Source organism: Pan troglodytes, chromosome 9, assembly GCF_028858775.2.
Source record: "Pan troglodytes isolate AG18354 chromosome 9, NHGRI_mPanTro3-v2.0_pri, whole genome shotgun sequence".
In the NCBI taxonomy this organism is placed as follows: domain Eukaryota; kingdom Metazoa; phylum Chordata; class Mammalia; order Primates; family Hominidae; genus Pan; species Pan troglodytes.
This window is the reverse complement of record NC_072407.2, coordinates 2,971,886-3,043,974: the sequence shown is the minus strand read 5'-3', so window position 1 is coordinate 3,043,974 and position 72,089 is coordinate 2,971,886.

Sequence of the window (72,089 nt, the reverse complement as noted above, 5' to 3'; positions counted from 1 at the left end):
ATATTTCCATGTTTACACAGATTGCGGTGTAGGTATTTCCATCTTTCTACAGATGGCATTGTAGATATCTCCATGTTTATACAGATGGCGGTGTAGATATTTCCATGTTTATATAGATGGTGGTGTAGATATTACCATGTTTATACAGATAGCGGTGTAGATATTTCCATGTTTATACAGATCGTGGTGAAGATGTTTCCATGTTTATACAGATCGCGGTGTAGATATTTCCATGATTATACACATCGCGGTGTAGATATTGCCATGTTTATAAAGATGATAGCGGTGTAGATATTTCCATGTTTATACAGATAGCGGTGTAGGTATTTCCATGTTTATAGAGATATTGGTGTAGGTATTTCCATGTTTATAGACATAGCGTTGCAGATATTTCCATGTTTATATAGATGGCGTTGTAGATATTTCCATGTTTATACCGATAGCGGTGTTGGTATTCCCACGTTTATACAGATAGCGATGTAGATATTTCCATGTTTATACAGCTCGCGGTGCAGATATTTATATCTTTATACAGATGGCATTGTAGATATTTCCTTATTCACACAGATGGCGGTGTAGATGTTTCCATGTTTATACAGATGGCGAAGAAGTTAGTTCCATGTTTATGGAGATGGCAGTGTAGATATTTTCATGTTTATAGAGATGGCAGTGTAGATATTTCCATGTTTATAGAGATAGCAGTGTAGATATTGACATGTTTATACAGATGGCTGTGTAGATATTTCCATGTGTATACAGATGGCATTGTAGATATTTCCATGTTTATACAGATGACTGTATAGGTATTTCCATGTTTTTACAGATGGCAGTGCAGATATTTCCATTTTTATAGAGATAGCGATGTAGATATTTCCATGTTTGTACAGATGGCGGTGTTGATATTTCCATCTATACACAGATGGCCGTGTAGTTATTTCCATGTTTATACAGATGGCGGCGTAGATATTTCCATGGACATGCAGATGACGGTGTAGATATTTCCATGTTTATACAGATGGCGGTGTAGATAATTCCATGTTTATACAGATGGCCGTGTAGATATTTCCATGTTTATACAGATGGCCGTGTAGTCATTTCCATATTTATACAGATGTCTGTGTAGATATTTCCATGTGTATACAGATGGTATTGTAGGTATTTCCATGTATATACAGATGGTGGTGTAGATATTTCCATGTTTATTCAGATGACTGTGTAGATATTTCCATGTTTTTACAGATGGCAGTGTAGATATTTCAATGTTTATAGAGATGGCGCTGTAGATATTTCCATGTTTAAACAGATAACGGTGGAGTTATGTCCATGTTTACACAGACAGCAGTGGAGATATTTCCATGATTATACAAATAGCGGTGTACATATTTCCATGTTTATAGAGACAGCGGTGTAGGTATTTCCATGTTTATACAGATAGCGGTGCAGATATTTCCATGTTTACACAGATGCCTATGCAGATATTTCCATATTTATACAGAGGGCTGTGTAGATATTTTTATGTTTATACAGATGGCAGTGTAGATATTTCCATGTTCCTACACATGACTGTGTAGGTATTTCCATCTTTATACAGATGGCTTTGTAGATATTTCCATGTTTATAGAGATAGCGGTGCAGATATTTCCATGTTTATACAGATAGCGCTGTATATATTTCAATGTTTATACAGATCGTGGTGTAGATATTTCCATGTTTATACAGATACCGGTGTGGATATTTCCATGTTTATACAGACCGCAGTGTAGATAATTCCATGTTTATAGAGATAGCAGTGCAGATATTTTCATGTTTGTACAGATGGCGGTGTTGATGTTTCCATCTATACACAGATTGCCGTGTAGGTATTTCCATGTGTATACAGATGGCATTGTAGATATTTCCATGTTTATATAGATGGTGGTGTAGATATTTCCATGTTTACACAGATGACTGTATAGGTATTTCCATGTTTATACAGATGGCAGTGTAGATATTTCCATGTTTATAGAGATAGCGGTGTAGACATTTCCATATTTATACAGATAACGGTGTAGAAATTTCCATGTTTATACAGACTGCGGTTTAAATATTTCCATGTTTATACAGATCACGGTGTAGATATTTCCATGTTTTTACAGATCACGGTGTAGATATTTCCATGTTTTTACAGATATCGGTGTAGATATTTCCATGTTTACACAGATTGCGGTGTAGGTATTTCCATCTTTCTACAGATGGCATTGTAGATATCTCCATGTTTATACAGATGGCGGTGTAGATATTTCCATGTTTATATAGATGGTGGTGTAGATATTACCATGTTTATACAGATAGCGGTGTAGATATTTCCATGTTTATACAGATCGTGGTGAAGATGTTTCCATGTTTATACAGATCGCGGTGTAGATATTTCCATGATTATACACATCGCGGTGTAGATATTGCCATGTTTATACAGATGATAGCGGTGTAGATATTTCCATGTTTATACAGATAGCGGTGTAGGTATTTCCATGTTTATAGAGATATTGGTGTAGGTATTTCCATGTTTATAGACATAGCGTTGCAGATATTTCCATGTTTATATAGATGGCGTTGTAGATATTTCCATGTTTATACCGATAGCGGTGTTGGTATTCCCACGTTTATACAGATAGCGATGTAGATATTTCCATGTTTATACAGCTCGCGGTGCAGATATTTATATCTTTATACAGATGGCATTGTAGATATTTCCTTATTCACACAGATGGCGGTGTAGATGTTTCCATGTTTATACAGATGGCGAAGAAGTTAGTTCCATGTTTATGGAGATGGCAGTGTAGATATTTTCATGTTTATAGAGATGGCAGTGTAGATATTTCCATGTTTATAGAGATAGCAGTGTAGATATTGACATGTTTATACAGATGGCTGTGTAGATATTTCCATGTGTATACAGATGGCATTGTAGATATTTCCATGTTTATACAGATGACTGTATAGGTATTTCCATGTTTTTACAGATGGCAGTGCAGATATTTCCATTTTTATAGAGATAGCGATGTAGATATTTCCATGTTTGTACAGATGGCGGTGTTGATATTTCCATCTATACACAGATGGCCGTGTAGTTATTTCCATGTTTATACAGATGGCGGCGTAGATATTTCCATGGACATGCAGATGACGGTGTAGATATTTCCATGTTTATACAGATGGCGGTGTAGATAATTCCATGTTTATACAGATGGCCGTGTAGATATTTCCATGTTTATACAGATGGCCGTGTAGTCATTTCCATATTTATACAGATGTCTGTGTAGATATTTCCATGTGTATACAGATGGTATTGTAGGTATTTCCATGTATATACAGATGGTGGTGTAGATATTTCCATGTTTATTCAGATGACTGTGTAGATATTTCCATGTTTTTACAGATGGCAGTGTAGATATTTCAATGTTTATAGAGATGGCGCTGTAGATATTTCCATGTTTAAACAGATAACGGTGGAGTTATGTCCATGTTTACACAGACAGCAGTGGAGATATTTCCATGATTATACAAATAGCGGTGTACATATTTCCATGTTTATAGAGACAGCGGTGTAGGTATTTCCATGTTTATACAGATAGCGGTGCAGATATTTCCATGTTTACACAGATGCCTATGCAGGTATTTCCATATTTATACAGAGGGCTTTGTAGATATTTTTATGTTTATACAGATGGCAGTGTAGATATTTCCATGTTCCTACACATGACTGTGTAGGTATTTCCATCTTTATACAGATGGCTTTGTAGATATTTCCGTGTTTATAGAGATAGCGGTGCAGATATTTCCATGTTTATACAGATAGCGCTGTATATATTTCAATGTTTATACAGATCGTGGTGTAGATATTTCCATGTTTATACAGATACCGGTGTGGATATTTCCATGTTTATACAGACCGCAGTGTAGATAATTCCATGTTAATAGAGATAGCAGTGCAGATATTTTCATGTTTGTACAGACGGCGGTGGTGATGTTTCCATCTATACACAGATTGCCGTGTAGGTATTTCCATGTGTATACAGATGGCATTGTAGATATTTCCATGTTTATATAGATGGTGGTGTAGATATTTCCATGTTTACACAGATGACTGTATAGGTATTTCCATGTTTATACAGATGGCAGTGTAGATATTTCCATGTTTATAGAGATAGCGGTGTAGACATTTCCATATTTATACAGATAACGGTGTAGAAATTTCCATGTTTATACAGATTGCGGTTTAAATATTTCCATGTTTATACAGATCACGGTGTAGATATTTCCATGTTTTTACAGATATCGGTGTAGATATTTCCATGTTTACACAGATTGCGGTGTAGGTATTTCCATCTTTCTACTGATGGCATTGTAGATATCTCCATGTTTATACAGATGGCGGTGTAGATATTTCCATGTTTATATAGATGGTGGTGTAGATATTACCATGTTTATACAGATAGCGGTGTAGATATTTCCATGATTATACAGATCGTGGTGAAGATGTTTCCATGTTTATACAGATCGCGGTGTAGATATTTCCATGATTATACACATCGCGGTGTAGATATTGCCATGTTTATACAGATGATAGCGGTGTAGATATTTCCATGTTTATACAGATAGCGGTGTAGATATTTCCATGTTTATAGAGATAGTGGTGTAGGTATTTCCATGTTTATAGACATAGCGTTGCAGATATTTCCATGTTTATATAGATGGCGTTGTACATATTTCCATGTTTATACCGATAGCGGTGTTGGTATTTCCACGTTTATACAGATAGCGATGTAGATATTTCCATGTTTATACAGCTCGCGGTGCAGATATTTATATCTTTATACAGATGGCATTGTAGATATTTCCTTATTCACACATATGGCGGTGTAGATGTTTCCATGTTTATACAGATGGCGAAGTAGTTAGTTCCATGTTTATGGAGATGGCAGTGTAGATATTTTCATGTTTATAGAGATGGCGGTGTAGATATTTCCATGTTTATAGAGATAGCAGTGTAGATATTGACATGTTTATACAGATGGCTGTGTAGATATTTCCATGTGTATACAGATGGCATTGTAGATATTTCCATGTTTATACAGATGACTGTATAGGTATTTCCATGTTTTTACAGATGGCAGTGCAGATATTTCCATTTTTATAGAGATAGCGATGTAGATATTTCCATGTTTGTACAGATGGCGGTGTTGATATTTCCATCTATACACAGATGGCCGTGTAGATATTTCCATGTTTATACAGATGGCGGCATAGATATTTCCATGGACATGCAGATGACGGTGTAGATATTTCCATGTTTATACAGATGGCGGTGTAGATAATTCCATGTTTATACAGATGGCCGTGTAGATATTTCCATGTTTATACAGATGGCCGTGTAGGTATTTCCATATTTATACAGATGTCTGTGTAGATATTTCCATGTGTATACAGATGGTATTGTAGGTATTTCCATGTATATACAGATGGTGGTGTAGATATTTCCATGTTTATTCAGATGACTGTGTAGATATTTCCATGTTTTTACAGATGGCAGTGTAGATATTTCAATGTTTATAGAGATGGCGCTGTAGATATTTCCATCATTAAACAGATAACGGTGGAGTTATGTCCATGTTTACACAGACAGCAGTGGAGATATTTCCATGATTATAGACATAGCGGTGTACATATTTCCATGTTTATAGAGACAGCGGTGTAGGTATTTCCATGTTTATTCAGATAGCGGTGCAGATATTTCCATGTTTACACAGATGCCTATGCAGATATTTCCATATTTATAAAGAGGACTGTGTAGATATTTTGATGTTTATACAGATGGCAGTGTAGATATTTCCATGTTCCTACACATGACTGTGTATGTATTTCCATCTTTATACAGATGGCTTTGTAGATATTTCCATGTTTATAGAGATAGCGGTGCAGATATTTCCATGTTTATACAGATAGCGCTGTATATATTTCTATGTTTATACAGATCATGGTGTAGATATTCCCATGTTTATACAGATACCGGTGTAGATATTTCCATGTTTATACAGACCGCAGTGTAGATAATTCCATGTTTATAGAGATAGCAGTGCAGATATTTTAATGTTTGTACAGATGGCGGTTTTGATGTTTCCATCTATACACAGATTGCCGTGTCGGTATTTCCATGTGTATACAGATGGCATTGTAGATGTTTCCATGTTTATATAGATGGTGGTGTAGATATTTCCATGTTTACACAGATGACTGTATAGGTATTTCCATGTTTATACAGATGGCAGTGTAGATATTTCCATGTTTATAGAGATAGCGGTGTAGACATTTCCATATTTATACAAATAACGGTGTAGAAATTTCCATGTTTATACAGATTGCGTTTTAAATATTTCCATGTTTATACAGATCACGGTGTAGATATTTCCATGTTTTTACAGATATCGGTGTAGATATTTCCATGTTTACTCAGATTGCGGTGTAGGTATTTAAATCTTTCTACAGATGGCATTGTAGATATCTCCATGTTTATACAGATGGCGGTGTAGATATTTCCTTGTTTATATAGATGGTTGTGTAGATATTACCATGTTTATACAGATAGCGGTGTAGATATTTCCATGTTTATACAGATCGTGGTGAAGATGTTTCCATGTTTATACAGATCGCGGTGTAGATATTTCCATGATTATACACATCGCGGTGTAGATATTGCCATGTTTATACAGATGATAGCGGTGTAGATATTTCCATGTTTATACAGATAGCGGTGTAGATATTTCCATGTTTATAGAGATAGTGGTGTAGGTATTACCATGTTTATAGACATAGCGTTGCAGATATTTCCATGTTTACATAGATGGCGTTGTAGATATTTCCATGTTTATACCGATAGCGGTGTTGGTATTTCCACGTTTATACAGATAGCGATGTAGATATTTCCATGTTTCTACAGCTCGCGGTGCAGATATTTATATCTTTATACAGATGGCATTGTAGATATTTCCTTATTCACACAGATGGCGGTGTAGATGTTTCCATGTTTATACAGATGGCGAAGTAGTTAGTTCCATGTTTATGGAGATGGCAGTGTAGATATTTTCATGTTTATAGAGATGGCGGTGTAGATATTTCCATGTTTATAGAGATAGCAGTGTAGATATTGACATGTTTATACAGATGGCTGTGTAGATATTTCCATGTGTATACAGATGGCATTGTAGATATTTCCATGTTTATACAGATGACTGTATAGGTATTTCCATGTTTTTACAGATGGCAGTGCAGATATTTCCATTTTTATAGAGATAGCGATGTAGATATTTCCATGTTTGTACAGATGGCGGTGTTGATATTTCCATCTATACACAGATGGCCGTGTAGATATTTCCATGTTTATACAGATGGCGGCATAGATATTTCCATGGACATGCAGATGACGGTGTAGATATTTCCATGTTTATACAGATGGCGGTGTAGATAATTCCATGTTTATACAGATGGCCGTGTAGATATTTCCATGTTCCTACACATGACTGTGTAGGTATTTCCATATTTATACAGATGGCTTTGTAGATATTTCCATGTTTATAGAGATAACGGTGCAGATATTTCCATGTTTATACAGATAGCGCTGTATATATTTCAATGTTTATACAGATCGTGGTGTAGATATTTCCATGTTTATACAGATACCGGTGTGGATATTTCCATGTTTATACAGACCGCAGTGTAGATAATTCCATGTTTATAGAGATAGCCGTGCAGATATTTTCATGTTTGTACAGATGGCGGTGTTGATGTTTCCATCTATACACAGATTGCCGTGTAGGTATTTCCATGTGTATACAGATGGCATTGTAGATATTTCCATGTTTATACAGATGCCTGTATAGGTATTTCCATGTTTTTACAGATGGCAGTGCAGATATTTCCATTTTTATAGAGATAGCGATGTAGATATTTCCATGTTTGTACAGATGGCCGTGTAGATATTTCCATGTTTATACAGATGGCGGCATAGATATTTCCATGGACATGCAGATGACGGTGTAGGTATTTCCATGTTTATACAGATGGCGGTGTAGATAATTCCATGTTTATACAGGTGGCCGTGTAGATATTTCCATGTTTATACAGATGGCAGTGTAGATATTTCCATATTTATACAGATGTCTGTGTAGATATTTCCATGTGTATACAGATGGTATTGTAGGTATTTCCATGTATATACAGATGGTGGTGTAGATATTTCCATGTTTATTCAGATGACTGTGTAGATATTTCCATGTTTTTACAGATGGCAGTGTAGATATTTCCATGTTTATACAGATACCGGTGTGGATATTTCCATGTTTATACAGACCGCAGTGTAGATAATTCCATGTTTATAGAGATAGCAGTGCAGATATTTTCATGTTTGTACAGATGGCGGTGTTGATGTTTCCATCTATACACAGATTGCCGTGTAGGTATTTCCATGTGTATACAGATGGCATTGTAGATATTTCCATGTTTATATAGATGGTGGTGTAGATATTTCCATGTTTACACAGATGACTGTATAGGTATTTCCATGTTTATACAGATGGCAGTGTAGATATTTCCATGTTTATAGAGATAGCGGTGTAGACATTTCCATATTTATACAGATAACGGTGTAGAAATTTCCATGTTTATACAGATTGCGGTTTAAATATTTCCATGTTCATACAGATCACGGTGTAGATATTTCCATGTTTTTACAGATATCGGTGTAGATATTTCCATGTTTACACAGATTGCGGTGTAGGTATTTCCATCTTTCTACAGATGGCATTGTAGATATCTCCATGTTTATACAGATGGCGGTGTAGATATTTCCATGTTTATATAGATGGTGGTGTAGATATTACCATGTTTATACAGATAGCGGTGTAGATATTTCCATGTTTATACAGATCGTGGTGAAGGTGTTTCCACGTTTATACAGATCGCGGTGTAGATATTTCCATGATTATACACATCGCGGTGTAGATATTGCCATGTTTATACAGATGATAGCGGTGTAGATATTTCCATGTTTATACAGATAGCGGTGAAGATATTTCCATGTTTATAGAGATAGTGGTGTAGGTAGTTCCATGTTTATAGACATAGCGTTGCAGATATTTCCATGTTTATATAGATGGCGTTGTAGATATTTCCATGTTTATACCGATAGCGGTGTTGGTATTTCCACGTTTATACAGATAGCGATGTAGATATTTCCATGTTTATACAGCTCGCGGTGCAGATATTTATATTTTTATACAGATGGCATTGTAGATATTTCCTTATTCACACAGATGGCGGTGTAGATGTTTCCATGTTTATACAGATGGCGAAGTAGTTACTTCCATGTTTATGGAGATGGCAGTGTAGATATTTTCATGTTTATAGAGATGGCGGTGTAGATATTTCCATGTTTATAGAGATAGCAGTGTAGATATTGACATGTTTATACAGATGGCTGTGTAGATATTTCCATGTGTATACAGATGGCATTGTAGATATTTCCATGTTTATACAGATGACTGTATAGGTATTTCCATGTTTTTACAGATGGCAGTGCAGATATTTCCATTTTTATAGAGATAGCGATGTAGATATTTCCATGTTTGTACAGATGGCGGTGTTGATATTTCCATCTATACACAGATGGCCGTGTAGATATTTCCATGTTTATACAGATGGCGGCATAGATATTTCCATGGACATGCAGATGACGGTGTAGATATTTCCATGTTTATACAGATGGCGGTGTAGATAATTCCATGTTTATACAGATGGCCGTGTAGATATTTCCATGTTTATACAGATGGCCGTGTAGATATTTCCATATTTATACAGATGTCTGTGTAGATATTTCCATGTGTATACAGATGGTATTGTAGGTATTTCCATGTATATACAGATGGTGGTGTAGATATTTCCATGTTTATTCAGATGACTGTGTAGATATTTCCATGTTTTTACAGATGGCAGTGTAGATATTTCAATGTTCATAGAGATGGCGCTGTAGATATTTCCATCTTTAAACAGATAACGGTGGAGTTATGTCCATGTTTACACAGACAGCAGTGGAGATATTTCCATGATTATACAGATAGCGGTGTACATATTTCCATGTTTATAGAGACAGCGGTGTAGGTATTTCCATGTTTATACAGATAGCGGTGCAGATATTTCCATGTTTACACAGATGCCTATGCAGATATTTCCATATTTATACAGAGGGCTGTGTAGATATTTTTATGTTTATACAGATGGCAGTGTAGATATTTCCATGTTCCTACACATGACTGTGTAGGTATTTCCATCTTTATACAGATGGCTTTGTAGATATTTCCATGTTTATAGAGATAGCGGTGCAGATATTTCCATGTTTATACAGATAGCGCTGTATATATTTCAATGTTTATACAGATCGTGGTGTAGATATTTCCATGTTTATACAGATACCGGTGTGGATATTTCCATGTTTATACAGACCGCAGTGTAGATAATTCCATGTTTATAGAGATAGCAGTGCAGATATTTTCATGTTTGTACAGATGGCGGTGTTGATGTTTCCATCTATACACAGATTGCCGTGTAGGTATTTCCATGTGTATACAGATGGCATTGTAGATATTTCCATGTTTATATAGATGGTGGTGTAGATATTTCCATGTTTACACAGATGACTGTATAGGTATTTCCATGTTTATACAGATGGCAGTGTAGATATTTCCATGTTTATAGAGATAGCGGTGTAGACATTTCCATATTTATACAGATAACGGTGTAGAAATTTCCATGTTTATACAGATTGCGGTTTAAATATTTCCATGTTTATACAGATCACGGTGTAGATATTTCCATGTTTTTACAGATATCGGTGTAGATATTTCCATGTTTACACAGATTGCGGTGTAGGTATTTCCATCTTTCTACAGATGGCATTGTAGATATCTCCATGTTTATACAGATGGCGGTGTAGATATTTCCATGTTTATATAGATGGTGGTGTAGATATTACTATGTTTATACAGATAGCGGTGTAGATATTTCCATGTTTATACAGATCGTGGTGAAGATGTTTCCATGTTTATACAGATCGCGGTGTAGATATTTCCATGATTATACACATCGCGGTGTAGATATTGCCATGTTTATACAGATGATAGCGGTGTAGATATTTCCATGTTTATACAGATAGCGGTGTAGATATTTCCATGTTTATAGAGATAGTGGTGTAGGTATTTCCATGTTTATAGACATAGCGTTGCAGATATTTCCATGTTTATGTAGATGGCGTTGTAGATATTTCCATGTTTATACCGATAGCGGTGTTGGTATGTCCACGTTTATACAGATAGCGATGTAGATATTTCCATGTTTATACAGCTCACGGTGAAGATATTTATATCTTTATACAGAAGGCATTGTAGATATTTCCTTATTCACACAGATGGCGGTGTAGATGTTTCCATGTTTATACAGATGGCGAAGTAGTTAGTTCCATGTTTATGGAGATGGCAGTGTAGATATTTTGATGTTTATAGAGATGGCGGTGTAGATATTTCCATGTTTATAGAGATAGCAGTGTAGATATTGACATGTTTATACAGATGGCTGTGTAGATATTTCCATGTGTATACGGATGGCATTGTAGATATTTCCATGTTTATACAGATGACTGTATAGGTATTTCCATGTTTTTACAGATGGCAGTGCAGATATTTCCATTTTTAAAGAGATAGCGATGTAGATATTTCCATGTTTGTACAGATGGCGGTGTTGATATTTCCATCTATACACAGATGGCCGTGTAGTTATTTCCATGTTTATACAGATGGTGGCATAGATATTTCCATGGACATGCAGATGACGGTGTAGATATTTCCATGTTTATACAGATGGCGGTGTAGATAATTCCATGTTTATACAGATGGCCGTGTACATATTTCCATGTTTATACAGATGGCCGTGTAGATATTTCCATATTTATACAGATGTCTGTGTAGATATTTCCATGTGTATACAGATGGTATTGTAGGTATTTCCATGTATATACAGATGGTGGTGTAGATATTTCCATGTTTATTCAGATGACTGTCCAGATATTTCCATGTTTTTACAGATGGCAGTGTAGATATTTCAATGTTTATAGAGATGGCGCTGTAGATATTTCCATGTTTAAACAGATAACGGTGGAGTTATGTCCATGTTTACACAGAGAGCAGTGGAGATATTTCCATGATTATAGACATAGCGGTGTACATATTTCCATGTTTATAGAGACAGCGGTGTAGGTATTTCCATGTTTATACAGATAGCGGTGCAGCTATTTCCATGTTTACACAGATGCCTATGCAGATATTTCCATATTTATACAGAGGGCTGTGTAGATATTTTTATGTTTATACAGATGGCAGTGTTGATATTTCCATGTTCCTACACATGACTGTGTAGGTATTTCCATCTTTATACAGATGGCTTTGTAGATATTTCCATGTTTATAGAGATAGCGGTGCAGATATTTCCATGTTTATACAGATAGCGCTGTATATATTTCAATGTTTATACAGATCGTGGTGTATATATTTCCATGTTTATACAGATACCGGTGTGGATATTTCCATGTTTATACAGACCGCAGTGTAGATAATTCCATGTTTATAGAGATAGCAGTGCAGATATTTTCATGTTTGTACAGATGTCGGTGTTGATGTTTCCATCTATACACAGATTGCCGTGTAGGTATTTCCATGTGTATACAGATGGCATTGTAGATATTTCCATGTTTATATAGATGGTGGTGTAGATATTTCCATGTTTACACAGATGACTGTATAGGTATTTCCATGTTTATACAGATGGCAGTGTAGATATTTCCATGTTTATAGAGATAGCGGTGTAGACATTTCCATATTTATACAGATAACGGTGTAGAAATTTCCATGTTTATACAGATTGCGGTTTAAATATTTCCAAGTTCATACAGATCACGGTGTAGATATTTCCATGTTTTTACAGATATCGGTGTAGATATTTCCAGGTTTACACAGATTGCGGTGTAGGTATTTCCATCTTTCTACAGATGGCATTGTAGATATCTCCATGTTTATACAGATGGCGGTGTAGATATTTCCATGTTTATATAGATGGTGGTGTAGATATTACCATGTTTATACAGATAGCGGTGTAGATATTTCCATGTTTATACAGATCGTGGTGAAGTTGTTTCCACGTTTATACAGATCGCGGTGTAGATATTTCCATGATTATACACATCGCGGTGTAGATATTGCCATGTTTATACAGATGATAGCGGTGTAGATATTTCCATGTTTATACAGATAGCGGTGAAGATATTTCCATGTTTATAGAGATAGTGGTGTAGGTATTTCCATGTTTATAGACATAGCGTTGCAGATATTTCCATGTTTATATAGATGGCGTTGTAGATATTTCCATGTTTATACCGATAGCGGTGTTGGTATTTCCACGTTTATACAGATAGCGATGTAGATATTTCCATGTTTATACAGCTCGCGGTGCAGATATTTATATCTTTATACAGATGGCATTGTAGATATTTCCTTATTCACACAGATGGCGGTGTAGATGTTTCCATGTTTATACAGATGGCGAAGTAGTTAGTTCCATGTTTATGGAGATGGCAGTGTAGATATTTTCATGTTTATAGAGATGGCGGTGTAGATATTTCCATGTTTATAGAGATAGCAGTGTAGATATTGACATGTTTATACAGATGGCTGTGTAGATATTTCCATGTGTATACAGATGGCATTGTAGATATTTCCATGTTTATACAGATGACTGTATAGTTATTTCCATGTTTTTACAGATGGCAGTGCAGATATTTCCATTTTTATAGAGATAGCGATGTAGATATTTCCATGTTTGTACAGATGGCGGTGTTGATATTTCCATCTATACACAGATGGCCGTGTAGATATTTCCATGTTTATACAGATGGCGGCATAGATATTTCCATGGACATGCAGATGACGGTGTAGATATTTCCATGTTTATACAGATGGCGGTGTAGATAATTCCATGTTTATACAGATGGCCGTGTAGATATTTCCATGTTTATACAGATGGCCGTGTAGATATTTCCATATTTATACAGATGTCTGTGTAGATATTTCCATGTGTATACAGATGGTATTGTAGGTATTTCCATGTATATACAGATGGTGGTGTAGATATTTCCATGTTTATTCAGATGACTGTGTAGATATTTCCATGTTTTTACAGATGGCAGTGTAGATATTTCCATGTTTATACAGATACCGGTGTGGATATTTCCATGTTTATACAGACCGCAGTGTAGATAATTCCATGTTTATAGAGATAGCAGTGCAGATATTTTCATGTTTGTACAGATGGCGGTGTTGATGTTTCCATCTATACACAGATTGCCGTGTAGGTATTTCCATGTGTATACAGATGGCATTGTAGATATTTCCATGTTTATATAGATGGTGGTGTAGATATTTCCATGTTTACACAGATGACTGTATAGGTATTTCCATGTTTATACAGATGGCAGTGTAGATATTTCCATGTTTATAGAGATAGCGGTGTAGACATTTCCATATTTATACAGATAACGGTGTAGAAATTTCCATGTTTATACAGATTGCGGTTTAAATATTTCCATGTTCATACAGATCACGGTGTAGATATTTCCATGTTTTTACAGATATCGGTGTAGATATTTCCATGTTTACACAGATTGCGGTGTAGGTATTTCCATCTTTCTACAGATGGCATTGTAGATATCTCCATGTTTATACAGATGGCGGTGTAGATATTTCCATGTTTATATAGATGGTGGTGTAGATATTACCATGTTTATACAGATAGCGGTGTAGATATTTCCATGTTTATACAGATCGTGGTGAAGGTGTTTCCACGTTTATACAGATCGCGGTGTAGATATTTCCATGATTATACACATCGCGGTGTAGATATTGCCATGTTTATACAGATGATAGCGGTGTAGATATTTCCATGTTTATACAGATAGCGGTGAAGATATTTCCATGTTTATAGAGATAGTGGTGTAGGTAGTTCCATGTTTATAGACATAGCGTTGCAGATATTTCCATGTTTATATAGATGGCGTTGTAGATATTTCCATGTTTATACCGATAGCGGTGTTGGTATTTCCACGTTTATACAGATAGCGATGTAGATATTTCCATGTTTATACAGCTCGCGGTGCAGATATTTATATTTTTATACAGATGGCATTGTAGATATTTCCTTATTCACACAGATGGCGGTGTAGATGTTTCCATGTTTATACAGATGGCGAAGTAGTTACTTCCATGTTTATGGAGATGGCAGTGTAGATATTTTCATGTTTATAGAGATGGCGGTGTAGATATTTCCATGTTTATAGAGATAGCAGTGTAGATATTGACATGTTTATACAGATGGCTGTGTAGATATTTCCATGTGTATACAGATGGCATTGTAGATATTTCCATGTTTATACAGATGACTGTATAGGTATTTCCATGTTTTTACAGATGGCAGTGCAGATATTTCCATTTTTATAGAGATAGCGATGTAGATATTTCCATGTTTGTACAGATGGCGGTGTTGATATTTCCATCTATACACAGATGGCCGTGTAGATATTTCCATGTTTATACAGATGGCGGCATAGATATTTCCATGGACATGCAGATGACGGTGTAGATATTTCCATGTTTATACAGATGGCGGTGTAGATAATTCCATGTTTATACAGATGGCCGTGTAGATATTTCCATGTTTATACAGATGGCCGTGTAGATATTTCCATATTTATACAGATGTCTGTGTAGATATTTCCATGTGTATACAGATGGTATTGTAGGTATTTCCATGTATATACAGATGGTGGTGTAGATATTTCCATGTTTATTCAGATGACTGTGTAGATATTTCCATGTTTTTACAGATGGCAGTGTAGATATTTCAATGTTCATAGAGATGGCGCTGTAGATATTTCCATCTTTAAACAGATAACGGTGGAGTTATGTCCATGTTTACACAGACAGCAGTGGAGATATTTCCATGATTATACAGATAGCGGTGTACATATTTCCATGTTTATAGAGACAGCGGTGTAGGTATTTCCATGTTTATACAGATAGCGGTGCAGATATTTCCATGTTTACACAGATGCCTATGCAGATATTTCCATATTTATACAGAGGGCTGTGTAGATATTTTTATGTTTATACAGATGGCAGTGTAGATATTTCCATGTTCCTACACATGACTGTGTAGGTATTTCCATCTTTATACAGATGGCTTTGTAGATATTTCCATGTTTATAGAGATAGCGGTGCAGATATTTCCATGTTTATACAGATAGCGCTGTATATATTTCAATGTTTATACAGATCGTGGTGTAGATATTTCCATGTTTATACAGATACCGGTGTGGATATTTCCATGTTTATACAGACCGCAGTGTAGATAATTCCATGTTTATAGAGATAGCAGTGCAGATATTTTCATGTTTGTACAGATGGCGGTGTTGATGTTTCCATCTATACACAGATTGCCGTGTAGGTATTTCCATGTGTATACAGATGGCATTGTAGATATTTCCATGTTTATATAGATGGTGGTGTAGATATTTCCATGTTTACACAGATGACTGTATAGGTATTTCCATGTTTATACAGATGGCAGTGTAGATATTTCCATGTTTATAGAGATAGCGGTGTAGACATTTCCATATTTATACAGATAACGGTGTAGAAATTTCCATGTTTATACAGATTGCGGTTTAAATATTTCCATGTTTATACAGATCACGGTGTAGATATTTCCATGTTTTTACAGATATCGGTGTAGATATTTCCATGTTTACACAGATTGCGGTGTAGGTATTTCCATCTTTCTACAGATGGCATTGTAGATATCTCCATGTTTATACAGATGGCGGTGTAGATATTTCCATGTTTATATAGATGGTGGTGTAGATATTACTATGTTTATACAGATAGCGGTGTAGATATTTCCATGTTTATACAGATCGTGGTGAAGATGTTTCCATGTTTATACAGATCGCGGTGTAGATATTTCCATGATTATACACATCGCGGTGTAGATATTGCCATGTTTATACAGATGATAGCGGTGTAGATATTTCCATGTTTATACAGATAGCGGTGTAGATATTTCCATGTTTATAGAGATAGTGGTGTAGGTATTTCCATGTTTATAGACATAGCGTTGCAGATATTTCCATGTTTATGTAGATGGCGTTGTAGATATTTCCATGTTTATACCGATAGCGGTGTTGGTATGTCCACGTTTATACAGATAGCGATGTAGATATTTCCATGTTTATACAGCTCACGGTGAAGATATTTATATCTTTATACAGAAGGCATTGTAGATATTTCCTTATTCACACAGATGGCGGTGTAGATGTTTCCATGTTTATACAGATGGCGAAGTAGTTAGTTCCATGTTTATGGAGATGGCAGTGTAGATATTTTGATGTTTATAGAGATGGCGGTGTAGATATTTCCATGTTTATAGAGATAGCAGTGTAGATATTGACATGTTTATACAGATGGCTGTGTAGATATTTCCATGTGTATACGGATGGCATTGTAGATATTTCCATGTTTATACAGATGACTGTATAGGTATTTCCATGTTTTTACAGATGGCAGTGCAGATATTTCCATTTTTAAAGAGATAGCGATGTAGATATTTCCATGTTTGTACAGATGGCGGTGTTGATATTTCCATCTATACACAGATGGCCGTGTAGTTATTTCCATGTTTATACAGATGGTGGCATAGATATTTCCATGGACATGCAGATGACGGTGTAGATATTTCCATGTTTATACAGATGGCGGTGTAGATAATTCCATGTTTATACAGATGGCCGTGTACATATTTCCATGTTTATACAGATGGCCGTGTAGATATTTCCATATTTATACAGATGTCTGTGTAGATATTTCCATGTGTATACAGATGGTATTGTAGGTATTTCCATGTATATACAGATGGTGGTGTAGATATTTCCATGTTTATTCAGATGACTGTCCAGATATTTCCATGTTTTTACAGATGGCAGTGTAGATATTTCAATGTTTATAGAGATGGCGCTGTAGATATTTCCATGTTTAAACAGATAACGGTGGAGTTATGTCCATGTTTACACAGAGAGCAGTGGAGATATTTCCATGATTATAGACATAGCGGTGTACATATTTCCATGTTTATAGAGACAGCGGTGTAGGTATTTCCATGTTTATACAGATAGCGGTGCAGCTATTTCCATGTTTACACAGATGCCTATGCAGATATTTCCATATTTATACAGAGGGCTGTGTAGATATTTTTATGTTTATACAGATGGCAGTGTTGATATTTCCATGTTCCTACACATGACTGTGTAGGTATTTCCATCTTTATACAGATGGCTTTGTAGATATTTCCATGTTTATAGAGATAGCGGTGCAGATATTTCCATGTTTATACAGATAGCGCTGTATATATTTCAATGTTTATACAGATCGTGGTGTAGATATTTCCATGTTTATACAGATACCGGTGTGGATATTTCCATGTTTATACAGACCGCAGTGTAGATAATTCCATGTTTATAGAGATAGCAGTGCAGATATTTTCATGTTTGTACAGATGTCGGTGTTGATGTTTCCATCTATACACAGATTGCCGTGTAGGTATTTCCATGTGTATACAGATGGCATTGTAGATATTTCCATGTTTATATAGATGGTGGTGTAGATATTTCCATGTTTACACAGATGACTGTATAGGTATTTCCATGTTTATACAGATGGCAGTGTAGATATTTCCATGTTTATAGAGATAGCGGTGTAGACATTTCCATATTTATACAGATAACGGTGTAGAAATTTCCATGTTTATACAGATTGCGGTTTAAATATTTCCAAGTTCATACAGATCACGGTGTAGATATTTCCATGTTTTTACAGATATCGGTGTAGATATTTCCAGGTTTACACAGATTGCGGTGTAGGTATTTCCATCTTTCTACAGATGGCATTGTAGATATCTCCATGTTTATACAGATGGCGGTGTAGATATTTCCATGTTTATATAGATGGTGGTGTAGATATTACCATGTTTATACAGATAGCGGTGTAGATATTTCCATGTTTATACAGATCGTGGTGAAGTTGTTTCCACGTTTATACAGATCGCGGTGTAGATATTTCCATGATTATACACATCGCGGTGTAGATATTGCCATGTTTATACAGATGATAGCGGTGTAGATATTTCCATGTTTATACAGATAGCGGTGAAGATATTTCCATGTTTATAGAGATAGTGGTGTAGGTATTTCCATGTTTATAGACATAGCGTTGCAGATATTTCCATGTTTATATAGATGGCGTTGTAGATATTTCCATGTTTATACCGATAGCGGTGTTGGTATTTCCACGTTTATACAGATAGCGATGTAGATATTTCCATGTTTATACAGCTCGCGGTGCAGATATTTATATCTTTATACAGATGGCATTGTAGATATTTCCTTATTCACACAGATGGCGGTGTAGATGTTTCCATGTTTATACAGATGGCGAAGTAGTTAGTTCCATGTTTATGGAGATGGCAGTGTAGATATTTTCATGTTTATAGAGATGGCGGTGTAGATATTTCCATGTTTATAGAGATAGCAGTGTAGATATTGACATGTTTATACAGATGGCTGTGTAGATATTTCCATGTGTATACAGATGGCATTGTAGATATTTCCATGTTTATACAGATGACTGTATAGTTATTTCCATGTTTTTACAGATGGCAGTGCAGATATTTCCATTTTTATAGAGATAGCGATGTAGATATTTCCATGTTTGTACAGATGGCGGTGTTGATATTTCCATCTATACACAGATGGCCGTGTAGATATTTCCATGTTTATACAGATGGCGGCATAGATATTTCCATGGACATGCAGATGACGGTGTAGATATTTCCATGTTTATACAGATGGCGGTGTAGATAATTCCATGTTTATACAGATGGCCGTGTAGATATTTCCATGTTTATACAGATGGCCGTGTAGATATTTCCATATTTATACAGATGTCTGTGTAGATATTTCCATGTGTATACAGATGGTATTGTAGGTATTTCCATGTATATACAGATGGTGGTGTAGATATTTCCATGTTTATTCAGATGACTGTGTAGATATTTCCATGTTTTTACAGATGGCAGTGTAGATATTTCAATGTTCATAGAGATGGCGCTGTAGATATTTCCATGTTTAAACAGATAACGGTGGAGTTATGTCCATGTTTACACAGACAGCAGTGGAGATATTTCCATGATTATAGACATAGCGGTGTACATATTTCCATGTTTATAGAGACAGCGGTGTAGGTATTTCCATGTTTATACAGATAGCGGTGCAGATATTTCCATGTTTACACAGATGCCTATGCAGATATTTCCATATTTATACAGAGGGCTGTGTAGATATTTTTATGTTTATACAGATGGCAGTGTAGATACTTCCATGTTCCTACACATGACTGTGTAGGTATTTCCATCTTTATACAGATGGCTTTGTAGATATTTCCATGTTTATAGAGATAGCGGTGCAGATATTTCCATGTTTATACAGATAGGGCTGTATATATTTCAATGTTTATACAGATCGTGGTGTAGATATTTCCATGTTTATACAGATACCGGTGTGGATATTTCCATGTTTATACAGACCGCAGTGTAGATAATTCCATGTTTATAGAGATAGCAGTGCAGATATTTTCATGTTTGCACAGATGGCGGTGTTGATGTTTCCATCTATACACAGATTGCCGTGTAGGTATTTCCATGTGTATACAGATGGCATTGTAGATATTTCCATGTTTATACAGATGACTGTATAGGTATTTCCATGTTTTTACAGATGGCAGTGCAGATATTTCCATTTTTATAGAGATAGCGATGTAGATATTTCCATGTTTGTACAGATGGCGGTGTTGATATTTCCATCTATACACAGATGGCCGTGTAGTTATTTCCATGTTTATACAGATGGCGGCATAGATATTTCCATGGACATGCAGATGACGGTGTAGATATTTCCATGTTTATACAGATGGCGGTGTAGATAATTCCATGTTTATACAGATGGCCATGTAGATATTTCCATGGTTATACAGATGGCCGTGTAGATATTTCCATATTTATACAGATGTCTGTGTAGATATTTCCATGTGTATACAGATGGTATTGTAGGTATTTCCATGTATATACAGATGGTGGTGTAGATATTTCCATGTTTATTCAGATGACTGTGTAGATATTTCCATGTTTTTACAGATGGCAGTGTAGATATTTCAATGTTTATAGAGATGGCGCTGTAGATATTTCCATGTTTAAACAGATAACGGTGGAGTTATGTCCATGTTTACACAGGCAGCATTGGAGATATTTCCATGATTATAGACATAGCGGTGTACATATTTCCATGTTTATAGAGACAGCGGTGTAGGTATTTCCATGTTTATACAGATAGCGGTGCAGATATTTCCATGTTTACACAGATGCCTATGCAGATATTTCCATATTTATACAGAGGGCTGTGTAGATATTTTTATGTTTATACAGATGGCAGTGTAGATATTTCCATGTTCCTACACATGACTGTGTAGGTATTTCCATCTTTATACAGATGGCTTTGTAGATATTTCCATGTCTATAGAGATAGCGGTGCAGATATTTCCATGTTTATACAGATAGCGCTGTATATATTTCAATGTTTATACAGATCGTGGTGTAGATATTTCCATGTTTATACAGATACCGGTGTGGATATTTCCATGTTTATACAGACCGCAGTGTAGATAATTCCATGTTTATAGAGATAGCAGTGCAGATATTTTCATGTTTGTACAGATGGCGGTGTTGATGTTTCCATCTATACACAGATTGCCGTGTAGGTATTTCCATGTGTATACAGATGGCATTGTAGATATTTCCATGTTTATACAGATGGTGGTGTAGATATTTCCATGTTTACACAGATGACTGTATAGGTATTTCCATGTTTATACATATGGCAGTGTAGATATTTCCATGTTTATAGAGATAGCGGTGTAGACATTTCCATATTTATACAGATAACGGTGTAGAAATTTCCATGTTTATACAGATTGCGGTTTAAATATTTCCATGTTTATACAGATCACGGTGTAGATATTTCCATGTTTTTACAGATATCGGTGTAGATATTTCCATGTTTACACAGATTGCGGTGTAGGTATTTCCATCTTTCTACAGATGGCATTGTAGATATCTCCATGTTTATACAGATGGCGGTGTAGATATTTCCATGTTTATATAGATGGTGGTGTAGATATTACCATGATTATACAGATAGCGGTGTAGATATTTCCATGTTTATACAGATCGTGGTGAAGATGTTTCCATGTTTATACAGATCGCGGTGTAGATATTTCCATGATTATACACATTGCGGTGTAGATATTGCCATGTTTATACAGATGATAGCGGTGTAGATATTTCCATGTTTATACAGATAGCGGTGTACATATTTCCATGTTTATAGAGATAGTGGAGTAGGTATTTCCATGTTTATAGACATAGCGTTGCAGATATTTCCATGTTTATATAGATGGCGTTGTAGATATTTCCATGTTTATACCGATAGCGGTGTTGGTATTTCCACGTTTATACAGATAGCGATGTAGATATTTAAATGTTTATACAGATCGTGGTGAAGATGTTTCCATGTTTATACAGATCGCGCTGTAGATATTTCCATGATTATACACATCGCGGTGTAGATATTGCCATGTTTATACAGATGATAGCGGTGTAGATATTTCCATGTTTATACAGATAGCGGTGTAGGTATTTCCATGTTTATAGAGATAGTGGTGTAGGTTTTTCCATGTTTATAGACATAGCGTTGCAGATATTTCCATGTTTATATAGATGGCGTTGTAGATATTTCCATGTTTATACCGATAGCGGTGTTGGTATTTCCACGTTTATACAGATAGCGATGTAGATATTTCCATGTTTATACAGCTCGCGGTGCAGATATTTATATCTTTATACAGATGGCATTGTAGATATTTCCTTATTCACACAGATGGCGGTGTAGATGTTTCCATGTTTATACAGATGGCGAAGTAGTTAGTTCCATGTTTATGGAGATGGCAGTGTAGATATTTTCATGTTTATAGAGATGGCGGTGTAGATATTTCCATGTTTATAGAGATAGCAGTGCAGATATTGACATGTTTATACAGATGGCTGTGTAGATATTTCCATGTGTATACAGATGGCATTGTAGATATTTCCATGTTTATACAGATGACTGTATATGTATTTCCATGTTTTTACAGATGGCAGTGCAGATATTTCCATTTTTATAGAGATAGCGATGTAGATATTACCATGTTTGTACAGATGGCGGTGTTGATATTTCCATCTATACACATATGGCCGTGTAGTTATTTCCATGTTTATACAGATGGCGGCATAGATATTTCCATGGACATGCAGATGACGGTGTAGATATTTCCATGTTTATACAGATGGCGGTGTAGATAATTCCATGTTTATACAGATGGCCGTGTAGATATTTCCATGTTTATACAGATGGCCGTGTAGATATTTCCATATTTATACAGATGTCTGTGTAGATATTTCCATGTGTATACAGATGGTATTGTAGGTATTTCCATGTATATACAGATGGTGGTGTAGATATTTCCATGTTTATTCAGATGACTGTCTAGATATTTCCATGTTTTTGCAGATGGCAGTGTAGATATTTCAATGTTTATAGAGATGGCGCTGTAGATATTTCCATCTTTAAACAGATAACGGTGGAGTTATGTCCATGTTTACACAGACAGCAGTGGAGATATTTCCATGATTATACACATAGCGGTGTACATATTTCCATGTTTATAGAGACAGCGGTGTAGGTATTTCCATGTTTATACAGATAGCGGTGCAGCTATTTCCATGTTTACACAGATGCCTATGCAGATATTTCCATATTTATACAGAGGGCTGTGTAGATATTTTTATGTTTATACAGATGGCAGTGTAGATATTTCCATGTTCCTACACATGACTGTGTAGGTATTTCCATCTTTATACAGATGGATTTGTAGATATTTCCATGTTTATAGAGATAGCGGTGCAGATATTTCCATGTTTATACAGATAGCGCTGTATATATTTCAATGTTTATACAGATCGTGGTGTAGATATTTCCATGTTTATACAAATACCGGTGTGGATATTTCCATGTTTATACAGACCTCAGTGTAGATAATTCCATGTTTATAGAGATAGCAGTGCAGATATTTTCATGTTTGTACAGATGGCTGTGTTGATGTTTCCATCTATACACAGATTGCCGTGTAGGTATTTCCATGTGTATACAGATGGCATTGTTGATATTTCCATGTTTATATAGATGGTGGTTTAGATATTTCCATGTTTACACAGATGACTGTATAGGTATTTCCATGTTTATACAGATGGCAGTGTAGATATTTCCATGTTTATAGAGATAGCGGTGTAGACATTTCCATATTTATACAGATAACGGTGTAGAAATTTCCATGTTTATACAGATTTCGGTCTAAATATTTCCATGTTTATACAGATCACGGTGTAGGTATTTCCATTTTTTTACAGATATCGGTGTAGATATTTCCATGTTTACACAGATTGCGGTGTAGGTATTTCCATCTTTCTACAAATGGCATTGTAGATATCTCCATGTTTATACAGATGGCGGTGTAGATATTTCCATGTTTATATAGATGGTGGTGTAGATATTACCATGTTTATACAGATAGCGGTGTAGATATTTCCATGTTTATACAGATCGTGGTGAAGATGTTTCCATGTTTATACAGATCGCGGTGTAGATATTTCCATGATTATACACATCGCGGTGTAGATATTGCCATGTTTATACAGATGATAGCGGTGTAGATATTTCCATGTTTATACAGATGGTGGTGTAGATATTTCCATGTTTATAGAGATAGTGGTGTAGGTATTTCCATGTTTATAGACAGAGCGTTGCAGATATTTCCATGTTTATATAGATGGCGTTGTAGATATTTCCATGTTTATACCGATAGCGGTGTTGGTATTTCCACGTTTATACAGATAGCGATGTAGATATTTCCATGTTTATACAGCTCGCGGTGCAGATATTTATATCTTTATACAGATGGCATTGTAGATATTTCCTTATTCACACAGATGGTGGTGTAGATGTTTCCATGTTTATACAGATGGCGAAGTAGTTAGTTCCATGTTTATGGAGATGGCAGTGAAGATATTTTCATGTTTATAGAGATGGCGGTGTAGATATTTCCATGTTTATAGAGATAGCAGTGTAGATATTGACATGTTTATACAGATGGCTGTGTAGATATTTCCATGTGTATACAGATGGCATTGTAGATATTTCCATGTTTATACAGATGACTGTATATGTATTTCCATGTTTTTACAGATGGCAGTGCAGATATTTCCATTTTTATAGAGATAGCGATGTAGATATTTCCATGTTTGTACAGATGGCGGTGTTGATATTTCCATCTATACACAGATGGCCGTGTAGATATTTCCATGTTTATACAGATGGCGGCATAGATATTTCCATGGACATGCAGATGACGGTGTAGATATTTCCATGTTTATACAGATGGCGGTGTAGATAATTCCATGTTTATACAGATGGCCGTGTAGATATTTCCATGTTTATACAGATGGCCGTGTAGATATTTCCATATTTATACAGATGTCTGTGTAGATATTTCCATGTGTATACAGATGGTATTGTAGGTATTTCCATCTATATACAGATGGTGGTGTAGATATTTCCATGTTTATTCAGATGACTGTGTAGATATTTCCATGTTTTTACAGATGGCAGTGTGGATATTTCAATGTTTATAGAGATGGCGCTGTAGATATTTCCATGTTTAAACAGGTAACGGTGGAGTTATGTCCATGTTTACACAGACAGCAGTGGAGATATTTCCATGATTATACACATAGCGGTGTACATATTTCCATGTTTATAGAGACAGCGGTGTAGGTATTTCCATGTTTATACAGATAGCGGTGCAGATATTTCCATGTTTACACAGATGCCTATGCAGATATTTCCATATTTATACAGAGGGCTGTGTAGATATTTTTATGTTTATACAGATGGCAGTGTAGATATTTCCATGTTCCTACACATGACTGTGTAGGTATTTCCATCTTTATACAGATGGCTTTGTAGATATTTCCATGTTTATAGAGATAGCGGTGCAGATATTTCCATGTTTACACAGATAGCGCTGTATATATTTCAATGTTTATACAGATCGTGGTGTAGATATTTCCATGTTTATACAGATACCGGTGTGGATATTTCCATGTTTATACAGACCTCAGTGTAGATAATTCCATGTTTATAGAGATAGCAGTGCAGATATTTTCATGTTTGTACAGATGGCGGTGTTGATGTTTCCATCTATACACAGATTGCCGTGTAGGTATTTCCATGTGTATACAGATGGCATTGTAGATATTTCCATGTTTATATAGATGGTGGTGTAGATATTTCCATGTTTACACAGAAGACTGTATAGGTATTTCCATGTTTATACAGATGGCAGTGTAGATATTTCCATGTTTATAGAGATAGCGGTGTAGACATTTCCATATTTATACAGATAACGGTGTAGAAATTTCCATGTTTATGCAGATTGCGGTTTAAATATTTCCATGTTTATACAGATCACGGTGTAGATATTTCCATGTTTTTACAGATATCGCTGTAGATATTTCCATGTTTACACAGATTGCGGTGTAGGTATTTCCATCTTTCTACAGATGGCATTGTAGATATCTCCATGTTTATACAGATGGCGGTGTAGATATTTCCATGTTTATATAGATGGTGGTGTAGATATTACCATGTTTATACAGATAGCGGTGTAGATATTTCCATGTTTATACAGATCGTGGTGAAGATGTTTCCATGTTTATACAGATCGCGGTGTAGATATTTCCATGATTATACACATCGCGGTGTAGATATTGCCATGTTTATACAGATGATAGCGGTGTAGATATTTCCATGTTTTTACAGATAGCGGTGTAGATATTTCCTTGTTTATAGAGATAGTGGTGTAGGTATTTCCATGTTTATAGACAGAGCGTTGCAGATATTTCCATGTTTATATAGATGGCGTTGTAGATATTTCCATGTTTATACCGATAGCGGTGTTGGTATTTCCACGTTTATACAGATAGCGATGTAGATATTTCCATGTTTATACAGCTCGCGGTGCAGATATTTATAACTTTATACAGATGGCATTGTAGATATTTCCTTATTCACACAGATGGCGGTGTAGATGTTTCCATGTTTATACAGATGGCGAAGTAGTTAGTTCCATGTTTATGGAGATGGCAGTGTAGATATTTTCATGTTTATAGAGATGGCGGTGTAGATATTTCCATGTTAATAGAGATAGCAGTGTAGATATTGACATGTTTATACAGATGGCTGTGTAGATATTTCCATGTGTATACAGATGGCATTGTAGTTATTTCCATGTTTATACAGATGACTGTATATGTATTTCCATGTTTTTACAGATGGCAGTGCAGATATTTCCATTTTTGTAGAGATAGCGATGTAGATATTTCCATGTTTGTACAGATGGCGGTGTTGATATTTCCATCTATACACAGATGGCCGTGTAGATATTTCCATGTTTATACAGATGGCGGCATAGATATTTCCATGGATATGCAGATGACGGTGTAGATATTTCCATGTTTATACAGATGGCGGTGTAGATAATTCCATGTTTATACAGATGGCCGTGTAGATATTTCCATGTTTATACAGATGGCCGTGTAGATATTTCCATATTTATACAGATGGCCGTGTAGATATTTCCATATTTATACAGATGTCTGTGTAGATATTTCCATGTGTATACAGATGGTATTGTAGGTATTTCCATGTATATACAGATGGTGGTGTAGATATTTCCATGATTATTCAGATGACTGTGTAGATATTTCCATGTTTTTACAGATGGCAGTGTGGATATTTCAATGTTTATAGAGATGGCGCTGTAGATATTTCCATGTTTAAACAGATAACGGTGGAGTTATGTCCATGTTTGCACAGACAGCAGTGGAGATATTTCCATGATTATAGACATAGCGGTGTACATATTTCCATGTTTATAGACACAGCGGTGTAGGTATTTCCATGTTTATACAGATAGCGGTGCAGATATTTCCATGTTTACACAGATGCCTATGCAGATATTTCCATATTTATACAGAGGGCTGTGTAGATATTTTTATGTTTATACAGATGGCAGTGTAGATATTTCCATGTTCCTACACATGACTGTGTAGGTATTTCCATCTTTATACAGATGGCTTTGTAGATATTTCCATGTTTATAGAGATAGCGGTGCAGATATTTCAATGTTTATACAGATAGCGCTGTATATATTTCAATGTTTATACAGATCGTGGTGTAGATATTTCCATGTTTATACAGATACCGGTGTGGATATTTCCATGTTTATACAGACCTCAGTGTAGATAATTCCATGTTTATAGAGATAGCAGTGCAGATATTTTCATGTTTGTACAGATGGCGGTGTTGATGTTTCCATCTATACACAGATTGCCGTGTAGGTATTTCCATGAGTATACCGATGGCATTGTAGATATTTCCATGTTTATATAGATGGTGGTGTAGATATTTCCATGTTTACACAGAAGACTGTATAGGTATTTCCATGTTTATACAGATGGCAGTGTAGATATTTCCATGTTTATAGTGATAGCGGTGTAGACATTTCCATATTTAAACAGATAACGGTGTAGAAATTTCCATGTTTATACAGATTGCGGTTTAAATATTTCCATGTTTATACAGATCACGGTGTAGATATTTCCATGTTTTTACAGATATCGGTGTAGATATTTCCATGTTTACACAGATTGCGGTGTAGGTATTTCCATCTTTCTACAGATGGCATTGTAGATATCTCCATGTTTATACAGATGGCGGTGTAGATATTTTCATGTTTATATAGATGGTGGTGTAGATATTACCATGTTTATACAGATAGCGGTGTAGATATTTCCATGTTTATACAGATCGTGGTGAAGGTGTTTCCATGTTTATACAGATCGCGGTGTAGATATTTCCATGATTATACACATCGCGGTGTAGATATTGCCATGTTTATACAGATGATAGCGGTGTAGATATTTCCATGTTTATACAGATAGCAGTGTAGATATTTCCATGTTTATAGAGATAGTGGTGTAGGTATTTCCATGTTTATAGACAGAGCGTTGCAGATATTTCCATGTTTATATAGATGGCGTTGTAGATATTTCCATGTTTATACCGATAGCGGTGTTGGTATTTCCACGTTTATACAGATAGCGATGTAGATATTTCCATGTTTATACAGCTCGCGGTGCAGATATTTATATCTTTATACAGATGGCATTGTAGATATTTCCTTATTCACACAGATGGCGGTGTAGATGTTTCCATGTTTATACAGATGGCGAAGTAGTTAGTTCCATGTTTATGGAGATGGCAGTGTAGATATTTTCATGTTTATAGAGATGGCGGTGTAGATATTTCCATGTTTATAGAGATAGCAGTGTAGATATTGACATGTTTATACAGATGGCTGTGTAGATATTTCCATGTGTATACAGATGGCATTGTAGATATTTCCATGTTTATACAGATGTCTGTGTAGATATTTCCATGTGTATACAGATGGTATTGTAGGTATTTCCATGTATATACAGATGGTGGTGTAGATATTTCCATGTTTATTCAGATGACTGTCTAGATATTTCCATGTTTTTACAGATGGCAGTGTAGATATTTCAATGTTTATAGAGATGGCGCTGTAGATATTTCCATCTTTAAACAGATAACGGTGGAGTTATGTCCATGTTTACACAGACAGCAGTGGAGATATTTCCATGATTATAGACATAGCGGTGTACATATTTCCATTTTTATAGAGACAGCGGTGTAGGTATTTCCATGTTTATACAGATAGCGGTGCAGATATTTCCATGCTTACACAGATGCCTATGCAGATATTTCCATATTTATACAGATGGCAGTGTAGATATTTCCATGTTCCTACACATGACTGTGTAGGTATTTCCATCTTTATACAGATGGCTTTGTAGATATTTCCATGTTTATAGAGATAGCGGTGCAGATATTTCCATGTTTATACAGATAGCGCTGTATATATTTCAATGTTTATACAGATCGTGGTGTAGATATTTCCATGTTTATACAGATAACGGTGTGGATATTTCCATCTTTATACAGACCGCAGTGTAGATAATTCCATGTTTATAGAGATAGCAGTGCAGATATTTTCATGTTTGTACAGATGGCGGTGTTGATGTTTCCATCTATACACAGATTGCCGTGTAGGTATTTCCATGTGTATACAGATGGCATTGTAGATATTTCCATGTTTATATAGATGGTGGTGTAGATATTTCCATGTTTACACAGATGACTGTATAGGTATTTCCATGTTTATACAGATGGCAGTGTAGATATTTCCATGTTTATAGAGATAGCGGTGTAGACATTTCCTTATTTATACAGATAACGGTGTAGAAATTTCCATGTTTATACAGATCACGGTGTAGATATTTCCATGTTTATACAGATCACGGTGTAGATATTTCCATGCTTTTACAGATATCGGTGTAGATATTTCCATGTTTACACAGATTGCGGTGTAGGTATTTCCATCTTTCTACAGATGGCATTGTAGATATCTCCATGTTTATACAGATGGCGGTGTAGATATTTCCATGTTTATATAGATGGTGGTGTAGATATTACCATGTTTATACAGATAGCGGTGTAGATATTTCCATGTTTATACAGATCGTGGTGAAGATGTTTCCATGTTTATACAGATCGCGGTGTAGATATTTCCATGATTATACACATCGCGGTGTAGATATTGCCATGTTTATACAGATGATAGCGGTGTAGATATTTCCATGTTTATACAGATGGCGGTGTAGATATTTCCATGTTTATATAGATGGTGGTGTAGATATTTCCATGTTTATATAGATGGTGGTGTAGGTATTTCCATGTTGATAGACATAGCGTTGCAGGTATTTCCATGTTTATATAGATGGCGTTGTAGATATTTCCATGTTTATACCGATAGCGGTGTTGGTATTTCCACGTTTATACAGATAGCGATGTAGATATTTCCATGTTTATACAGCTCGCGGTGCAGATATTTATATCTTTATACAGATGGCATTGTAGATATTTCCTTATTCACACAGGTGGCGGTGTAGATGTTTCCATGTTTATACAGATGGCGAAGTAGTTAGTTCCATGTTTATGGAGATGGCAGTGTAGATATTTTCATGTTTATAGAGATGGCGGTGTAGATATTTCCATGTTTATAGAGATAGCAGTGTAGATATTGACATGTTTATACAGATGGCTGTGTAGATATTTCCATGTGTATACAGATGGCATTGTAGATATTTCCATGTTTATACAGATGACTGTATAGGTATTTCCATGTTTTTACAGATGGCAGTGCAGATATTTCCATTTTTATAGAGATAGCGATGTAGATATTTCCATGTTTGTACAGATGGCGGTGTTGATATTTCCATCTATACACAGATGGCCGTGTAGATATTTCCATGTTTATACAGATGGCGGCATAGTTATTTCCATGGACATGCAGATGACGGTGTAGATATTTCCATGTTTATACAGATGGCGGTGTAGATAATTCCATGTTTATACAGATGGCCGTGTAGATATTTCCATGTTTATACAGATGGCCGTGTAGATATTTCCATATTTATACAGATGTCTGTGTAGATATTTCCATGTGTATACAGATGGTATTGTAGGTATTTCCATGTATATACAGATGGTGGTGTAGATATTTCCATGTTTATTCAGATGACTGTGTAGATATTTCCATGTTTTTACAGATGGCAGTGTAGATATTTCAATGTTTATAGAGATGGCGCTGTAGATATTTCCATGTTTAAACAGATAACGGTGGAGTTATGTCCATGTTCACACAGACAGCAGTGGAGATATTTCCATGATTATAGACATAGCGGTGTACATATTTCCATGTTTATAGAGACAGCGGTGTAGGTATTTCCATGTTTATACAGATAGCGGTGCAGATATTTCCATGTTTACACAGATGCCTATGCAGATATTTCCATATTTATACAGAGGGCTGTGTAGATATTTTTATGTTTATACAGATGGCAGTGTAGATATTTCCATGTTCCTACACATGACTGTGTAGGTATTTCCATCTTTATACAGATGGCTTTGTAGATATTTCCATTTTTATAGAGATAGCGGTGCAGATATTTCCATGTTTATACAGATAGCGCTGTATATATTTCAATGTTTATACAGATCGTGGTGTAGATATTTCCATGTTTATACAGATACCGGTGTGGATATTTCCATGTTTATACAGACCGCAGTGTAGATAATTCCATGTTTATAGAGATAGCAGTGCAGATATTTTCATGTTTGTACAGATGGCGGTGTTGATGTTTCCATCTATACACAGATTGCCGTGTAGGTATTTCCATGTGTATACAGATGGCATTGTAGATATTTCCATGTTTATATAGATGGTGGTGTAGATATTTCCATGTTTACACAGAAGACTGTATAGGTATTTCCATGTTTATACAGATGGCAGTGTATATATTTCCATGTTTATAGAGATAGCGGTGTAGACATTTCCATATTTATACAGATAACGGTGTAGAAATTTCCATGTTTATACAGATTGCGGTTTAAATATTTCCATGTTTATACAGATCACGGTGTAGATATTTCCATGTTTTTACAGATATCGGTGTAGATATTTCCATGTTTACACAGATTGCGGTGTAGGTATTTCCATCTTTCTACAGATGGCATTGTAGATATCTCCATGTTTATACAGATGGCGGTGTAGATATTTCCATGTTTATATAAATGGTGGTGTAGATATTACCATGTTTATACAGATAGCGGTGTAGATATTTCCATGTTTATACAGATCGTGGTGAAGATGTTTCCATGTTTATACAGATCGCGGTGTAGATATTTCCATGATTATACACATCGCGGCGTAGATATTGCCATGTTTATACAGATGATAGCGGTGTAGATATTTCCATGTTTATACAGATAGCGGTGTAGATATTTCCATGTTTATAGAGATAGTGGTGTAGGTATTTCCATGTTTATAGATAGAGCGTTGCAGATATTTCCACGTTTATATAGATGGTGTTGTAGATATTTCCATGTTTATACCGATAGCGGTGTTGGTATGTCCACGTTTATACAGATAGCGATGTAGATATTTCCATGTTTATACAGCTCGCGGTGCAGATATTTATATCTTTATACAGATGGCATTGTAGATATTTCCTTATTCACACAGATGACGGTGTAGATGTTTCCATGTTTATACAGATGGCGAAGTAGTTAGTTCCATGTTTTTGGAGATGGCAGTGTAGATATTTTCATGTTTATAGAGATGGCGGTGTAGATATTTCCATGTTTATAGAGATAGCAGTGTAGATATTGACATGTTTATACAGATGGCAGTGCAGATATTTCCATTTTTATAGAGATAGCGATGTAGATATTTCCATGTTTGTACAGATGGCGGTGTTGATATTTCCATCTATACACAGATGGCCGTGTAGATATTTCCATGTTTATACAGATGGCGGCATAGATATTTCCATGGACATGCAGATGACGGTGTAGATAATTCCATGTTTATACAGATGGCCGTGTAGATATTTCCATGTTTATACAGATGGCCGTGTAGATATTTCCATATTTATACAGATGTCTGTGTAGATATTTCCATGTGTATACAGATGGTATTGTAGGTATTTCCATGTATATACAGATGGTGGTGTAGATATTTCCATGTTTATTCAGATGACTGTGTAGATATTTCCATGTTTTTACCGATGGCAGTGTAGATATTTCAATGTTTATAGAGATGGCGCTGTAGATATTTCCATCTTTAAACAGATAACGGTGGAGTTATGTCCATGTTTACACAGACAGCAGTGGAGATATTTCCATGATTATACACATAGCGGTGTACATATTTACATGTTTATAGAGACAGCGTTGTAGGTATTTCCATGTTTATACAGATAGCGGTGCAGATATTTCCATGTTTACACAGATGCCTATGCAGAAATTTCCATATTTATACAGAGGGCTGTGTAGATATCTGTATGTTTATACAGGTGGCAGTGTAGATATTTCCATGTTCGTACACATGACTCTGTAGGTATTTCCATGTTTATAAAGATGGCTTTGTAGGTATTTCCATGTTTATAGAGATAGCGGTGCAGATATTTCCTTGTTTATACAGATAGCGGTGTAGAATTTTTCCATGTTTATACAGACCACAGTGTAGATAATTCCATGTTTATAGAGACAGCAGTGTAGATATATCCATGTTTGTACAGATGGCAGTGTTGTTGTTTCCATCTATACACAGTTTTGCGTGTACATATTTCCAAATGTGTACAGATGGCATTGTTGATATTTCCATGTTTATACAGATGGTGGTGTAGATATTTCCATGTTTACACAGATGACTGTTTAGGTATTTCCATGTTTATACAGATGACGGTGTAGGTATTTCCAAGTTTACAGAGATAGCGGTGTATATATTTCCTTATTTATGCAGATAACGGTGTAGAAGTTTCCATATTTATACAGATAGCGGTGTAAATATTTCCATGTTTATACAGATCACCGTGTAGATATTTCCATGTTTATAGAGATAGCGGTGTAGATATTTCCATGTTTATACAGATAGCGGTGTAGATATTTCCATGTTTATGCAGACCGTGGTGTAGATATTTCCATGTTTATAGAGATAGCGGTGCAGATATTTCCATGTTTATACAGATAGCGCTGTATATATTTCCATGTTTATACAGATCTTGGTGTATATATTTCCATGTTTATACAGATACCGGTGTGGATATTTCCATGTTTATACAGACCTCAGTGTAGATAATTCCATGTTTATAGAGATAGCAGTGTAGATATTTTCATGTTTGTACAGATGGCGGTGTTGATGTTTCCAGCTATACACAGATTGCCGTGTAGGTATTTCCATGTGTATACAGATGGCATTGTAGATATTTCCATGTTTATATAGATGGTGGTGTAGATATTTCCATGTTTACACAGATGACTGTATAGGTATTTCCATGTTTATACAGATGGCAGTGTAGATATTTCCATGTTTATAGAGATAGCGGTGTAGACATTTCCTTATTTATACAGATAACGGTGTAGAAATTTCCATGTTTATACAGATTGCGGTTTAACTATTTCCATGTTTATATAGATCTCGGTGTAGGTATTTCCATGTTTTTACAGATATCGGTGTAGATATTTCCATGTTTACACAGATTGCGGTGTAGGTATTTCCATCTTTCTACAGATGGCATTGTAGATATCTCCATGTTTATACAGATGGCGGTGTAGATATTTCCATGTTTATATAGATGGTGGTGTAGATATTACCATGTTTATACAGATAGCGGTGTAGATATTTCCATGTTTATACAGATCGTGGTGAAGATGTTTCCATGTTTATACAGATCGCGGTGTAGATATTTCCATGATTATACACATCGCGGTGTAGATATTGCCATGTTTATACAGATGATAGCGGTGTAGATATTTCCATGTTTATACAGATAGCGGTGTAGATATTTCCATGTATATAGAGATAGTGGTGTAGGTATTTCCATGTTTATAGACATAGCGTTGCAGATATTTCCATGTTTATATAGATGGCATTGTAGATATTTCCATGTTTATACCAATATCGGTGTTGGTATTTCCACGTTTATACAGATAGCGATGTAGATATTTCCATGTTTATACAGCTCGCGGTGCAGATATTTATATCTTTATACAGATGGCATTGTAGATATTTCCTTATTCACACAGATGGCGGTGTAGATGTTTCCATGTTTATACAGATGGCGAAGTAGTTAGTTCCATGTTTATGGAGATGGCAGTGTACATATTTACATGTTTATAGAGACAGCGGTGTAGGTATTTCCATGTTTATACAGATAGCGGTGCAGATATTTCCATGTTTACACAGATGCCTATGCAGAAATTTCCATATTTATACAGAGGGCTGTGTAGATATTTGTATGTTTATACAGGTGGCAGTGTAGATATTTCCATGTTCGTACACATGACTCTGTAGGTATTTCCATGTTTATAAAGATGGCTTTGTAAGTATTTCCATGTTTATAGAGATAGCGGTGCAGATATTTCCTTGTTTATACAGATAGCGGTGTAGAATTTTTCCATGTTTATACAGACCACAGTGTAGATAATTCCATGTTTATAGAGACAGCAGTGTAGATATTTCCATGTTTGTACAGATGGCAGTGTTGTTGTTTCCATCTATACACAGTTTTGCGTGTACATATTTCCAAATGTATACAGATGGCATTGTTGATATTTCCATAGTTATACAGATGGTGGTGTAGATATTTCCATGTTTACACAGATGACTGTATAGGTATTTCCATGTTTATACAGATGACGGTGTAGGTATTTCCAAGTTTACAGAGATAGCGGTGTATATATTTCCATATTTATGCAGATAACGGTGTAGAAGTTTCCATATTTATACAGATAGCGGTGTAAATATTTCCATGTTTATACAGATCACGGTGTAGATATTTCCATGTTTATAGAGATAGCGGTGTAGATATTTCCATGTTTATACAGATAGCGGTGTAGATATTTCCATGTTTATGCAGACCGTGGTGTAGATATTTCCATGTTTATAGAGATAGCGGTGCAGATATTTCCATGTTTATACAGATAGCGCGGTATATATTTCCATGTTTATACAGATCTTGGTGTAGATATTTCCATGTTTATACAGATACCGGTGTGGATATTTCCATGTTTATACAGACCTCAGTGTAGATAATTCCATGTTTATAGAGATAGCAGTGTAGATATTTTCATGTTTGTACAGATGGCGGTGTTGATGTTTCCATCTATACACAGATTGCCGTGTAGGTATTTCCATGTGTATACAGATGGCATTGTAGATATTTCCATGTTTATATAGATGGTGGTGTAGATATTTCCATGTTTACACAGATGACTGTATAGGTATTTCCATGTTTATACAGATGGCAGTGTAGATATTTCCATGTTTATAGAGATAGCGGTGTAGACATTTCCTTATTTATACAGATAACGGTGTAGAAATTTCCATGTTTATACAGATCACGGTGTAGATATTTCCATGTTTATAGAGATAGCAGTGTAGATATTTCCATGTTTATACAGATATCGGTGTAGATATTTCCATGTTTACACAGATTGCGGTGTAGGTATTTCCATCTTTCTACAGATGGCATTGTAGATATCTCCATGTTTATACAGATGGCGGTGTAGATATTTCCATGTTTATATAGATGGTGGTGTAGATATTACCATGTTTATACAGATAGCGGTGTAGATATTTCCATGTTTATACAGATCGTGGTGAAGATGTTTCCATGTTTATACAGATCGCGGTGTAGATATTTCCATGATTATACACATCGCGGTGTAGATATTGCCATGTTTATACAGATGATAGCGGTGTAGATATTTCCATGTTTATACAGATAGCGGTGAAGATATTTCCATGTTTATAGAGATAGTGGTGTAGGTATTTCCATGTTTATAGACATAGCGTTGCAGGTATTTCCATGTTTATATAGATGGCGTTGTATATATTTCCATGTTTATACCGATAGCGGTGTTGGTATTTCCACGTTTATACAGATAGCGATGTAGATATTTCCATGTTTATACAGCTCGCGGTGCAGATATTTATATCTTTATACAGATGGCATTGTAGATATTTCCTTATTCACACAGGTGGCGGTGTAGATGTTTCCATGTTTATACAGATGGCGAAGTAGTTAGTTCCATGTTTATGGAGATGGCAGTGTAGATATTTTCATGTTTATAGAGATGGCGGTGTAGATATTTCCATGTTTATAGAGATAGCAGTGTAGATATTGACATGTTTATACAGATGGCTGTGTAGATATTTCCATGTGTATACAGATGGCATTGTAGATATTTCCATGTTTATACAGATGACTGTATAGGTATTTCCATGTTTTTACAGATGGCAGTGCAGATATTTCCATTTTTATAGAGATAGTGATGTAGATATTTCCATGTTTGTACAGATGGCGGTGTTGATATTTCCATCTATACACAGATGGCCGTGTAGATATTTCCATGTTTATACAGATGGCGGCATAGTTATTTCCATGGACATGCAGATGACGGTGTAGATATTTCCATGTTTATACAGATGGCTGTGTAGATAATTCCATGTTTATACAGATGGCCGTGTAGATATTTCCATGTTTATACAGATGGCCGTGTAGATATTTCCATATTTATACAGATGGTGGTGTAGATATTTCCATGTTTACACAGATGACTGTATAGGTATTTCCATGTTTATACAGATGACGGTGTAGGTATTTCCAAGTTTACAGAGATAGCGGTGTATATATTTCCATATTTATGCAGATAACGGTGTAGAAGTTTCCATATTTATACAGATAGCGGTGTAAATATTTCCATGTTTATACAGATCACGGTGTAGATATTTCCATGTTTATAGAGATAGCGGTGTAGATATTTCCATGTTTATACAGATAGCGGTGTAGATATTTCCATGTTTATGCAGACCGTGGTGTAGATATTTCCATGTTTATAGAGATAGCGGTGCAGATATTTCCATGTTTATACAGATAGCGCTGTATATATTTCCATGTTTATACAGATCTTGGTGTAGATATTTCCATGTTTATACAGATACCGGTGTGGATATTTCCATGTTTATACAGACCTCAGTGTAGATAATTCCATGTTTATAGAGATAGCAGTGTAGATATTTTCATGTTTGTACAGATGGCGGTGTTGATGTTTCCATCTATACACAGATTGCCGTGTAGGTATTTCCATGTTTATACAGATGGCAGTGTAGATATTTCCATGTTTATAGAGATAGCGGTGTAGACATTTCCTTATTTATACAGATAACGGTGTAGAAATTTCCATGTTTATACAGATCACGGTGTAGATATTTCCATGTTTATAGAGATAGCAGTGTAGATATTTCCATGTTTATACAGATATCGGTGTAGATATTTCCATGTTTACACAGATTGCGGTGTAGGTATTTCCATCTTTCTACAGATGGCATTGTAGATATCTCCATGTTTATACAGATGGCGGTGTAGATATTTCCATGTTTATATAGATGGTGGTGTAGATATTACCATGTTTATACAGATAGTGGTGTAGATATTTCCATGTTTATACAGATCGTGGTGAAGATGTTTCCATGTTTATACAGATCGCGGTGTAGATATTTCCATGATTATACACATCGCGGTGTAGATATTGCCATGTTTATACAGATGATAGCGGTGTAGATATTTCCATGTTTATACAGATAGCGGTGAAGATATTTCCATGTTTATAGAGATAGTGGTGTAGGTATTTCCATGTTTATAGACATAGCGTTGCAGGTATTTCCATGTTTATATAGATGGCGTTGTATATATTTCCATGTTTATACCGATAGCGGTGTTGGTATTTCCACGTTTATACAGATAGCGATGTAGATATTTCCATGTTTATACAGCTCGCGGTGCAGATATTTATATCTTTATACAGATGGCATTGTAGATATTTCCTTATTCACACAGGTGGCGGTGTAGATGTTTCCATGTTTATACAGATGGCGAAGTAGTTAGTTCCATGTTTATGGAGATGGCAGTGTAGATATTTTCATGTTTATAGAGATGGCGGTGTAGATATTTCCATGTTTATAGAGATAGCAGTGTAGATATTGACATGTTTATACAGATGGCTGTGTAGATATTTCCATGTGTATACAGATGGCATTGTAGATATTTCCATGTTTATACAGATGACTGTATAGGTATTTCCATGTTTTTACAGATGGCAGTGCAGATATTTCCATTTTTATAGAGATAGCGATGTAGATATTTCCATGTTTGTACAGATGGCGGTGTTGATATTTCCATCTATACACAGATGGCCGTGTAGATATTTCCATGTTTATACAGATGGCGGCATAGTTATTTCCATGGACATGCAGATGACGGTGTAGATATTTCCATGTTTATACAGATGGCTGTGTAGATAATTCCATGTTTATACAGATGGCCGTGTAGATATTTCCATGTTTATACAGATGGCCGTGTAGATATTTCCATATTTATACAGATGTCTGTGTAGATATTTCCATGTGTATACAGATGGTATTGTAGGTATTTCCATGTATATACAGATGGTGGTGTAGATATTTCCATGTTTATTCAGATGACTGTGTAGATATTTCCATGTTTTTACAGATGGCAGTGTAGATATTTCAATGTTTATAGAGATGGCGCTGTAGATATTTCCATCTTTAAACAGATAACGGTGGAGTTATGTCCATGTTTACACAGACAGCAGTGGAGATATTTCCATGATTATAGACATAGCGGTGTACATATTTCCATGTTTATAGAGACAGCGGTGTAGGTATTTCCATGTTTATACAGATAGCGGTGCAGATATTTCCATGTTTACACAGATGCCTATGCAGATATTTCCATATTTATACAGAGGGCTGTGTAGATATTTTTATGTTTATACAGATGGCAGTGTAGATATTTCCATGTTCCTACACATGACTGTGTAGGTATTTCCATCTTTATACAGATGGCTTTGTAGATATTTCCATGTTTATAGAGATAGCGGTGCAGATATTTCCATGTTTATACAGATAGCGCTGTATATATTTCAATGTTTATACAGATCGTGGTGTAGATATTTCCATGTTTATACAGATACCGGTGTGGATATTTCCATGTTTATACAGACCGCAGTGTAGATAATTCCATGTTTATAGAGATAGCAGTGCAGATATTTTCATGTTTGTACAGATGGCGGTGTTGATGTTTCCATCTATACACAGATTGCCGTGTAGGTATTTCCATGTGTATACAGATGGCATTGTAGATATTTCCATGTTTATATAGATGGTGGTGTAGATATTTCCATGTTTACACAGAAGACTGTATAGGTATTTCCATGTTTATACAGATGGCAGTGTATATATTTCCATGTTTATAGAGATAGCGGTGTAGACATTTCCATATTTATACAGATAACGGTGTAGAAATTTCCATGTTTATACAGATTGCGGTTTAAATATTTCCATGTTTATACAGATCACGGTGTAGATATTTCCATGTTTTTACAGATATCGGTGTAGATATTTCCATGTTTACACAGATTGCGGTGTAGGTATTTCCATCTTTCTACAGATGGCATTGTAGATATCTCCATGTTTATACAGATGGCGGTGTAGATATTTCCATGTTTATATAAATGGTGGTGTAGATATTACCATGTTTATACAGGTAGCGGTGTAGATATTTCCATGTTTATACAGATCGTGGTGAAGATGTTTCCATGTTTATACAGATCGCGGTGTAGATATTTCCATGATTATACACATCGCGGTGTAGATATTGCCATGTTTATACAGATGATAGCGGTGTAGATATTTCCATGTTTATACAGATAGCGGTGTAGATATTTCCATGTTTATAGAGATGGTGGTGTAGGTATTTCCATGTTTATAGACAGAGCGTTGCAGATATTTCCACGTTTATATAGATGGCGTTGTAGATATTTCCATGTTTATACCGATAGCGGTGTTGGTATGTCCACGTTTATACAGATAGCGATGTAGATATTTCCATGTTTATACAGCTCGCGGTGCAGATATTTATATCTTTATACAGATGGCATTGTAGATATTTCCTTATTCACACAGATGACGGTGTAGATGTTTCCATGTTTATACAGATGGCGAAGTAGTTAGTTCCATGTTTTTGGAGATGGCAGTGTAGATATTTTCATGTTTATAGAGATGGCGGTGTAGATATTTCCATGTTTATAGAGATAGCAGTGTAGATATTGACATGTTTATACAGATGGCTGTGTAGATATTTCCATGTGTATACAGATGGCATTGTAGATATTTCCATGTTTATACAGATGACTGTATAGGTATTTCCATGTTTTTACAGATGGCAGTGCAGATATTTCCATTTTTATAGAGATAGCGATGTAGATATTTCCATGTTTGTACAGATGGCGGTGTTGATATTTCCATCTATACACAGATGGCCGTGTAGATATTTCCATGTTTATACAGATGGCGGCATAGATATTTCCATGGACATGCAGATGACGGTGTAGATAATTCCATGTTTATACAGATGGCCGTGTAGATATTTCCATGTTTATACAGATAGCGCTGTATATATTTCAATGTTTATACAGATCGTGGTGTAGATATTTCCATGTTTATACAGATAACGGTGTGGATATTTCCATCTTTATACAGACCGCAGTGTAGATAATTCCATGTTTATAGAGATAGCAGTGCAGATATTTTCATGTTTGTACAGATGGCGGTGTTGATGTTTCCATCTATACACAGATTGCCGTGTAGGTATTTCCATGTGTATACAGATGGCATTGTAGATATTTCCATGTTTATATAGATGGTGGTGTAGATATTTCCATGTTTACACAGATGACTGTATAGGTATTTCCATGTTTATACAGATGGCAGTGTAGATATTTCCATGTTTATAGAGATAGCGGTGTAGACATTTCCTTATTTATACAGATAACGGTGTAGAAATTTCCATGTTTATACAGATCACGGTGTAGATATTTCCATGTTTATACAGATCACGGTGTAGATATTTCCATGCTTTTACAGATATCGGTGTAGATATTTCCATGTTTACACAGATTGCGGTGTAGGTATTTCCATCTTTCTACAGATGGCATTGTAGATATCTCCATGTTTATACAGATGGCGGTGTAGATATTTCCATGTTTATATAGATGGTGGTGTAGATATTACCATGTTTATACAGATAGCGGTGTAGATATTTCCATGTTTATACAGATCGTGGTGAAGATGTTTCCATGTTTATACAGATCGCGGTGTAGATATTTCCATGATTATACACATCGCGGTGTAGATATTGCCATGTTTATACAGATGATAGCGGTGTAGATATTTCCATGTTTATACAGATGGCGGTGTAGATATTTCCATGTTTATATAGATGGTGGTGTAGATATTTCCATGTTTATATAGATGGTGGTGTAGGTATTTCCATGTTGATAGACATAGCGTTGCAGGTATTTCCATGTTTATATAGATGGCGTTGTAGATATTTCCATGTTTATACCGATAGCGGTGTTGGTATTTCCACGTTTATACAGATAGCGATGTAGATATTTCCATGTTTATACAGCTCGCGGTGCAGATATTTATATCTTTATACAGATGGCATTGTAGATATTTCCTTATTCACACAGGTGGCGGTGTAGATGTTTCCATGTTTATACAGATGGCGAAGTAGTTAGTTCCATGTTTATGGAGATGGCAGTGTAGATATTTTCATGTTTATAGAGATGGCGGTGTAGATATTTCCATGTTTATAGAGATAGCAGTGTAGATATTGACATGTTTATACAGATGGCTGTGTAGATATTTCCATGTGTATACAGATGGCATTGTAGATATTTCCATGTTTATACAGATGACTGTATAGGTATTTCCATGTTTTTACAGATGGCAGTGCAGATATTTCCATTTTTATAGAGATAGCGATGTAGATATTTCCATGTTTGTACAGATGGCGGTGTTGATATTTCCATCTATACACAGATGGCCGTGTAGATATTTCCATGTTTATACAGATGGCGGCATAGTTATTTCCATGGACATGCAGATGACGGTGTAGATATTTCCATGTTTATACAGATGGCGGTGTAGATAATTCCATGTTTATACAGATGGCCGTGTAGATATTTCCATGTTTATACAGATGGCCGTGTAGATATTTCCATATTTATACAGATGTCTGTGTAGATATTTCCATGTGTATACAGATGGTATTGTAGGTATTTCCATGTATATACAGATGGTGGTGTAGATATTTCCATGTTTATTCAGATGACTGTGTAGATATTTCCATGTTTTTACAGATGGCAGTGTAGATATTTCAATGTTTATAGAGATGGCGCTGTAGATATTTCCATGTTTAAACAGATAACGGTGGAGTTATGTCCATGTTCACACAGACAGCAGTGGAGATATTTCCATGATTATAGACATAGCGGTGTACATATTTCCATGTTTATAGAGACAGCGGTGTAGGTATTTCCATGTTTATACAGATAGCGGTGCAGATATTTCCATGTTTACACAGATGCCTATGCAGATATTTCCATATTTATACAGAGGGCTGTGTAGATATTTTTATGTTTATACAGATGGCAGTGTAGATATTTCCATGTTCCTACACATGACTGTGTAGGTATTTCCATCTTTATACAGATGGCTTTGTAGATATTTCCATTTTTATAGAGATAGCGGTGCAGATATTTCCATGTTTATACAGATAGCGCTGTATATATTTCAATGTTTATACAGATCGTGGTGTAGATATTTCCATGTTTATACAGATACCGGTGTGGATATTTCCATGTTTATACAGACCGCAGTGTAGATAATTCCATGTTTATAGAGATAGCAGTGCAGATATTTTCATGTTTGTACAGATGGCGGTGTTGATGTTTCCATCTATACACAGATTGCCGTGTAGGTATTTCCATGTGTATACAGATGGCATTGTAGATATTTCCATGTTTATATAGATGGTGGTGTAGATATTTCCATGTTTACACAGAAGACTGTATAGGTATTTCCATGTTTATACAGATGGCAGTGTATATATTTCCATGTTTATAGAGATAGCGGTGTAGACATTTCCATATTTATACAGATAACGGTGTAGAAATTTCCATGTTTATACAGATTGCGGTTTAAATATTTCCATGTTTATACAGATCACGGTGTAGATATTTCCATGTTTTTACAGATATCGGTGTAGATATTTCCATGTTTACACAGATTGCGGTGTAGGTATTTCCATCTTTCTACAGATGGCATTGTAGATATCTCCATGTTTATACAGATGGCGGTGTAGATATTTCCATGTTTATATAAATGGTGGTGTAGATATTACCATGTTTATACAGATAGCGGTGTAGATATTTCCATGTTTATACAGATCGTGGTGAAGATGTTTCCATGTTTATACAGATCGCGGTGTAGATATTTCCATGATTATACACATCGCGGCGAAGATATTGCCATGTTTATACAGATGATAGCGGTGTAGATATTTCCATGTTTATACAGATAGCGGTGTAGATATTTCCATGTTTATAGAGATAGTGGTGTAGGTATTTCCATGTTTATAGATAGAGCGTTGCAGATATTTCCACGTTTATATAGATGGTGTTGTAGATATTTCCATGTTTATACCGATAGCGGTGTTGGTATGTCCACGTTTATACAGATAGCGATGTAGATATTTCCATGTTTATACAGCTCGCGGTGCAGATATTTATATCTTTATACAGATGGCATTGTAGATATTTCCTTATTCACACAGATGACGGTGTAGATGTTTCCATGTTTATACAGATGGCGAAGTAGTTAGTTCCATGTTTTTGGAGATGGCAGTGTAGATATTTTCATGTTTATAGAGATGGCGGTGTAGATATTTCCATGTTTATAGAGATAGCAGTGTAGATATTGACATGTTTATACAGATGGCAGTGCAGATATTTCCATTTTTATAGAGATAGCGATGTAGATATTTCCATGTTTGTACAGATGGCGGTGTTGATATTTCCATCTATACACAGATGGCCGTGTAGATATTTCCATGTTTATACAGATGGCGGCATAGATATTTCCATGGACATGCAGATGACGGTGTAGATAATTCCATGTTTATACAGATGGCCGTGTAGATATTTCCATGTTTATACAGATGGCCGTGTAGATATTTCCATATTTATACAGATGTCTGTGTAGATATTTCCATGTGTATACAGATGGTATTGTAGGTATTTCCATGTATATACAGATGGTGGTGTAGATATTTCCATGTTTATTCAGATGACTGTGTAGATATTTCCATGTTTTTACCGATGGCAGTGTAGATATTTCAATGTTTATAGAGATGGCGCTGTAGATATTTCCATCTTTAAACAGATAACGGTGGAGTTATGTCCATGTTTACACAGACAGCAGTGGAGATATTTCCATGATTATACACATAGCGGTGTACATATTTACATGTTTATAGAGACAGCGTTGTAGGTATTTCCATGTTTATACAGATAGCGGTGCAGATATTTCCATGTTTACACAGATGCCTATGCAGAAATTTCCATATTTATACAGAGGGCTGTGTAGATATCGGTATGTTTATACAGGTGGCAGTGTAGATATTTCCATGTTCGTACACATGACTCTGTAGGTATTTCCATGTTTATAAAGATGGCTTTGTAGGTATTTCCATGTTTATAGAGATAGCGGTGCAGATATTTCCTTGTTTATACAGATAGCGGTGTAGAATTTTTCCATGTTTATACAGACCACAGTGTAGATAATTCCATGTTTATAGAGACAGCAGTGTAGATATATCCATGTTTGTACAGATGGCAGTGTTGTTGTTTCCATCTATACACAGTTTTGCGTGTACATATTTCCAAATGTGTACAGATGGCATTGTTGATATTTCCATGTTTATACAGATGGTGGTGTAGATATTTCCATGTTTACACAGATGACTGTTTAGGTATTTCCATGTTTATACAGATGACGGTGTAGGTATTTCCAAGTTTACAGAGATAGCGGTGTATATATTTCCTTATTTATGCAGATAACGGTGTAGAAGTTTCCATATTTATACAGATAGCGGTGTAAATATTTCCATGTTTATACAGATCACCGTGTAGATATTTCCATGTTTATAGAGATAGCGGTGTAGATATTTCCATGTTTATACAGATAGCGGTGTAGATATTTCCATGTTTATGCAGACCGTGGTGTAGATATTTCCATGTTTATAGAGATAGCGGTGCAGATATTTCCATGTTTATACAGATAGCGCTGTATATATTTCCATGTTTATACAGATCTTGGTGTATATATTTCCATGTTTATACAGATACCGGTGTGGATATTTCCATGTTTATACAGACCTCAGTGTAGATAATTCCATGTTTATAGAGATAGCAGTGTAGATATTTTCATGTTTGTACAGATGGCGGTGTTGATGTTTCCAGCTATACACAGATTGCCGTGTAGGTATTTCCATGTGTATACAGATGGCATTGTAGATATTTCCATGTTTATATAGATGGTGGTGTAGATATTTCCATGTTTACACAGATGACTGTATAGGTATTTCCATGTTTATACAGATGGCAGTGTAGATATTTCCATGTTTATAGAGATAGCGGTGTAGACATTTCCTTATTTATACAGATAACGGTGTAGAAATTTCCATGTTTATACAGATTGCGGTTTAACTATTTCCATGTTTATATAGATCTCGGTGTAGGTATTTCCATGTTTTTACAGATATCGGTGTAGATATTTCCATGTTTACACAGATTGCGGTGTAGGTATTTCCATCTTTCTACAGATGGCATTGTAGATATCTCCATGTTTATACAGATGGCGGTGTAGATATTTCCATGTTTATATAGATGGTGGTGTAGATATTACCATGTTTATACAGATAGCGGTGTAGATATTTCCATGTTTATACAGATCGTGGTGAAGATGTTTCCATGTTTATACAGATCGCGGTGTAGATATTTCCATGATTATACACATCGCGGTGTAGATATTGCCATGTTTATACAGATGATAGCGGTGTAGATATTTCCATGTTTATACAGATAGCGGTGTAGATATTTCCATGTATATAGAGATAGTGGTGTAGGTATTTCCATGTTTATAGACATAGCGTTGCAGATATTTCCATGTTTATATAGATGGCATTGTAGATATTTCCATGTTTATACCAATATCGGTGTTGGTATTTCCACGTTTATACAGATAGCGATGTAGATATTTCCATGTTTATACAGCTCGCGGTGCAGATATTTATATCTTTATACAGATGGCATTGTAGATATTTCCTTATTCACACAGATGGCGGTGTAGATGTTTCCATGTTTATACAGATGGCGAAGTAGTTAGTTCCATGTTTATGGAGATGGCAGTGTACATATTTACATGTTTATAGAGACAGCGGTGTAGGTATTTCCATGTTTATACAGATAGCGGTGCAGATATTTCCATGTTTACACAGATGCCTATGCAGAAATTTCCATATTTATACAGAGGGCTGTGTAGATATTTGTATGTTTATACAGGTGGCAGTGTAGATATTTCCATGTTCGTACACATGACTCTGTAGGTATTTCCATGTTTATAAAGATGGCTTTGTAAGTATTTCCATGTTTATAGAGATAGCGGTGCAGATATTTCCTTGTTTATACAGATAGCGGTGTAGAATTTTTCCATGTTTATACAGACCACAGTGTAGATAATTCCATGTTTATAGAGACAGCAGTGTAGATATTTCCATGTTTGTACAGATGGCAGTGTTGTTGTTTCCATCTATACACAGTTTTGCGTGTACATATTTCCAAATGTATACAGATGGCATTGTTGATATTTCCATAGTTATACAGATGGTGGTGTAGATATTTCCATGTTTACACAGATGACTGTATCGGTATTTCCATGTTTATACAGATGACGGTGTAGGTATTTCCAAGTTTACAGAGATAGCGGTGTATATATTTCCATATTTATGCAGATAACGGTGTAGAAGTTTCCATATTTATACAGATAGCGGTGTAAATATTTCCATGTTTATACAGATCACGGTGTAGATATTTCCATGTTTATAGAGATAGCGGTGTAGATATTTCCATGTTTATACAGATAGCGGTGAAGATATTTCCATGTTTATGCAGACCGTGGTGTAGATATTTCCATGTTTATAGAGATAGCGGTGCAGATATTTCCATGTTTATACAGATAGCGCGGTATATATTTCCATGTTTATACAGATCTTGGTGTAGATATTTCCATGTTTATACAGATACCGGTGTGGATATTTCCATGTTTATACAGACCTCAGTGTAGATAATTCCATGTTTATAGAGATAGCAGTGTAGATATTTTCATGTTTGTACAGATGGCGGTGTTGATGTTTCCATCTATACACAGATTGCCGTGTAGGTATTTCCATGTGTATACAGATGGCATTGTAGATATTTCCATGTTTATATAGATGGTGGTGTAGATATTTCCATGTTTACACAGATGACTGTATAGGTATTTCCATGTTTATACAGATGGCAGTGTAGATATTTCCATGTTTATAGAGATAGCGGTGTAGACATTTCCTTATTTATACAGATAACGGTGTAGAAATTTCCATGTTTATACAGATCACGGTGTAGATATTTCCATGTTTATAGAGATAGCAGTGTAGATATTTCCATGTTTATACAGATATCGGTGTAGATATTTCCATGTTTACACAGATTGCGGTGTAGGTATTTCCATCTTTCTACAGATGGCATTGTAGATATCTCCATGTTTATACAGATGGCGGTGTAGATATTTCCATGTTTATATAGATGGTGGTGTAGATATTACCATGTTTATACAGATAGCGGTGTAGATATTTCCATGTTTATACAGATCGTGGTGAAGATGTTTCCATGTTTATACAGATCGCGGTGTAGATATTTCCATGATTATACACATCGCGGTGTAGATATTGCCATGTTTATACAGATGATAGCGGTGTAGATATTTCCATGTTTATACAGATAGCGGTGAAGATATTTCCATGTTTATAGAGATAGTGGTGTAGGTATTTCCATGTTTATAGACATAGCGTTGCAGGTATTTCCATGTTTATATAGATGGCGTTGTATATATTTCCATGTTTATACCGATAGCGGTGTTGGTATTTCCACGTTTATACAGATAGCGATGTAGATATTTCCATGTTTATACAGCTCGCGGTGCAGATATTTATATCTTTATACAGATGGCATTGTAGATATTTCCTTATTCACACAGGTGGCGGTGTAGATGTTTCCATGTTTATACAGATGGCGAAGTAGTTAGTTCCATGTTTATGGAGATGGCAGTGTAGATATTTTCATGTTTATAGAGATGGCGGTGTAGATATTTCCATGTTTATAGAGATAGCAGTGTAGATATTGACATGTTTATACAGATGGCTGTGTAGATATTTCCATGTGTATACAGATGGCATTGTAGATATTTCCATGTTTATACAGATGACTGTATAGGTATTTCCATGTTTTTACAGATGGCAGTGCAGATATTTCCATTTTTATAGAGATAGTGATGTAGATATTTCCATGTTTGTACAGATGGCGGTGTTGATATTTCCATCTATACACAGATGGCCGTGTAGATATTTCCATGTTTATACAGATGGCGGCATAGTTATTTCCATGGACATGCAGATGACGGTGTAGATATTTCCATGTTTATACAGATGGCTGTGTAGATAATTCCATGTTTATACAGATGGCCGTGTAGATATTTCCATGTTTATACAGATGGCCGTGTAGATATTTCCATATTTATACAGATGGTGGTGTAGATATTTCCATGTTTACACAGATGACTGTATAGGTATTTCCATGTTTATACAGATGACGGTGTAGGTATTTCCAAGTTTACAGAGATAGCGGTGTATATATTTCCATATTTATGCAGATAACGGTGTAGAAGTTTCCATATTTATACAGATAGCGGTGTAAATATTTCCATGTTTATACAGATCACGGTGTAGATATTTCCATGTTTATAGAGATAGCGGTGTAGATATTTCCATGTTTATACAGATAGCGGTGTAGATATTTCCATGTTTATGCAGACCGTGGTGTAGATATTTCCATGTTTATAGAGATAGCGGTGCAGATATTTCCATGTTTATACAGATAGCGCTGTATATATTTCCATGTTTATACAGATCTTGGTGTAGATATTTCCATGTTTATACAGATACCGGTGTGGATATTTCCATGTTTATACAGACCTCAGTGTAGATAATTCCATGTTTATAGAGATAGCAGTGTAGATATTTTCATGTTTGTACAGATGGCGGTGTTGATGTTTCCATCTATACACAGATTGCCGTGTAGGTATTTCCATGTTTATACAGATGGCAGTGTAGATATTTCCATGTTTATAGAGATAGCGGTGTAGACATTTCCTTATTTATACAGATAACGGTGTAGAAATTTCCATGTTTATACAGATCACGGTGTAGATATTTCCATGTTTATAGAGATAGCAGTGTAGATATTTCCATGTTTATACAGATATCGGTGTAGATATTTCCATGTTTACACAGATTGCGGTGTAGGTATTTCCATCTTTCTACAGATGGCATTGTAGATATCTCCATGTTTATACAGATGGCGGTGTAGATATTTCCATGTTTATATAGATGGTGGTGTAGATATTACCATGTTTATACAGATAGTGGTGTAGATATTTCCATGTTTATACAGATCGTGGTGAAGATGTTTCCATGTTTATACAGATCGCGGTGTAGATATTTCCATGATTATACACATCGCGGTGTAGATATTGCCATGTTTATACAGATGATAGCGGTGTAGATATTTCCATGTTTATACAGATAGCGGTGAAGATATTTCCATGTTTATAGAGATAGTGGTGTAGGTATTTCCATGTTTATAGACATAGCGTTGCAGGTATTTCCATGTTTATATAGATGGCGTTGTATATATTTCCATGTTTATACCGATAGCGGTGTTGGTATTTCCACGTTTATACAGATAGCGATGTAGATATTTCCATGTTTATACAGCTCGCGGTGCAGATATTTATATCTTTATACAGATGGCATTGTAGATATTTCCTTATTCACACAGGTGGCGGTGTAGATGTTTCCATGTTTATACAGATGGCGAAGTAGTTAGTTCCATGTTTATGGAGATGGCAGTGTAGATATTTTCATGTTTATAGAGATGGCGGTGTAGATATTTCCATGTTTATAGAGATAGCAGTGTAGATATTGACATGTTTATACAGATGGCTGTGTAGATATTTCCATGTGTATACAGATGGCATTGTAGATATTTCCATGTTTATACAGATGACTGTATAGGTATTTCCATGTTTTTACAGATGGCAGTGCAGATATTTCCATTTTTATAGAGATAGCGATGTAGATATTTCCATGTTTGTACAGATGGCGGTGTTGATATTTCCATCTATACACAGATGGCCGTGTAGATATTTCCATGTTTATACAGATGGCGGCATAGTTATTTCCATGGACATGCAGATGACGGTGTAGATATTTCCATGTTTATACAGATGGCTGTGTAGATAATTCCATGTTTATACAGATGGCCGTGTAGATATTTCCATGTTTATACAGATGGCCGTGTAGATATTTCCATATTTATACAGATGTCTGTGTAGATATTTCCATGTGTATACAGATGGTATTGTAGGTATTTCCATGTATATACAGATGGTGGTGTAGATATTTCCATGTTTATTCAGATGACTGTGTAGATATTTCCATGTTTTTACAGATGGCAGTGTAGATATTTCAATGTTTATAGAGATGGCGCTGTAGATATTTCCATCTTTAAACAGATAACGGTGGAGTTATGTCCATGTTTACACAGACAGCAGTGGAGATATTTCCATGATTATAGACATAGCGGTGTACATATTTCCATGTTTATAGAGACAGCGGTGTAGGTATTTCCATGTTTATACAGATAGCGGTGCAGATATTTCCATGTTTACACAGATGCCTATGCAGATATTTCCATATTTATACAGAGGGCTGTGTAGATATTTTTATGTTTATACAGATGGCAGTGTAGATATTTCCATGTTCCTACACATGACTGTGTAGGTATTTCCATCTTTATACAGATGGCTTTGTAGATATTTCCATGTTTATAGAGATAGCGGTGCAGATATTTCCATGTTTATACAGATAGCGCTGTATATATTTCAATGTTTATACAGATCGTGGTGTAGATATTTCCATGTTTATACAGATACCGGTGTGGATATTTCCATGTTTATACAGACCGCAGTGTAGATAATTCCATGTTTATAGAGATAGCAGTGCAGATATTTTCATGTTTGTACAGATGGCGGTGTTGATGTTTCCATCTATACACAGATTGCCGTGTAGGTATTTCCATGTGTATACAGATGGCATTGTAGATATTTCCATGTTTATATAGATGGTGGTGTAGATATTTCCATGTTTACACAGAAGACTGTATAGGTATTTCCATGTTTATACAGATGGCAGTGTAGATATTTCCATGTTTATAGAGATAGCGGTGTAGACATTTCCATATTTATACAGATAACGGTGTAGAAATTTCCATGTTTATACAGATTGCGGTTTAAATATTTCCATGTTTATACAGATCACGGTGTAGATATTTCCATGTTTTTACAGATATCGGTGTAGATATTTCCATGTTTACACAGATTGCGGTGTAGGTATTTCCATCTTTCTACAGATGGCATTGTAGATATCTCCATGTTTATACAGATGGCGGTGTAGATATTTCCATGTTTATATAAATGGTGGTGTAGATATTACCATGTTTATACAGGTAGCGGTGTAGATATTTCCATGTTTATACAGATCGTGGTGAAGATGTTTCCATGTTTATACAGATCGCGGTGTAGATATTTCCATGATTATACACATCGCGGTGTAGATATTGCCATGTTTATACAGATGATAGCGGTGTAGATATTTCCATGTTTATACAGATAGCGGTGTAGATATTTCCATGTTTATAGAGATGGTGGTGTAGGTATTTCCATGTTTATAGACAGAGCGTTGCAGATATTTCCACGTTTATATAGATGGCGTTGTAGATATTTCCATGTTTATACCGATAGCGGTGTTGGTATGTCCACGTTTATACAGATAGCGATGTAGATATTTCCATGTTTATACAGCTCGCGGTGCAGATATTTATATCTTTATACAGATGGCATTGTAGATATTTCCTTATTCACACAGATGACGGTGTAGATGTTTCCATGTTTATACAGATGGCGAAGTAGTTAGTTCCATGTTTTTGGAGATGGCAGTGTAGATATTTTCATGTTTATAGAGATGGCGGTGTAGATATTTCCATGTTTATAGAGATAGCAGTGTAGATATTGACATGTTTATACAGATGGCTGTGTAGATATTTCCATGTGTATACAGATGGCATTGTAGATATTTCCATGTTTATACAGATGACTGTATAGGTATTTCCATGTTTTTACAGATGGCAGTGCAGATATTTCCATTTTTATAGAGATAGCGATGTAGATATTTCCATGTTTGTACAGATGGCGGTGTTGATATTTCCATCTATACACAGATGGCCGTGTAGATATTTCCATGTTTATACAGATGGCGGCATAGATATTTCCATGGACATGCAGATGACGGTGTAGATAATTCCATGTTTATACAGATGGCCGTGTAGATATTTCCATGTTTATACAGATGGCCGTGTAGATATTTCCATATTTATACAGATGTCTGTGTAGATATTTCCATGTGTATACAGATGGTATTGTAGGTATTTCCATGTATATACAGATGGTGGTGTAGATATTTCCATGTTTATTCAGATGACTGTGTAGATATTTCCATGTTTTTACCGATGGCAGTGTAGATATTTCAATGTTTATAGAGATGGCGCTGTAGATATTTCCATCTTTAAACAGATAACGGTGGAGTTATGTCCATGTTTACACAGACAGCAGTGGAGATATTTCCATGATTATACACATAGCGGTGTACATATTTACATGTTTATAGAGACAGCGGTGTAGGTATTTCCATGTTTATACAGATAGCGGTGCAGATATTTCCATGTTTACAAAGAGGCCTATGCAGAAATTTCCATATTTATACAGAGGGCTGTGTAGATATCTGTATGTTTATACAGGTGGCAGTGTAGATATTTCCATGTTCGTAAACATGACTCTGTAGGTATTTCCATGTTTATAAAGATGACTTTGTAGATATTTCCATGTTTATAGAGATAGCGGTGCAGATATTTCCTTGTTTATACAGATAGCGGTGTAGAATTTTTCCATGTTTATACAGACCACAGTGTAGATAATTCCATGTTTATAGAGACAGCAGTGTAGATATTTCCATGTTTGTACAGATGGCAGTGTTGTTGTTTCCATCTATACACAGTTTTGCGTGTACATATTTCCAAATGTATACAGATGGCATTGTTGATATTTCCATAGTTATACAGATGGTGGTGTAGATATTTCCATGTTTACACAGATGACTGTATAGGTATTTCCATGTTTATACAGATGACGGTGTAGGTATTTCCAAGTTTACAGAGATAGCGGTGTATATATTTCCATATTTATGCAGATAACGGTGTAGAAGTTTCCATATTTATACAGATAGCGGTGTAAATATTTCCATGTTTATACAGATCACGGTGTAGATATTTCCATGTTTATAGAGATAGCGGTGTAGATATTTCCATGTTTATACAGATAGCGGTGTAGATATTTCCATGTTTATGCAGACCGTGGTGTAGATATTTCCATGTTTATAGAGATAGCGGTGCAGATATTTCCATGTTTATACAGATAGCGCTGTATATATTTCCATGTTTATACAGATCTTGGTGTAGATATTTCCATGTTTATACAGATACCGGTGTGGATATTTCCATGTTTTTACAGACCTCAGTGTAGATAATTCCATGTTTATAGAGATAGCAGTGTAGATATTTTCATGTTTGTACAGATGGCGGTGTTGATGTTTCCATCTATACACAGATTGCCGTGTAGGTATTTCCATGTGTATACAGATGGCATTGTAGATATTTCCATGTTTATATAGATGGTGGTGTAGATATTTCCATGTTTACACAGATGACTGTATAGGTATTTCCGTGTTTATACAGATGGCAGTGTAGATATTTCCATGTTTATAGAGATAGCGGTGTAAACATTTCCTTATTTATACAGATAACGGTGTAGAAATTTCCATGTTTATACAGATCACGGTGTAGATATTTCCATGTTTATAGAGATAGCAGTGTAGATATTTCCATGTTTATACAGATATCGGTGTAGATATTTCCATGTTTACACAGATTGCGGTGTAGGTATTTCCATCTTTCTACAGATGGCATTGTAGATATCTCCATGTTTATACAGATGGCGGTGTAGATATTTCCATGTTTATATAGATGGTGGTGTAGATATTACCATGTTTATACAGATAGCGGTGTAGATATTTCCATGTTTATACAGATCGTGGTGAAGATGTTTCCATGTTTATACAGATCGCGGTGTAGATATTTCCATGATTATACACATCGCGGTGTAGATATTGCCATGTTTATACAGATGATAGCGGTGTAGATATTTCCATGTTTATACAGATAGCGGTGAAGATATTTCCATGTTTATAGAGATAGTGGTGTAGGTATTTCCATGTTTATAGACATAGCGTTGCAGGTATTTCCATGTTTATATAGATGGCGTTGTATATATTTCCATGTTTATACCGATAGCGGTGTTGGTATTTCCACGTTTATACAGATAGCGATGTAGATATTTTCATGTTTATACAGCTCGCGGTGCAGATATTTATATCTTTATACAGATGGCATTGTAGATATTTCCTTATTCACACAGGTGGCGGTGTAGATGTTTCCATGTTTATACAGATGGCGAAGTAGTTAGTTCCATGTTTATGGAGATGGCAGTGTAGATATTTTCATGTTTATAGAGATGGCGGTGTAGATATTTCCATGTTTATAGAGATAGCAGTGTAGATATTGACATGTTTATACAGATGGCTGTGTAGATATTTCCATGTGTATACAGATGGCATTGTAGATATTTCCATGTTTATACAGATGACTGTATAGGTATTTCCATGTTTTTACAGATGGCAGTGCAGATATTTCCATTTTTATAGAGATAGCGATGTAGATATTTCCATGTTTGTACAGATGGCGGTGTTGATATTTCCATCTATACACAGATGGCCGTGTAGATATTTCCATGTTTATACAGATGGCGGCATAGTTATTTCCATGGACATGCAGATGACGGTGTAGATATTTCCATGTTTATACAGATGGCTGTGTAGATAATTCCATGTTTATACAGATGGCCGTGTAGATATTTCCATGTTTATACAGATGGCCGTGTAGATATTTCCATATTTATACAGATGTCTGTGTAGATATTTCCATGTGTATACAGATGGTATTGTAGGTATTTCCATGTATATACAGATGGTGGTGTAGATATTTCCATGTTTATTCAGATGACTGTGTAGATATTTCCATGTTTTTACAGATGGCAGTGTAGATATTTCAATGTTTATAGAGATGGCGCTGTAGATATTTCCATCTTTAAACAGATAACGGTGGAGTTATGTCCATGTTTACACAGACAGCAGTGGAGATATTTCCATGATTATAGACATAGCGGTGTACATATTTCCATGTTTATAGAGACAGCGGTGTAGGTATTTCCATGTTTATACAGATAGCGGTGCAGATATTTCCATGTTTACACAGATGCCTATGCAGATATTTCCATATTTATACAGAGGGCTGTGTAGATATTTTTATGTTTATACAGATGGCAGTGTAGATATTTCCATGTTCCTACACATGACTGTGTAGGTATTTCCATCTTTATACAGATGGCTTTGTAGATATTTCCATGTTTATAGAGATAGCGGTGCAGATATTTCCATGTTTATACAGATAGCGCTGTATATATTTCAATGTTTATACAGATCGTGGTGTAGATATTTCCATGTTTATACAGATACCGGTGTGGATATTTCCATGTTTATACAGACCGCAGTGTAGATAATTCCATGTTTATAGAGATAGCAGTGCAGATATTTTCATGTTTGTACAGATGGCGGTGTTGATGTTTCCATCTATACACAGATTGCCGTGTAGGTATTTCCATGTGTATACAGATGGCATTGTAGATATTTCCATGTTTATATAGATGGTGGTGTAGATATTTCCATGTTTACACAGAAGACTGTATAGGTATTTCCATGTTTATACAGATGGCAGTGTATATATTTCCATGTTTATAGAGATAGCGGTGTAGACATTTCCATATTTATACAGATAACGGTGTAGAAATTTCCATGTTTATACAGATTGCGGTTTAAATATTTCCATGTTTATACAGATCACGGTGTAGATATTTCCATGTTTTTACAGATATCGGTGTAGATATTTCCATGTTTACACAGATTGCGGTGTAGGTATTTCCATCTTTCTACAGATGGCATTGTAGATATCTCCATGTTTATACAGATGGCGGTGTAGATATTTCCATGTTTATATAAATGGTGGTGTAGATATTACCATGTTTATACAGATAGCGGTGTAGATATTTCCATGTTTATACAGATCGTGGTGAAGATGTTTCCATGTTTATACAGATCGCGGTGTAGATATTTCCATGATTATACACATCGCGGTGTAGATATTGCCATGTTTATACAGATGATAGCGGTGTAGATATTTCCATGTTTATACAGATAGCGGTGTAGATATTTCCATGTTTATAGAGATGGTGGTGTAGGTATTTCCATGTTTATAGACAGAGCGTTGCAGATATTTCCACGTTTATATAGATGGCGTTGTAGATATTTCCATGTTTATACCGATAGCGGTGTTGGTATGTCCACGTTTATACAGATAGCGATGTAGATATTTCCATGTTTATACAGCTCGCGGTGCAGATATTTATATCTTTATACAGATGGCATTGTAGATATTTCCTTATTCACACAGATGACGGTGTAGATGTTTCCATGTTTATACAGATGGCGAAGTAGTTAGTTCCATGTTTTTGGAGATGGCAGTGTAGATATTTTCATGTTTATAGAGATGGCGGTGTAGATATTTCCATGTTTATAGAGATAGCAGTGTAGATATTGACATGTTTATACAGATGGCTGTGTAGATATTTCCATGTGTATACAGATGGCATTGTAGATATTTCCATGTTTATACAGATGACTGTATAGGTATTTCCATGTTTTTACAGATGGCAGTGCAGATATTTCCATTTTTATAGAGATAGCGATGTAGATATTTCCATGTTTGTACAGATGGCGGTGTTGATATTTCCATCTATACACAGATGGCCGTGTAGATATTTCCATGTTTATACAGATGGCGGCATAGATATTTCCATGGACATGCAGATGACGGTGTAGATAATTCCATGTTTATACAGATGGCCGTGTAGATATTTCCATGTTTATACAGATGGCCGTGTAGATATTTCCATATTTATACAGATGTCTGTGTAGATATTTCCATGTGTATACAGATGGTATTGTAGGTATTTCCATGTATATACAGATGGTGGTGTAGATATTTCCATGTTTATTCAGATGACTGTGTAGATATTTCCATGTTTTTACCGATGGCAGTGTAGATATTTCAATGTTTATAGAGATGGCGCTGTAGATATTTCCATCTTTAAACAGATAACGGTGGAGTTATGTCCATGTTTACACAGACAGCAGTGGAGATATTTCCATGATTATACACATAGCGGTGTACATATTTACATGTTTATAGAGACAGCGGTGTAGGTATTTCCATGTTTATACAGATAGCGGTGCAGATATTTCCATGTTTACAAAGAGGCCTATGCAGAAATTTCCATATTTATACAGAGGGCTGTGTAGATATCTGTATGTTTATACAGGTGGCAGTGTAGATATTTCCATGTTCGTAAACATGACTCTGTAGGTATTTCCATGTTTATAAAGATGACTTTGTAGATATTTCCATGTTTATAGAGATAGCGGTGCAGATATTTCCTTGTTTATACAGATAGCGGTGTAGAATTTTTCCATGTTTATACAGACCACAGTGTAGATAATTCCATGTTTATAGAGACAGCAGTGTAGATATTTCCATGTTTGTACAGATGGCAGTGTTGTTGTTTCCATCTATACACAGTTTTGCGTGTACATATTTCCAAATGTATACAGATGGCATTGTTGATATTTCCATAGTTATACAGATGGTGGTGTAGATATTTCCATGTTTACACAGATGACTGTATAGGTATTTCCATGTTTATACAGATGACGGTGTAGGTATTTCCAAGTTTACAGAGATAGCGGTGTATATATTTCCATATTTATGCAGATAACGGTGTAGAAGTTTCCATATTTATACAGATAGCGGTGTAAATATTTCCATGTTTATACAGATCACGGTGTAGATATTTCCATGTTTATAGAGATAGCGGTGTAGATATTTCCATGTTTATACAGATAGCGGTGTAGATATTTCCATGTTTATGCAGACCGTGGTGTAGATATTTCCATGTTTATAGAGATAGCGGTGCAGATATTTCCATGTTTATACAGATAGCGCTGTATATATTTCCATGTTTATACAGATCTTGGTGTAGATATTTCCATGTTTATACAGATACCGGTGTGGATATTTCCATGTTTTTACAGACCTCAGTGTAGATAATTCCATGTTTATAGAGATAGCAGTGTAGATATTTTCATGTTTGTACAGATGGCGGTGTTGATGTTTCCATCTATACACAGATTGCCGTGTAGGTATTTCCATGTGTATACAGATGGCATTGTAGATATTTCCATGTTTATATAGATGGTGGTGTAGATATTTCCATGTTTACACAGATGACTGTATAGGTATTTCCGTGTTTATACAGATGGCAGTGTAGATATTTCCATGTTTATAGAGATAGCGGTGTAAACATTTCCTTATTTATACAGATAACGGTGTAGAAATTTCCATGTTTATACAGATCACGGTGTAGATATTTCCATGTTTATAGAGATAGCAGTGTAGATATTTCCATGTTTATACAGATATCGGTGTAGATATTTCCATGTTTACACAGATTGCGGTGTAGGTATTTCCATCTTTCTACAGATGGCATTGTAGATATCTCCATGTTTATACAGATGGCGGTGTAGATATTTCCATGTTTATATAGATGGTGGTGTAGATATTACCATGTTTATACAGATAGCGGTGTAGATATTTCCATGTTTATACAGATCGTGGTGAAGATGTTTCCATGTTTATACAGATCGCGGTGTAGATATTTCCATGATTATACACATCGCGGTGTAGATATTGCCATGTTTATACAGATGATAGCGGTGTAGATATTTCCATGTTTATACAGATAGCGGTGAAGATATTTCCATGTTTATAGAGATAGTGGTGTAGGTATTTCCATGTTTATAGACATAGCGTTGCAGGTATTTCCATGTTTATATAGATGGCGTTGTATATATTTCCATGTTTATACCGATAGCGGTGTTGGTATTTCCACGTTTATACAGATAGCGATGTAGATATTTTCATGTTTATACAGCTCGCGGTGCAGATATTTATATCTTTATACAGATGGCATTGTAGATATTTCCTTATTCACACAGGTGGCGGTGTAGATGTTTCCATGTTTATACAGATGGCGAAGTAGTTAGTTCCATGTTTATGGAGATGGCAGTGTAGATATTTTCATGTTTATAGAGATGGCGGTGTAGATATTTCCATGTTTATAGAGATAGCAGTGTAGATATTGACATGTTTATACAGATGGCTGTGTAGATATTTCCATGTGTATACAGATGGCATTGTAGATATTTCCATGTTTATACAGATGACTGTATAGGTATTTCCATGTTTTTACAGATGGCAGTGCAGATATTTCCATTTTTATAGAGATAGCGATGTAGATATTTCCATGTTTGTACAGATGGCGGTGTTGATATTTCCATCTATACACAGATGGCCGTGTAGATATTTCCATGTTTATACAGATGGCGGCATAGTTATTTCCATGGACATGCAGATGACGGTGTAGATATTTCCATGTTTATACAGATGGCTGTGTAGATAATTCCATGTTTATACAGATGGCCGTGTAGATATTTCCATGTTTATACAGATGGCCGTGTAGATATTTCCATATTTATACAGATGTCTGTGTAGATATTTCCATGTGTATACAGATGGTATTGTAGGTATTTCCATGTATATACAGATGGTGGTGTAGATATTTCCATGTTTATTCAGATGACTGTGTAGATATTTCCATGTTTTTACAGATGGCAGTGTAGATATTTCAATGTTTATAGAGATGGCGCTGTAGATATTTCCATCTTTAAACAGATAACGGTGGAGTTATGTCCATGTTTACACAGACAGCAGTGGAGATATTTCCATGATTATAGACATAGCGGTGTACATATTTCCATGTTTATAGAGACAGCGGTGTAGGTATTTCCATGTTTATACAGATAGCGGTGCAGATATTTCCATGTTTACACAGATGCCTATGCAGATATTTCCATATTTATACAGAGGGCTGTGTAGATATTTTTATGTTTATACAGATGGCAGTGTAGATATTTCCATGTTCCTACACATGACTGTGTAGGTATTTCCATCTTTATACAGATGGCTTTGTAGATATTTCCATGTTTATAGAGATAGCGGTGCAGATATTTCCATGTTTATACAGATAGCGCTGTATATATTTCAATGTTTATACAGATCGTGGTGTAGATATTTCCATGTTTATACAGATACCGGTGTGGATATTTCCATGTTTATACAGACCGCAGTGTAGATAATTCCATGTTTATAGAGATAGCAGTGCAGATATTTTCATGTTTGTACAGATGGCGGTGTTGATGTTTCCATCTATACACAGATTGCCGTGTAGGTATTTCCATGTGTATACAGATGGCATTGTAGATATTTCCATGTTTATATAGATGGTGGTGTAGATATTTCCATGTTTACACAGAAGACTGTATAGGTATTTCCATGTTTATACAGATGGCAGTGTATATATTTCCATGTTTATAGAGATAGCGGTGTAGACATTTCCATATTTATACAGATAACGGTGTAGAAATTTCCATGTTTATACAGATTGCGGTTTAAATATTTCCATGTTTATACAGATCACGGTGTAGATATTTCCATGTTTTTACAGATATCGGTGTAGATATTTCCATGTTTACACAGATTGCGGTGTAGGTATTTCCATCTTTCTACAGATGGCATTGTAGATATCTCCATGTTTATACAGATGGCGGTGTAGATATTTCCATGTTTATATAAATGGTGGTGTAGATATTACCATGTTTATACAGATAGCGGTGTAGATATTTCCATGTTTATACAGATCGTGGTGAAGATGTTTCCATGTTTATACAGATCGCGGTGTAGATATTTCCATGATTATACACATCGCGGTGTAGATATTGCCATGTTTATACAGATGATAGCGGTGTAGATATTTCCATGTTTATACAGATAGCGGTGTAGATATTTCCATGTTTATAGAGATGGTGGTGTAGGTATTTCCATGTTTATAGACAGAGCGTTGCAGATATTTCCACGTTTATATAGATGGCGTTGTAGATATTTCCATGTTTATACCGATAGCGGTGTTGGTATGTCCACGTTTATACAGATAGCGATGTAGATATTTCCATGTTTATACAGCTCGCGGTGCAGATATTTATATCTTTATACAGATGGCATTGTAGATATTTCCTTATTCACACAGATGACGGTGTAGATGTTTCCATGTTTATACAGATGGCGAAGTAGTTAGTTCCATGTTTTTGGAGATGGCAGTGTAGATATTTTCATGTTTATAGAGATGGCGGTGTAGATATTTCCATGTTTATAGAGATAGCAGTGTAGATATTGACATGTTTATACAGATGGCTGTGTAGATATTTCCATGTGTATACAGATGGCATTGTAGATATTTCCATGTTTATACAGATGACTGTATAGGTATTTCCATGTTTTTACAGATGGCAGTGCAGATATTTCCATTTTTATAGAGATAGCGATGTAGATATTTCCATGTTTGTACAGATGGCGGTGTTGATATTTCCATCTATACACAGATGGCCGTGTAGATATTTCCATGTTTATACAGATGGCGGCATAGATATTTCCATGGACATGCAGATGACGGTGTAGATAATTCCATGTTTATACAGATGGCCGTGTAGATATTTCCATGTTTATACAGATGGCCGTGTAGATATTTCCATATTTATACAGATGTCTGTGTAGATATTTCCATGTGTATACAGATGGTATTGTAGGTATTTCCATGTATATACAGATGGTGGTGTAGATATTTCCATGTTTATTCAGATGACTGTGTAGATATTTCCATGTTTTTACCGATGGCAGTGTAGATATTTCAATGTTTATAGAGATGGCGCTGTAGATATTTCCATCTTTGAACAGATAACGGTGGAGTTATGTCCATGTTTACACAGACAGCAGTGGAGATATTTCCATGATTATACACATAGCGGTGTACATATTTACATGTTTATAGAGACAGCGGTGTAGGTATTTCCATGTTTATACAGATAGCGGTGCAGATATTTCCATGTTTACAAAGAGGCCTATGCAGAAATTTCCATATTTATACAGAGGGCTGTGTAGATATCTGTATGTTTATACAGGTGGCAGTGTAGATATTTCCATGTTCGTAAACATGACTCTGTAGGTATTTCCATGTTTATAAAGATGACTTTGTAGATATTTCCATGTTTATAGAGATAGCGGTGCAGATATTTCCTTGTTTATACAGATAGCGGTGTAGAATTTTTCCATGTTTATACAGACCACAGTGTAGATAATTCCATGTTTATAGAGACAGCAGTGTAGATATTTCCATGTTTGTACAGATGGCAGTGTTGTTGTTTCCATCTATACACAGTTTTGCGTGTACATATTTCCAAATGTATACAGATGGCATTGTTGATATTTCCATAGTTATACAGATGGTGGTGTAGATATTTCCATGTTTACACAGATGACTGTATAGGTATTTCCATGTTTATACAGATGACGGTGTAGGTATTTCCAAGTTTACAGAGATAGCGGTGTATATATTTCCATATTTATGCAGATAACGGTGTAGAAGTTTCCATATTTATACAGATAGCGGTGTAAATATTTCCATGTTTATACAGATCACGGTGTAGATATTTCCATGTTTATAGAGATAGCGGTGTAGATATTTCCATGTTTATACAGATAGCGGTGTAGATATTTCCATGTTTATGCAGACCGTGGTGTAGATATTTCCATGTTTATAGAAGTAGCGGTGCAGATATTTCCATGTTTATACAGATAGCGCTGTATATATTTCCATGTTTATACAGATCTTGGTGTAGATATTTCCATGTTTATACAGATACCGGTGTGGATATTTCCATGTTTTTACAGACCTCAGTGTAGATAATTCCATGTTTATAGAGATAGCAGTGTAGATATTTTCATGTTTGTACAGATGGCGGTGTTGATGTTTCCATCTATACACAGATTGCCGTGTAGGTATTTCCATGTGTATACAGATGGCATTGTAGATATTTCCATGTTTATATAGATGGTGGTGTAGATATTTCCATGTTTACACAGATGACTGTATAGGTATTTCCGTGTTTATACAGATGGCAGTGTAGATATTTCCATGTTTATAGAGATAGCGGTGTAAACATTTCCTTATTTATACAGATAACGGTGTAGAAATTTCCATGTTTATACAGATCACGGTGTAGATATTTCCATGTTTATAGAGATAGCAGTGTAGATATTTCCATGTTTATACAGATATCGGTGTAGATATTTCCATGTTTACACAGATTGCGGTGTAGGTATTTCCATCTTTCTACAGATGGCATTGTAGATATCTCCATGTTTATACAGATGGCGGTGTAGATATTTCCATGTTTATATAGATGGTGGTGTAGATATTACCATGTTTATACAGATAGCGGTGTAGATATTTCCATGTTTATACAGATCGTGGTGAAGATGTTTCCATGTTTATACAGATCGCGGTGTAGATATTTCCATGATTATACACATCGCGGTGTAGATATTGCCATGTTTATACAGATGATAGCGGTGTAGATATTTCCATGTTTATACACATAGCGGTGAAGATATTTCCATGTTTATAGAGATAGTGGTGTAGGTATTTCCATGTTTATAGACATAGCGTTGCAGGTATTTCCATGTTTATATAGATGGCGTTGTATATATTTCCATGTTTATACCGATAGCGGTGTTGGTATTTCCACGTTTATACAGATAGCGATGTAGATATTTTCATGTTTATACAGCTCGCGGTGCAGATATTTATATCTTTATACAGATGGCATTGTAGATATTTCCTTATTCACACAGGTGGCGGTGTAGATGCTTCCATGTTTATACAGATGGCGAAGTAGTTAGTTCCATGTTTATGGAGATGGCAGTGTAGATATTTTCATGTTTATAGAGATGGCGGTGTAGATATTTCCATGTTTATAGAGATAGCAGTGTAGATATTGACATGTTTATACAGATGGCTGTGTAGATATTTCCATGTGTATACAGATGGCATTGTAGATATTTCCATGTTTATACAGATGACTGTATAGGTATTTCCATGTTTTTACAGATGGCAGTGCAGATATTTCCATTTTTATAGAGATAGCGATGTAGATATTTCCATGTTTGTACAGATGGCGGTGTTGATATTTCCATCTATACACAGATGGCCGTGTAGATATTTCCATGTTTATACAGATGGCGGCATAGTTATTTCCATGGACATGCAGATGACGGTGTAGATATTTCCATGTTTATACAGATGGCTGTGTAGATAATTCCATGTTTATACAGATGGCCGTGTAGATATTTCCATGTTTATACAGATGGCCGTGTAGATATTTCCATATTTATACAGATGTCTGTGTAGATATTTCCATGTGTATACAGATGGTATTGTAGGTATTTCCATGTATATACAGATGGTGGTGTAGATATTTCCATGTTTATTCAGATGACTGTGTAGATATTTCCATGTTTTTACAGATGGCAGTGTAGATATTTCAATGTTTATAGAGATGGCGCTGTAGATATTTCCATCTTTAAACAGATAACGGTGGAGTTATGTCCATGTTTACACAGACAGCAGTGGAGATATTTCCATGATTATAGACATAGCGGTGTACATATTTCCATGTTTATAGAGACAGCGGTGTAGGTATTTCCATGTTTATACAGATAGCGGTGCAGATATTTCCATGTTTACACAGATGCCTATGCAGATATTTCCATATTTATACAGAGGGCTGTGTAGATATTTTTATGTTTATACAGATGGCAGTGTAGATATTTCCATGTTCCTACACATGACTGTGTAGGTATTTCCATCTTTATACAGATGGCTTTGTAGATATTTCCATGTTTATAGAGATAGCGGTGCAGATATTTCCATGTTTATACAGATAGCGCTGTATATATTTCAATGTTTATACAGATCGTGGTGTAGATATTTCCATGTTTATACAGATACCGGTGTGGATATTTCCATGTTTATACAGACCGCAGTGTAGATAATTCCATGTTTATAGAGATAGCAGTGCAGATATTTTCATGTTTGTACAGATGGCGGTGTTGATGTTTCCATCTATACACAGATTGCCGTGTAGGTATTTCCATGTGTATACAGATGGCATTGTAGATATTTCCATGTTTATATAGATGGTGGTGTAGATATTTCCATGTTTACACAGAAGACTGTATAGGTATTTCCATGTTTATACAGATGGCAGTGTATATATTTCCATGTTTATAGAGATAGCGGTGTAGACATTTCCATATTTATACAGATAACGGTGTAGAAATTTCCATGTTTATACAGATTGCGGTTTAAATATTTCCATGTTTATACAGATCACGGTGTAGATATTTCCATGTTTTTACAGATATCGGTGTAGATATTTCCATGTTTACACAGATTGCGGTGTAGGTATTTCCATCTTTCTACAGATGGCATTGTAGATATCTCCATGTTTATACAGATGGCGGTGTAGATATTTCCATGTTTATATAAATGGTGGTGTAGATATTACCATGTTTATACAGATAGCGGTGTAGATATTTCCATGTTTATACAGATCGTGGTGAAGATGTTTCCATGTTTATACAGATCGCGGTGTAGATATTTCCATGATTATACACATCGCGGTGTAGATATTGCCATGTTTATACAGATGATAGCGGTGTAGATATTTCCATGTTTATACAGATAGCGGTGTAGATATTTCCATGTTTATAGAGATGGTGGTGTAGGTATTTCCATGTTTATAGACAGAGCGTTGCAGATATTTCCACGTTTATATAGATGGCGTTGTAGATATTTCCATGTTTATACCGATAGCGGTGTTGGTATGTCCACGTTTATACAGATAGCGATGTAGATATTTCCATGTTTATACAGCTCGCGGTGCAGATATTTATATCTTTATACAGATGGCATTGTAGATATTTCCTTATTCACACAGATGACGGTGTAGATGTTTCCATGTTTATACAGATGGCGAAGTAGTTAGTTCCATGTTTTTGGAGATGGCAGTGTAGATATTTTCATGTTTATAGAGATGGCGGTGTAGATATTTCCATGTTTATAGAGATAGCAGTGTAGATATTGACATGTTTATACAGATGGCTGTGTAGATATTTCCATGTGTATACAGATGGCATTGTAGATATTTCCATGTTTATACAGATGACTGTATAGGTATTTCCATGTTTTTACAGATGGCAGTGCAGATATTTCCATTTTTATAGAGATAGCGATGTAGATATTTCCATGTTTGTACAGATGGCAGTGTTGATATTTCCATCTATACACAGATGGCCGTGTAGATATTTCCATGTTTATACAGATGGCGGCATAGATATTTCCATGGACATGCAGATGACGGTGTAGATAATTCCATGTTTATACAGATGGCCGTGTAGATATTTCCATGTTTATACAGATGGCCGTGTAGATATTTCCATATTTATACAGATGTCTGTGTAGATATTTCCATGTGTATACAGATGGTATTGTAGGTATTTCCATGTATATACAGATGGTGGTGTAGATATTTCCATGTTTATTCAGATGACTGTGTAGATATTTCCATGTTTTTACCGATGGCAGTGTAGATATTTCAATGTTTATAGAGATGGCGCTGTAGATATTTCCATCTTTAAACAGATAACGGTGGAGTTATGTCCATGTTTACACAGACAGCAGTGGAGATATTTCCATGATTATACACATAGCGGTGTACATATTTACATGTTTATAGAGACAGCGGTGTAGGTATTTCCATGTTTATACAGATAGCGGTGCAGATATTTCCATGTTTACACAGATGCCTATGCAGAAATTTCCATATTTATACAGAGGGCTGTGTAGATACCTGTATGTTTATACAGGTGGCAGTGTAGATATTTCCATGTTCGTACACATGACTCTGTAGGTATTTCCATGTTTATAAAGATGACTTTGTAGATATTTCCATGTTTATAGAGATAGCGGTGCAGATATTTCCTTGTTTATACAGATAGCGGTGTAGAATTTTTCCATGTTTATACAGACCACAGTGTAGATAATTCCATGTTTATAGAGACAGCAGTGTAGATATTTCCATGTTTGTACAGATGGCAGTGTTGTTGTTTCCATCTATACACAGTTTTGCGTGTACATATTTCCAAATGTATACAGATGGCATTGTTGATATTTCCATAGTTATACAGATGGTGGTGTAGATATTTCCATGTTTACACAGATGACTGTATAGGTATTTCCATGTTTATACAGATGACGGTGTAGGTATTTCCAAGTTTACAGAGATAGCGGTGTATATATTTCCATATTTATGCAGATAACGGTGTAGAAGTTTCCATATTTATACAGATAGCGGTGTAAATATTTCCATGTTTATACAGATCACGGTGTAGATATTTCCATGTTTATAGAGATAGCGGTGTAGATATTTCCATGTTTATACAGATAGCGGTGTAGATATTTCCATGTTTATGCAGACCGTGGTGTAGATATTTCCATGTTTATACAGATAGCGGTGCAGATATTTCCATGTTTATACAGATAGCGCTGTATATATTTCCATGTTTATACAGATCTTGGTGTAGATATTTCCATGTTTATACAGATACCGGTGTGGATATTTCCATGTTTATACAGACCTCAGTGTAGATAATTCCATGTTTATAGACATAGTAGTGTAGATATTTTCATGTTTGTACAGATGGCGGTGTTGATGTTTCCAGCTATACACAGATTGTCGTGTAGGTATTTCCATGTGTATACAGATGGCATTGTAGATATTTCCATGTTTATATAGATGGTGGTGTAGATATTTCCATGTTTACACAGATGACTGTATAGGTATTTCCATGTTTATACAGATGGCAGTGTAGATATTTCCATGTTTATAGAGATAGCGGTGTAGACATTTCCTTATTTATACAGATAACGGTGTAGAAATTTCCATGTTTATACAGATCGCGGTTTAAATATTTCCATGTTTATATAGATCTCGGTGTAGGTATTTCCATGTTTTTACAGATATCGGTGTAGGTATTTCCATGTTTACACAGATTGCGGTGTAGTTATTTCCATCTTTCTACAGATGGCATTGTAGATATCTCCATGTTTATACAGATGGCGGTGTAGATATTTCCATGTTTATATAGATGGTGGTGTAGATATTACCATGTTTATACAGATAGCGGTGTAGATATTTCCATGTTTATACAGATCGTGGTGAAGATGTTTCCATGTTTATACAGATCGCGGTGTAGATATTTCCATGATTATACACATCACGGTGTAGATATTGCCATGTTTATACAGATGATAGCGGTGTAGATATTTCCATGTTTATACAGATAGCGGTGAAGATATTTCCATGTTTATAGAGATAGTGGTGTAGGTATTTCCATGTTTATAGACATAGCGTTGCAGGTATTTCCATGTTTATATAGATGGCGTTGTATATATTTCCATGTTTATACCGATAGCGGTGTTGGTATTTCCACGTTTATACAGATAGCGATGTAGATATTTCCATGTTTATACAGCTCGCGGTGCAGATATTTATATCTTTATACAGATGGCATTGTAGATATTTCCTTATTCACACAGGTGGCGGTGTAGATGTTTCCATGTTTATACAGATGGCGAAGTAGTTAGTTCCATGTTTATGGAGATGGCAGTGTAGATATTTTCATGTTTATAGAGATGGCGGTGTAGATATTTCCATGTTTATAGAGATAGCAGTGTAGATATTGACATGTTTATACAGATGGCTGTGTAGATATTTCCATGTGTATACAGATGGCATTGTAGATATTTCCATGTTTATACAGATGACTGTATAGGTATTTCCATGTTTTTACAGATGGCAGTGCAGATATTTCCATTTTTATAGAGATAGCGATGTAGATATTTCCATGTTTGTACAGATGGCGGTGTTGATATTTCCATCTATACACAGATGGACGTGTAGATATTTCCATGTTTATACAGATGGGGGCATAGATATTTCCATGGACATGCAGATGACGGTGTAGATAATTCCATGTTTATACAGATGGCCGTGTAGATATTTCCATGTTTATACAGATGGCCGTGTAGATATTTCCATATTTATACAGATGTCTGTGTAGATATTTCCATGTGTATACAGATGGTATTGTAGGTATTTCCATG